Genomic DNA, 72,089 nt, shown 5'->3' with positions numbered 1-72,089 from the left:
ATATAATTATTTTAAAATATTAGCATATGTTAAATTAATGAAATAAGCACATAATCTTATTAAAAAATTTATATTTTATTACATTAAAAGCATAAATAGTTTTAACAACTTTTAAAAAGAATGTATAATATTTTTTATTCAAATTAGCTTTATATTATAAGCTTTCATGAACGAAATATCATCATCTTAAATTAAATCTTACATGTATTTTTTTTTCTCTTTATTAGTACACTAACTTTTAGTTTTAACTAGCATTTTAGTTTGTGCAATGCACAAGATATATATTTTTATATAATTACAATTATAATAAATAAATATTTTAAATATATAAATTATATATTTATATTTATGATAAATAATTTAAACTGTCATATAGGTTTTTGTTTAATTTAAAATGAAGAGGTGGCTAATAAAATTACAATATATGCATGCATGTGCGTGGACGTGCATGCATGTCTAAAGATAGATAGTTAGTACTTTGAGATGATTAGGAGCCTAATGGTAGAGGAGATGCAATTTCAAAGAAAAAGAGAGAAAGTGTTGAAAATATTTAATTGAGAGAGTGATTGTTTTTAATTTATAATATAAATAACAATTAAATCTTTTTATGTGATTGTTTTTTATTTTTTTGTAATTTCATTTTTTACTTTATAATTTCATCTTTTGAGAGTTAGATCTTTTTAACACAAATTTATGAATACAACTTAAGGACAGAGAAAAAATGCACCAAGAAAATGTATTTCATAATCACAAGATAATATAATTTTTTTAATCACATAACTATATATATTTTTATTTTTATTTTTTGTGCACCATCTAGTTTTGGACCCTAGGACGTTGCCCTTCTGGCCTAGGCACAAGACCAGCCCATGAAGGATGGGTTTGGGTTTTCGAGCATCGTTGAGGTCTTCCATGACCCACTTGTCTAAGGTGTGGCTTAATAATAACCATTTTACATGTCTCATTCCTGATTTCTTAAGTTGTACCACTATGTTTGATCTACAGCTTTAGAACAATTATTTAACCGAGGAGGTTCCACCTTCTTTGATGTCCTTGCCTAGCCTTAAGAATGTTTCTTTGGATTATAATAAGCTTGATGGTCTTGTTCCCTCCATTGGGAAGGGTGTGAAGGCCACTTTTGATTACAATAGCTTTTGTCAACCTTATGATTCTCGGGTCACCATTTTACTTGATATTGCCTCAGATTTTGGGTATCCCCTTAACTTGGTGTTTGACTGATAAGGGGATGATCCTTGTCAAGATCAAGGTCAATATTATCGGAGTTTCATTGTATGTTCAAAGAGGAAGGTTATTACAGTGAATTTGGCAAACCAAAATTTGACAAGAATCATATCACTTGCATTTGCTAATTTGAGGAACTTGTATCTTAATGATAATAATTTGGTGGGTCCAATACTAGGGAGCTCAAGCTTGACAAATTTGTCTCATCTTTGGGTTTTGGATGTGTCAAATAACAACATATCTAGTGATGTTCCCAAGTTCTCAAGCAAGGTGAAGTTCACTACTTCAAGTAATGTTTTGCTTGGATGTTCGTAGTGGTGGTGACAATTATGGAATTACTCCCTCAACAACAAGAAGTATTGTAATGACCCATTTTAGTTACATAACTAAAAAAAGCTAAGGTTTTGATTTTATTTTAATTTAGAAACTATTTCATTAATTTGTTTTTGAAAATAATGTGTAAACTTTTTGCGATTTCAAAACCAATACTTGAAAGTTGAACCATTTTGATATACAAATCATGCATTTATAAGACAAGAGTAAATGAAATATAATACATCAAAGTACTTGAACCTTTTCACAAGATGATAAAACTTTTGATAATGTACTATACAAACCTAAGTTGATTGACACAATACTCAAGAAAAAGGAAGAGAAAAACACAACTTCAAAGTCAATGTTGGTTTCATCTACCTCATCTCTAAGAGGAAGATCCAACCTAAAAGCCATCTGATCCCCATTAAGTCAAGTACACGATCATCACATATAATCGCACATGCAACATATAAGGGTAAGCTCACCAAAACAAAACATACATATACAAGTAAATTAAAACAAACTATGGAGAAAGAGATAATATTACTTTTATATCCTTTGAAAATGCTTTCAATAAAAAGGTCAAAATATTATAAGCTTCAACTTATATAAAAAGCTCTTTCCTTTTTAAACATCATGAAACGTAACACTCCAAACATCTTTTCTCAACCATCTCAATGATATATGCTTTGGAATTTCATGGTCAATATTTCAAAAATATTTCTATGAGACCTAAGGTCATATCTTCAACAATGCAGTTTAGGCATAGACCTTAGGCCCACTAGCAAAAAAAGTTACTAATTCCCTAGATATTCATTAAGTGACACATAATCACACGACAACTTGCGGCAATTAATTTTTCAATTTTTACATATTCAATCATACCTATACTAACATAGTTGAACTTTCAAAGTTACCCTTTTTTTCTAGCTGAATCTTCCAAAGTTACCCTTTTAATTGCCTAGACCAATTTTGGCGTTGCAATTATTTTAACGGTTAAATAATGAAATCAATTTGTAATTAATTATAAGATTTTAATTGAATGAAATTACCGTTTATTTCTTTTATGCTGAAATTACAATTAATCATTTTTAATACAAGAAAAATCAATTAACGGTCATTTTTTCCTCCATATATACATTATAAAAAAATCAATATTTTTACATTATTCTTTTCATTGTTTCTTTCTTAATTTTTTTCTACTATTCCTCATCTTCCATTCTTTTTATTACTTTTTGAAGACTTGAAGTTGAAGTGAAGGGTAATTGATATCAAATTGTTGTAATACAAAAATTTGTAATTCTATCCATTTACTGGTTATATTATTTCATATTTTCTCCCATTTACTTTATAACATATTTATTTATAACTTCTATTGTGTTTTTTATTTTATTTTTTTATTCTTATAATTTATTAGAATTGTGATAATATAAAATGTCAAATAAAAAATATGAATATGATTTTGAAAAACTAAAGAAAAAGAGAAAAGTTGATAAATTAATTCAATCTTAACATGGTGCTCTTGATAAATTTGTTACTATTCATAAAAAAGTTGTAGGAATAAGTTCAATTGATGAAAAAATTATAGAACAATTACTCATAGATGATGCTAAAAATACTCATAGTCTTAATTCCAATCAAGAACAAAAATAAGAAGATCTAAATGAGAATACTTTATTAGAAGTAAATATTGAAGATAGTAACACTCCAAGTGAAGTTGTTGAAAATATTTATGACCTAGAGGAATAGAAAACTATTGATGAAAAATTTAGAGATTTAATGATTGAATAGGGTCCAATAAGACATAGCGATTTACAATTTCCAAAAGATAAAAATAATAGACATTTTAATTCATCTTTTATCAAAGGATATTGCCAAATAGAGAAAAATATGATAGGAAATGGCTAATTTATTCTATAAAATTAAATAAAGTGTATTGTCTTTATTCTAAGTTATTTTGTTCAAGTGGTATTAGTCAATTAGCAAATGAAGAAATTAGAGATTGGAAAAATCTTAGTTCTTAACTCAAAACTCATGAGACAAGTCATGAACATACTAATAATGATTTTGCAGCTCAAAAACTAGAAGATTAATATAAAAATTAAAAATTAATATTTTTTAAGTTTTTTTTTAATAAATTTTGCCTTAAGCCTCAATTTCTCTAGGTGCAACCCGGAAGAGATCATGAGCAAAGATAACCCCATTTCATGAACAACGCATTACACATGAATCATACCTTTGTAGCATGCTTTCAAATGATGAGTTGTCTCTGATCACTAAGCGTCGAAAGTATGACTCCTCTACTCAGTCCACACACGCAACAATCGAAGCGGGGTCTCGGTGTTAGTCAACCCTAAACGCTTAGGGATTTGGTGTGACACACTTTTCTCTCTCATAGTGAATAATGAAATTCATTTATGTCAGTTCCATCTCTCTCTCACATATATATATAGGACAATAAATTTATCCAAATCTCAATTAAATCTTTTCTTTATCAAATCTTATTTGATTTAAATATATAGATAATTATCTTATAAGATATATATGGATAATTAATTAAATCATATCTAATTAATTATCTTATCAAATTTTGTCTTATTTAATTAAATATAATATTAATTAATTAAATCTTATTTTATTAATTAACTATGAGCTAAATTAAATCACGTTTAATTTATTCATATACTCAAATTGATTATTCTATATGTGTAACCTTATAGGCTCTCATTACATTGACAATAATATTATCTTATAATATTTTAGACAGTGATTAACATCTAGCAATGCATCGTTGCCACCCATCCCATGAGAAAAATTAGTGATTTGATTTCAATCTTACCGCAACCATTTCCACCGTGTATCCTTTGTCCCTTCGTTCAAATGTCTTGATCAAACACAAGGCATAAGATTGTCATCCTCGTTAAATCTAATAGTTGATTTCTCGATACCCGTCCAATATCTCATATTTGTCCATTTTTGCGGGGCCACGCATATAGCGCGTCTCACTCTATTGAGTGGTCCATAGAAATAACTCCTGCTATATGTAAGAGTGACACATCCTATCTACATCACTCACATCCCTCAACATGATTCTTTCTAGGCCCAAGTATTACCTTTATGATCACCATGTTACCAATGACATTTGATAGCATTAAATTCTACAACTACATGTAGAAATTGTAGTGGCTTCAAGTCGAAGGACTATTATCACCCAAGATTGGTCCTGATCATTGTCCTAAGGTGCAACGATATTGGGCCCATGACTAAAAGGAGCCCAATTTTTTTAAAATATAGTTTGTAATATTTTTTTATATATTAGTCTATATTATTTTTATAAATAAATTGAAGTTGTTATTTTATTTTATGTATCTTTTTTATTCAAATTAAAATATGACGTGATTAAAAAATATCATTCTTTTAGTTGCTTTTCCTAACATGTTAAGTCATAGAATCATATTGAATTAATTTTGAGCTTTACGATATATTAACATATTGAAGAAACACAAACAAAAATTAAAATTATAAAGGAAATAAAACTAAAATTAGTAAACTAATAAAGAACAAAATATAGTAAGCTTTAATTTAAAATGATATTTTGTCAATGATAGACGACAATGATAGAGCTAGAGAATTTTCTTTGAGGGATCAAATATGAAAAATAAATTAAAACAAAATATAATTAATATTTTAAAAAAATATATAAATAAATTGAATTTTTTTAAATGAGATGAGTTTCATGTGAATTTACCTAAACTTGATAGAATTCGATGAGAGTGTGAATGAGTTTCAAAAAAAAAAAACATCATCTCTTTTAAGCCAGATGTTTCCTATCTTTAGCGAGAACAAGGGTCGTGAGAGTCAAACCCACATCCCACCTTGTCCCTTTGTCCTCCCTACTTTATATATAGATATTTATATGTATGTATGTATTTTTTAGAGACATAAATTGAATAATAGACGATAACATAAGAGTAAATTAAATAAAAAAAATATTATATGTCCTTTTCAGATTTGTTAAAATCATGTTTGTTTAGTGAAATAAAATGTATATTTTATAAATTTATATGTCTATTTTTAAATGCTTAAATATAAGAGGGTCTTATTTAGTATTTCTCCATGGGCCCATAAAATCTCAGGACCAATCATGTTGTCACTTTATGGTTGCCATCATAAACGCTTATGACACTTACATAACTATTATGAAGTCTTCTCATAGTGGGTCTATTTAGTGTAAATATTACTCCTAATGTTTATACTTTACACACTTGATATCTCATATTCATGACGTGTGAGACGTGGTCATCAATCTACTCACACAATAGTTTCAATGTATTATTGTCTCCCTAGTCAACAATAATACTTGACTACGTATGGTTTTAGAATATCGTTTCATTGTTCAATCAATCTCAGAATCAAGTCCCACTTTATTTGCCATCGAATGAATCGTCTATTATAAGGATGTTATTATGCTATAAAACTAATAGCATCATAATTGACATGCCTCATTTATATATAAAATATACAAGCCAAAATCATGATACAAATATAGTTTGAAATGGATTGACCATTAGGGCTAACTCCAACATTTGCAACATAATCATAACTTAGATCCTTAAGTATCATCAACAATATATTTCATCACTACTTATCATCATGACCACATCTGACATCAATTGTCATAATTTTTCATTTTACACAATCATTACAACTTTCATATACCAACAACCAATTAGGCTACAACTAGCATTAGCAATCAACTTGGTCACAATTGACATACATAAACAACAAACTAGGCCACAACTGACATACATCAATAGCCGACTAAGCCTCCTAAACCTCAAACATCAACACTGACTCTACTCACAATATGAGAAATCTTTCATGAGGCCTATCCCCTGACATAATACTCATACATTGATCATTCAAAGAGTCTCTTGGGCTAACCCTACAAAGGAAGTGCAATTTCATCTAATATACAAAAGTGTTGGTAGTGGCTTACCCCTGGGTTTTGCAAAATCAAATGTTTTAAAGGATTTCGCCCACTCATCCATAATATAGGTTCATTCCTGTTAGCCACCACGACAACCTCCAACACTAGGTTAAGGGTCATCCTGATACCCTTAACTTATGTGCCAATTCATATGCCCTTGCACCAACTGTGCATACACCGTATACGAATGACAACAATACATTTCTATGCACTCATCATGTACTAGCAACAACGAAAATACATTTTTATGGACACACCGAGTGCCAACAACAACAACTACCCCTTCCCTGTACTCCAAAAGGATCAACTAAATCACTTGGGAAGTAGTTTCGTAACTTTGGCACACCATTCAAAGTCAAAATATAAGGGTGATACTTGGGAAGATACCCCACTAGGCGATTCCCTCGAGTCACTTTAGTGGGCGGAGTCCTAGCATGAAACTCACTCTCCCAAGTATATCGTTTTCAACAACTAAAAATATTCCCAAAGGCTATAGCTAACTCCTTTCAATACATAGGGTTGGTTCTCATATAAGATATGCATCATCATCAACATATCAACAAGATTTCAAAGCACCATACTCTTCTCAATAACAATTATACATCCTCTTGTACATATAAATACCTCTCAACATAATCATTTGTAATTAAAGAAACATCATTCATCCATCTCACAACATTATCAATTCTTAGAAAATAAGAGTTTCCAAACATAGTTCTAAAATCCAAATGTGGCATTTATCATAGTCCTCATACATTAGTCAAAAATCATTTAGAAACCATTTAATAAAGTGTTCAACATGAATTTTTTCTTAAGCTTAACCTAAAAGCACGAATTCCAAAGGTCATTGATATTTGTGCTTAAGCTTGGGTCAATGATAAATCAGATTTTGATCACCTTTTTATGTGTAGTTCTAGGCCTATTACATGCATTTATGATATAAATTGTTGGAAGAACTCGTGATTTGTGGTTAGTTTGGTTAAACAAGTGATCAAGGAGCGTTTGGAGAAAAAGGGATCAAAACATGCCAAAAACTTATGAAGATAGACTTTGACTATTCATCAAGGTCGTGATCAGTCAATAAGGCTTTGATCAACCATCATGGTCATGATCACTTGCATCGTCAAGGCTATGTTAATTTCACTAGGGCTTAGCGTAAAAAATTCATCAAGACCTTGATCATTTCATTAAGGTCGTGATCATTCATCAAGGCATTGATGTATTGATCACGACTCATTGTAGATTTGCATCCAAAAAACCATCACAAACCCTATCAATTCATCATGATCGTGATCAATTCACGATGGTTGTCACTTAAATCTTTTTATAAATAGTCTCTTTTAGACCCTAAGTTTGGAGTCTCTTATTCTTTTTGAGTTTCGAGAGTTTCAAAGAGCAAGAATGAGTCATTAGCCCCAACGAAGTGTGAAGATCACCATCGGGAAGGTTCCTAGCCTAGATTCCAACCCTCTTGCTATGTTTATGTTTCTTTATAGGATTTCTAGTTTATTCATGGCTATGAGTGACTAGTCTCCCTAGTTCGGAGATTATGATCTAACCTATCTTGAATCCTTTTTATGATTTTAATAAGATTCTCAATGCATTTTAGTTAATTGATTTTCTTCTTTACTTTCAATTTTTATTTGGAAACGACCATTCTAATACTTAATTCTATAGTAGTGATCATCTGCATGTGATTGATATATCTAGGAAGCTAGTGTTTTATACCAAATTGCATGTCCAAACTAGTTGGATGATCTCCGTTATGTTGATTAGGAAATTAATTAATCGCCCTTGTCATCAATCTTCATCCTTTGGTTTAAGTTGATATGTCAACTATCAATTGAGTATTGTTTAAGGCAAATAGCATTATTATACCATTGTCAATGGCTAATAATTGACTTTAGGAAACTGACAATTAACAATTGTAAGAATTTTGTTAGAATTAGGATTGGGGGGATCAATATGAATTAAATCATAATCTCTTAAAATTCACTTTATATTATCTTTACACTTATCTTGTTTGATTTCTTTCTTGCAATAGATAATTGACAATTCAATCACATCTTAATTTTAATTCTTTCCTCGATTACTTTGTTAGCAAAAATATTTATTTGGGAACACAACTGTTCTTGTGGGTTCAATATTTTGACTTTTTGTCTTCGATACTACTACGTAAGGTACACTTTCCTTTGTGCATCATTATTTTACGCACCAAGTTTCTAGTGCCGTTGTTGGGAACTAGTTGCAGGATTCCCAAGTAATTAGTTTTAATTTTGTTCATAGTTTTTTATATGTATTTTATTTTTCTTTAATTTTTATGTTTATATCTTTTTATTTTTAATAAAATAATATATATATATATATATATATATATATATATATATATATATATATATATATATATATCTGTGTGTGTGTGTGTGTGTGCACGCGCGCGTGTGCATATTGCCAATTGTGTTTGATCACTTTTTCTTATGTTTACAGTGTTGCTAAGAGAACAAGAGCAATGGCTAAACTTGTGGTAAAGAATCTCTTGAAGATATTGATGGATTATCTCACCCCCAAGGTGGGAGAAACCAACAACATTCAACTGCCAACACTTCCTCAAGGGGTTACTTTTGATTTCAAACCTGCATTCTTTCAAATGATTGAAAGTAACCTGTTTAGTGGAGCATCCCACAAAGACTCCATGATGCATTTAAGGTGGTTTTTGAGGTTGTGTGACACTATTAGGCAGTCCAGCGTTAGTAACGAATACATAAGATTGGTTGTATTTTCCTTCACTCTAACCAAGAAGCCTTGGGAGTGGCTAGGAGCACTTCAAGATAATAGAATCACCAATTGGGCTCAATGCTCCAACTCCTTCCTTCACAGGTACTTTTCTGTGATGAAGACTGACAAGCTTCAAAGGGACATTGATAACTTCACTTAGAACAAGCAGGAAAACTTGTTAGAAGCCTGTGAAAGATTTTAGGAAAACTCATTCTCCAACATTGCACGTGCACACCCCATCTAACACATATCCAGAATTGTCGCACTCCACCACTATCATCTTCCAGCACTAGTTTTGGTTTTGAGTATTTATGTTGTTGTTGTTGTTGTGGTTTTCGTGGTGTTGAGATTAAAGTAAGAGATGATGTAGACAATGCTATCATTCTCAACCAAACTACATTTTTGTTTAATAATAACGATAAAAAAATAATGACAATATGATTCCATTGCTTAATAATTCAACAGAGTCGCATTTCTATTGTTTACCAAATGGGTGAAAAAAATAAGTAACAGGGATATGATTTTGTTGCATAAAAGGAGGTGCAAAAAAATTACACAATGGATACACAATTTCATTGGTAAAATACATAGCAAAATCATGTTTCTGCCGTATAATTTTTTGCACCCCCCTTTTATGCAATCAAAACATAATTTTATTGTGTATTTTGCCAATGAATCATGTTTCCATCAAAAGGATATTTTTGAAAAAAAAATATTTAAAGCACACATGGATAGTGCCAATAGTTGCTACCAGGTGAGAAGGCTTAGAATTCTAAGTTGATTCATCTCCTATTCAATAGTTGAGGTGCTAAAATTATTTTTAGTTCACCTTTTTACCAGTTTGATCATTATGATATTCGAATTTGGAGTACTAAACTTAATGACTTTTATTATGCGAAAACAACATATAGGATTTGTATGGTAAAAGTGCTTGATGTGAGTCACTTGAAAGTAAAAGGGTTTTTGGATGCTGATTTGGATGTTGAATGTCCCTCCTCGAGTAAAAGTGTTCCTTTAGAGAGCTTGTTGTAACTATCCCCCAACAAGGATGATACTGAGATCAAGAGGAGTTGATTGCCCATAGTGTTGCCTTCAATGTGAGACTGTATTAAAGCAGAATTGGCATATCTTCCTCACTTGTGGATTGGTAGAACATTGTCTTAAGGAGATAGCTGTGTGGAATATTGTCTACCTAATGTTGGATCAAGTTGAAAGCTTCACCACAACTTGCTTCCAAATTCTTTTTCTATTATAGGAAGGTAGTGTTCCAGATTTAGCATGGCTCTCTTGAGTCCATGGTGAAACTACAATGATAAGTTATGGAATGGGAAGGCCATCGATGCGGCTGGGATGTTGCTGTGCAACGAGGCTTTGCTCTTGGGATGGCTTGCTGCTAAAGAGTTCAAACACAAAAGCTACCAACAGCAAATGAAGGCATCTCAAATTAAATGGACAAAACCTCACCAAGGATTCTTAAAGTGTAATGTGGATGCTAGCTTCGACAACTCAGGTAATTATACTAGTTACGGTCTAGGCATCCGGGATGACATAGGTGGGTTCATGATGGAAAAAACAGAGTTGAGTGTATCATGCATTCCAGTGTTAGAAGAAAAGGCTTTGGGTCTTCTGAAAGCTCTCAAGTGGGGGTGGAGTTGGATCTGATTCACGTAATTTTTGAGCTAGATTGTAAGGTTGTTGTTGACAAAATGAGTGGGAGCCTTGTTGATTTATCATAAGTAGATGTTATTATTGTTGACTGCAAACATATTTGGCTAAATGTCACTTTTGGTTCATTATGTTTTAGTACTTTTTCACTTTACTACATTCAATTTTAAAAGTTTCATTTTGGTCCTTTATGTTTTCAAAATTTTTATTTTGGTACATTAAGTTTTAAAAATTTCATTTTGGTCCTTTATGTTTTTGAAAATTGCATTTTGATCCTTTATGTTTTTGAAAATTGCATTTTGATCCTTTATGTTTTTTAAAGTTTCATTTTCGTGTTTTCTTCTAATTTCCGTTAGCAAATGTTAGTATTATGTTAATTTTTAAATAATTAATTTAAAATAATGCGGCAAAAAATCAAAGTAAGACCCAAAATCACCATTGTGACATCAAATCTGAAGTTTTTTATCACCGTCGGGACCGAACGTTTTTTTTTCTATGTCGATGTTGGATTGTGGTGAGGCTATGGGGTGGAGCGATGGTGTTGTTTTATGGATGAATATTGCGGATCTGATTTGTATGTTGATGATGGTTGTAGTGCTAAAGAGGTTATAGTTCTGAGTGAACGATAGTTGCATTGTTTATGTTGTGATGATTATAGAGTTTGTAGAAGAAGATGACAGGGGCTAAAGAAATAGGTGATTGAATACATTTTAAAAAGATAATGACAATTTTTAGCCATCACTATTTTCAATTAATTATTTCAAAATTTAAATTTAACGGCACACTAAAGTTTGCCAACAGAAACTAGAAGAAATGACTAAAAAGAAACTTTCAAAAATACCAAAGATCAAAATAAAACTTTCGAAAACATAAAGGTCCAAAATGGAACTTTTAAAACTTTATGTACCAAAATAAAACTTTTGAAAACATAAAGGATCAAAATGAAACTTTATAAAATGTAAAGGATCAACATGAAACTTTTAAAACTTAATATACCAAAATGAAACAACACTAAAACATAATGGAACAAAAGTGACATTTAGCTAACATATTTTAACTTCGCTGCAATGAGTTTTCTGGTTATAAATGTTTTCTGAGCAATTTTGAGTTTCAAGAAAGAGTGTCGGTTATTGAGCTTTCTTTAGTGCAATGAGTGTCTTTATAGAGTTGTTTTACAATAATTCACATACTCTGCTTAATCAATTGAATTAAACTTTTTTGGTATATTAACTTCCTTTCGTCATTCATGAGCTTTGTGTGCCTGTATATTAATTCTCTATAGTTAAAAATAAATCTTAATCAATTAGTCATCATAACTAATATAAAATATGTTTAATTATTTTGTGGGTCTTTGTACTTATATCAAATTTTCTATTAGGTTCCTGGATTTATATTTATTTTTTAATTGGGTACCTAATTTTTTTTTTCAATTGGATCATCCTCTCTAATGGACGTTGTGAAAAATTAACCACAAACACCTAATTGGAAGGGAAAATAGGGGACTAATGCTTATAGAGTGTGGTTTAGGCAAATCGAGTCAATTATGAGAGATTTCTATAGAGTTTCAACCTTTGTAATTAACTCAATTGTGCTTACAATACATTCTTGAAGCACCAATCCAGTGTTTGCACTTCTAATTAGGTGTTTGTGGTTAATTTTTCATAACAACAATTAGACAAAAATACCAAATTGAAAGGAAAAAAAAAGGTTTAGGAATCCAACTAAAAAAAATAAAAGTTCAAGGACCTAATTAAAAATTTGAAAAAAAAGTATGGGTTTCCACATACCAATTTAACTTATAAAATATAGTATGTAAATTTATTACATAAAACTTGAACACATACATATATAAATTTTATTATAAGCCATATCAAAGCAAAAATGAACTCAAAATTCACTACTAGATGTAAATGAAAAGGGGGCACACATCTTAAAGTTTGTTTGAATGCTTTTAAAATTATGTATTGATAATTTAAGAGTGAATTTCAATTTAGTTATCGTAATTTTGTATTTAATGATATTTTTTTATTAATTTATTGACTTTATATATAAATAAAGTATTCATATGGGATGAAAATTAAAGTTGTTATCCGTGTAAATATGAAAAAGGGTATTGATATTTTTTTAAAACATGTATATGAGAACCAATATTATAATATGTTGAACAAGTGGCCTCAGAAATTTTAAGAAAGGGGGGGTTGAATAAAGATTTCGTTAACTATTCCTAATTGAAAATTTCTCTTTCTTAGATATTCCCTAAATTTTATTATTTCTTTAATTATAAGTTACTCGATTAACAAATAAGGAGAAGTAACATTAAAGAAATATAAACACAACAAAAAGTAAAAGAGATTAAGGAAAAAGAGAATGCAAAACCGGATTTATACTGGTTCGGCCACAACCCATGCCTACATCCAGTCCTCAAGCAAATTTCACTTGAACGTTTGCACTAACCTTGTAAAATCCCTTTACAAGCAATGAACCACAAAGGACTTCCCTCCTTTGTGTTCAGTGTTTACACCAAGAAGCAAATTCCACTTCTTGCAATGAACCCCAAAGGACCTTCCTCCTTTGTGTTCAGTGATTACACCAAGAGGCAATTCCACCTCTTGCAATGAACCCCAAAGGACGTTACGCCTTTGTGTCCATTGATTACACCAAGAAGCAAATTCTACTTCTTGTAATGAACCCCAAAGGACGTTACTCCTTTGTGTCCAGTGATTCAACCAAATAGAAAGTCTCTTGAAAACTTTTACAACCAAGAGTCGATCTCTTGAAAAGCTTTTTGTAAGAATGGAGGAGAAGAAGAAAATAGAATAGCATAAGTTTTTGCCCAATGAACTTTTCTTGACAAAGCAAGTGTTGAACAAAAACTCTTAGAAAGATGTTCAAAATAAACATGTTGAAATTAGTGCCATGGTCACATATTTATAGCCATTTGATGGCTCTTGAAGAAACCATGTTAAAATTTGTGACTCTTGGCAATTTCTTCAAGACCAGTCACTGGTAATCGATTACCATAATGGTGTAATCGATTACACAGTTTATTTTATCAAAAGTTGTGACTCTTCATGTTGAGGTTTGAAATCCAACGTTAAAAATCACTGGTAATCGATTACAAATATTGTGTAATCGATTACACTATTTTGAAAATACTTTTGAACGTTACAAGACAATGGTAATCGATTACATGCCCATGGTAATAGATTACTACTTTGTAAATCAGTTATAAAATGTCTTGGGCTTCTGATAATCGATTACTACCTTATGGTAATCGATTACTAGAGAGTAAAAACTTTGGTAAAAGATATTTCTTGAAAAATTCTCTTGGACAATTTTGTGTTGTTCAATCTTTTTTTTGAAAAATTCTTTTTAACTTACCTTGATGTTTTTCTTGAGGCTCTTGCATATCTTGAGTCTTCTCTTGAATCTTTACTTGAATCTTCTTGATTCTTTAATCTTGTTTGAATGAATCTTTAATAATCTTTGGCATCATCAAAATAATCTTGAAAGTTTTGCTTCTACATAATATTTTAACTATATCCTACTCATTGTCATTCTTATGATTTTTCTTTTAAAAGTTTAATTACCCATTTGATCTTTATAATTGTATAATTTTATCTTTTAGTTCTTATAATTTAAAATCATTTGCTTGAGTCATTATAAGTATTCTTTTTAATTCCTTTTAATTCTTGTGTTTAGACAATAAGGACTATTTTTTTATTATGTTTAGAGATTAAAATGAATTAGAATGATACGTGTAGGAATTAAAATATTTTTTTAAAATATAAGAGTTAGAAAGTAAATTTTGTGTAACTAAGATTTAAAAAGTTAAGAATTTAATTAATGAATTTTGAAAAATAAAGATGCTATAGGAAAAAAGATTATAAATGAGAAAGGTAAAAGATTGTTAAATAACCGTTATTTGAAAAGTACAATAATTTTGGTTGGTATAATAAGGTTACATAAGGTCTCTAAACCCTAACAAAGAGAAAAAATTCACAGTAACGCTTACGCTAGCAAATTCCCTGCAAGACGTAAGCACATTCAATTTTATTTTTTTGGTTATAACAAATACTACTGTGTGCGGCCTCTTTTCCTGTTATCTTTATTTATAGATGTGCAAGGACATTGTGCACAGATAAATGGGGTCTACCAAAAAGGTTTAATTCTTCTAAAGTATTGAATCATAATCATAGTTCAAAATTCAAATACACGCATGATGCCTCTTAAGCAACTCTTATCTAATAAGAAAAAATATCTCATAAAAAATACGCATGAAAACAAAAATCGAGGACAGGTAGAGTAATCTTTTTAAATTTAAAGACAATAATAACTTTGAAGTACTATAAATTTATTAATTAAAATTTTTAAAAGTTAAAATCGTGATAATATGTGTAATTTAGTAAATTACGTTAAGATTTTATTTTCTATTTTATGATTTACAAAAAATTTTTATTTGGAAAAAAATGAATAATTTCCCTTGCATGCTTATAATTAAGATTAAGATAATTTCTATCCAATATTTGATCTAGCGTCGGATGTCTCTAAACTACATCAATATCAACATTGATTTTCATGTGTCTTTTTGTAGAATCAACGTGAAAATTTAGCAATACATGCATTATTGAAGCTAAACCAAACATACATTTAGTTATTTTTAGTGCATTTTAAAATGAAAATTTGATTAAAGGTAGATCACAAATATTAATCCATTACTTCATTTGTTATGTCAGTATTACATTAATAAAGTTAGTTACTTAAATTAAATAAGATATATTTTATATTTATAATAAAAAATATTAAAAAAATAAAAATTGAAATGCAACATATTATTGAGACAAAAAAATACATATTTTATCTTAAAAAGTTATAAGGGTAATTGTATTTCTTTTAGGTTGTTCAATAGGATGGGAGTTATATCCCATAAGGAAGCGGATTTAAATTTCGTGTCGATAAGAAAATCTTGTTAGTGTATTATCTATGGAAGTATTCTCTAAACATTTAAGTGTAACTGTAATTTGTAATTATTATCCTTGTAATTAGAAATTAGAGTAACTCGTTAAGGTGCATGAGCAAAGTTATCATGTGATGTGTGTCCCTTATCATTCGCGTGCCCTTTGGTTTCTTTCTCGCATGTTAAGCGCTGAAACTGACGTACCCTCTCTTTCTCTCTGTCATACTGTGGGGTCTCTCTCCATGTCTTGTCTTATCACGCTTTCCTCTCTCTCTCTCTCTGGTCCATTTTTACTTCACTTCTTTGTCTTTACTCCAACACTCTCTCTCCAACCTCGGTTTCCACTTTCTCTCTGTTTAAGAAGGAACCCACCACTTCTTCAACTTGGTGCCGTTTATTCATGGACCAGAAGAATACATCATAGCTTCTTTCTCATTTCACACACACAAGAACCTTGGTGAGCATTTCTTCTTCGTGTTATTTTGGTTGTTAACCATCTGGGGTGCCTCCATTTTTTACGTGACGTGTAGGAACCATTTGGGGTGCTATGCTATGCTACCTAGTAAGAAAAAGTTCTTTTTTTTTTAATGAAGTTTTTTTAGGTTGTGGCTAAGTGGATTCTGAAGTTTTTCGTTTTTAAAATCAAACGGGTTGTTTTGTAAATTTGTTGGTGATCTTTGTCGAGGTTTTGTTGTTTTGCTACGTTCTTTTGCATTTTGTGTGCAGGTTTGAGGATCTGGTTCGTGTGAATTTGTTACTAGGTAGAAAGTGCAGTGAAGCTCTTTACAGCTTTTGTCTCAGTGTCTTGGTGTGCTTTGATGTTATGTCAATGTCGTGCAACATGTTTTGGTTTATGTGCCCTTACTTTGGTTTTGCTTCTGATTGTTTCGTAGAGTTCTTGAATTTGTAGCTGCTCGTTGATTTTTATTTTTTTCTGTTGCTCTCTGTTTTAATTACCATCGAGTGTTTAAGGTTAGTCATTATGTCTTTGTGTCTGCTTGCAATTGATGCTCTGAACACTGTTTGAGTCGCCCTTTTGGTCTGTTCTTGAACTGATATGGGTGCATAACTTTGCTTGTGTGTGTGGACAATGGACAATAATCAAAAGTTGTGATTGAAGAATTAGGCATGATCTGTTTGTTGTATACGACCATTAAACCACTCTTTTAATTTTTTTTTTGGGGGTGGGGAATGACTTTATGGATTCACTGACTGAAATTCTGTAAGAATAGTATTGTTGCTTGTACTTAGGCTGAGAAAATTGTTGCTTTGAAGTTGAAGGTATTGATCCTTGAGCATTTCTGTTCTTATCACATGATCTCTTACAAAATATATGTTCCGTGAGCATTTCTTTTAGATGCTTCATTGCATATTAGTTTTCATTCCAGATTTCTGGCATGCATTTGGCATTGTCGCATGAACTCTATTTTTGAACATGCCTCTTACTGCAATATAATAACAAGGGAGAGAGATATTGATGCAGAATCTTTGTGTTTCTTTTGGTAGATTGTATTTTAAATTCAATCCAACATGTTGGTTTTTATCAATGGCTTAATCATTTTGATCTCTGTCTGATCCCAATTGAATATAAACTCAGTTCTTATTACAGATAGTTTGGTTACTTTTGTATAGTGTTTAACTATATATTCATGGAGGATGATCTTGTCTTTTCTTCATTTACCTGAGTTGTATGTCTATTTTGAATATTTTATGAAGGCATTGGTAATAAGAATTCAGGAATTGCCTGATCACTTTGCTCGTTTGTGCACATATGTTTGGAAATTGTTGAAAATCTAACACCCCCTCCCCATTCTACTTTGTTTCTTATTGGAACTCTGGTGAATTGATGCCACAAATTGTCACAAAATTTGTAGAGACATCATGAAGATTTCAAGTTCCAAGCAATTGGCTGTGGGATTTGCACTTGGAAATGAAGGATAGGCAACGTTGGAGAGCTGAAGAGGATGCTTTACTTCGTGCATATGTCAAACAGTATGGTCCTAGGGAATGGAATCTCGTGTCTCAGCGCATGAACACACCTCTTAACAGGGATGCCAAGTCATGCTTAGAAAGGTGGAAGAACTACCTCAAACCCGGCATTAAAAAAGGATCTCTTACTGAGGAAGAGCAGCGTCTAGTCATCAATCTTCAAGCAACGCACGGGAACAAGTGGAAGAAAATTGCAGCACAAGTCCCTGGTCGCACTGCGAAGAGGTTAGGGAAGTGGTGGGAAGTGTTCAAAGAGAAGCAGCAAAGGGAAACCAAGGGGAATAGCTGCACTATTGACCCAATTAGCGATAGCAAGTACGAGCATATCCTTGAGAGTTTTGCAGAGAAACTAGTGAAAGAAAGGCCTTCACCATCATTTGTTATGGCTACTTCTAACAGTTCTTTTCTGCACGCTGATGCACCGGCTCCTCCACCGGCCTTGCTTCCATCTTGGCTTTCCAATTCCAATGGCACTGCACCTGTGAGGCCACCTTCCCCTTCTGTGACTCTTAGTCTTTCTCCCTCGACGGTGGCAGCGCCTCCTCCATGGTTGCAGCCCCCTGTGAGAGGACCGGACAATGCTGCTCCTCTTGTTTTGGGGAATGTGGCGCCTCACGGGGCAGTTCTAGCATTTGGTGAGAACATGGTGATGTCTGAGTTGGTGGAGTGCTGCAAGGAGTTGGATGAAGTGCATCATGCTTTGGCCGGACATAAGAAGGAGGCGGCATGGCGGTTAAGTAGGGTGGAGCTGCAGTTGGAGTCCGAGAAGGCCGGCCGAAGGAGGGAGAAGATGGAGGAAATTGAAGCGAAGATCAAAGCTCTGAGAGAGGAGCAAACAGCTGCATTGGATAGAATTGAAGCAGAATATAGGGAGCAGTTGGCAGGGTTGAGAAGAGATGCAGAAAGCAAGGAGCAGAAGTTGGCTGAACAATGGGCTGCAAAACACTTGCGCCTTACTAAGTTTCTAGAACAGGTAGGGTGCAGATCAAGGCTCACTGAACCAAATGGAAGATAGAGTGACACCATTCACAATTGGGAAATCTAGTTTGCTTTTACTTATTATGTCTTGAATTTATATGATATGAACTTTATAGTCATAGTAGTTTTGTTCCTGTCATTATTCTGAAAAATGTTGTTACATATGGTTATTAATATCCCTATCTTTTCATACAACTTGAGGACTTGCATTAGTGGTTGGTGTATGTTTACATATAACGTCCTTTATGAATATGAACTTTTGTTATTATTCAAATTTTCCTCAATATATAGATACCTTTCACCTTGTTAGTTGTTACTTCCTAAAGGGGCATAGCTGAATAGAATTGAAATTGTCATACAAATGATTGTTGCCGAGAAACCATTTTTTAATCTCCTTAATGATATGCAAAGTTGTAAAGAAGGTAGAGAAAGAAAGTGTTGGAGAAAAACTAGGGGATAGTACGAAGCATGAGGAGTCTGTTGGCTACAATTTCGGGGATAATGACACAAAAAGGATGGGTTACGGAAAGGAAAAGTGGCACAAGAGAATTGTTAGGGTCTTTTACAAGAAAAAGTCTCCTGGGTTTTTGGGAAAGATTTTAATCTCAAATTTCAGCTGTTTTTATGGGCAAAGCTGGATGTTTGGGAAATCAACTGAAATTTGTAAAAGAAAACTTTTTTCTTCTTAAAAACAAGCTGTTTTTTTAATATGAAATTTGTTGCTTATGATTATTTTTCAAGTGCTTATTTTTATACCCTTTTACTATGTAAAAGTTGATTTTGTGTTGTATTCAAACGATATTAATTATTTTCAAACCATTTTTAGCAAACTTATCCAAACAAAAACAAATCCTAATTATAATTGATTGATATAATAATTGATCATTGAAATGATTTAATTTTTACAGCTATCTCAAACACACTTAGGATATATAGCTGGTTGTTGTCATTATTATTGAATAAAATACTTAGTAGAGCTAAGGCTTAATAGATACAAAGAGAAAGTGAAGCAAAGAAGTCAAGCTGAAGCCAATGGTTTCATTTTCTTTTTAAATCATTTTTTAAAAAAAAAATAGTTAATTGTTTTTTCTTTTATCACCAATAATGAGCCTATAATTGTCATTGTCCCCCTCTTAATTTCTACTTTTATTGGCATTAATAGGAAATTTGAATTTCAAATTTTGAATTTAAATGTCATAACTTGTCCATTTAATTAAATGTTTTTTTAATTCTTTTGAAATAATTATTAAAAATACAATAATCCCCCACATATTTCAAAAGAATAAACTACATTTAACAAATAAATAAAAAATCCTCTGGTCTACATGAGGTGTAATGCATTGAACCTGGTATAACAAGCTATATGAACCAGACCTAGATTGATAAGACTTAACACACAGTATATTGGTGTAGCAAACTATATGAACCAAAATCACTTGGCATGTGATAGTGGTCTACCAATCACAAGACACCCCACAGTCTTTGTTGTTATCATTGTGTTGCGCTACTAGGTCATGCACGTGTCTGGTATTCATGAGTGTTCTAGAGATCTCACCAAGATATCATGCAAGCGGCCCCACTTGACACTCATATAGGTGATTTCATTAAGTGTATGTTGCAAATCATACATCACCTATAAGGGAGATGAAAATCATTAAAAACTTTAAAAAATGTAAAGGTTTCTCAAACAACTTACTATAAACAACTTATTATAAAGTTTATCCTCTCATTAATGCAACTCTAACACTTTCTCACACCATAGGAAGAGACTAAAAGAAAATTGATAGAAATCAATTTGAGTGTTAGCTGACAAGTGACTTGTTTTTACCCATATGAACCTTCTTCATGGGATCTCCAATCACAAAGGTTGAGTTACCATCACTTGTTTGTTTTCAAGTGGCTTAAGTCTCATTCCCCTCGATGTTTCTAATATCATTTTCTTCCCTAAGGGTTTTGTCAAAGGATCTGCTAAGTTTTCTTCTAACTTCACATAATCTATGGAAATTGTTCCATCTTTTAGCAGCTGCTTAACCACATTATGTCGTAGTTGTATATGTCTATTTTTCCATTAAATGTTTGATTCTTAGCCACAACTATCACTGACTGGGAATCAAAATGCATAGATATTGATGGGGTCGGTTTCATTCCTAAAGGAATGTTAGCTTAGAAGTTTTTCAACCACTCAGCCTCACTACCAGTCATTTCTAGAGCAACAAACTCTGACTCCATTGTTGATCTAGCAATAATAGTTTGTCTGACTAATCTCCAAGCTACCACACCACCACCAAGAGTAAGCACATAACCACTAGTGGATTTTGTCTCATTTGAATCAGAGATCCAGTTAGCATCATTATACCCTTCAAGTATTGCGGGAAATCCACTATATTCAATACCATAATCCATGGTACCTCTCAGATATCTCATGAGTCTAACAAGTGCATCTCAATGGTCCTGATTAGGACTATGGGTATATCTACTCAATTTGCCTACTGCATATGCAATATCAGGTCTAGAAAAGTTCATCAAATGCAATAAGCTCCCAATGATTTAGGCATATTGAGTTTGAGCAATTGGTTCTCCTCTATTTTTCTTTAATTAAGAGTTAGTATCATAAGAGGTACTCACTGACTTAAAGTCATAATATTTATACTTCCTAAGAAGTTTCTCAACATAATGCTCTTGGGATAGTAATATACTATCTCCCTTCCTTATAATTTTAACTCCCAAAATAACACTTGTTTCACCCATGTCTCATATCACAAAAGATAGTTACTTTAAAGAGAAGAAAAAAATCACATTCTCAAATATTCCATGTAAATATTTTTCTTACAAGCAATCATTTTATTGTCAATGGAAAGTCAATCAAAAATCACCTATAACCCCCCACATTGATTAATCCTAGCTAATTAGAACACATCAAAGGTTCACTTGCCATCTCAAATTTTTTTTAGTAACTTCTCTAACAAATTTAAAAACCACAAAGATAAGTTATGAAAGTATAATGAATTTAATTCTTAATACTGCACCTAACACTACCACATTATACTTTTAAAACACTGACACTTGTACTTTCAGAAGATAGTATGCTTATAATTCTTAATCTCATCACTTGAAAGAAAAATCATTTTATAATAGTGTAACCAATCAACATTTATTCTACCAATTGAATTTGACAACCAATTAGGAAAATTCATGTGTAATCAACATCATTAGTACCAATCGATATAACAAATCACAATGTAACACAACTCAAATTACATTAACAATTGAAATTCAATCTAAAAAAATTGAAATTCGAACACATGATTTCATGTCACAAGTGAATATTAATATAAATAAATATATAACAATTAAAAGTAACAATTGAATGATAATTGTAAACAATTAAATAACAAAAATGTTCAAAATAAATGAGTTGATATAACAATCAATTTTAATTTTAATTAAATACACATTTAATTTTGAATTAATTGACATAGAACCAATCAATCAACAAGGCATCAAATCATATCACTCTATATATTCTCCATAATATTTTATACTTTAACAAGCAGCCTTTAACTCTACATGTTAAACCCAATAGATCAAGTAATCAGGTGAAAGAATAAAGCTAGTCATGCAAAAGAGTAATAATGGTGGGGCAAAACAAACAATACTGCAATAAGTTGCAACACAACACCAACTTTTCTCGTACACCAATTTTTTTTATGTCCAAACCCAAATCAGATTTACTATAACAAAATATATAATTGGGTGGGTAATCTTCAGCGGTGCCTGTCGCTACATTTATTTTACTTTTTGTATTTCGATACTTACGATGAACTATACAATGACAAATGATCACAAATTAGAGTACTTCATTTCAAGTGCTATGATGAAACATTATGAAATATCCAATTTTTTTCTTAGTAATAACACAATTGAAATATAAAATATTCAATGAAGTGCCTCTGTAGCAATTTAGTACCTCCTCCTGTCATAGTTTGTTTTAAATCAACAAGATCAGTTTCTCATTGTACAAAAAAACATGTTTTCTTAGTTAATTTTGATTCAATACATGTTTCACATTTCTTACTTTGTTTATCATGCATATTAATTAAATCTACTCATTGCAATTTCATAACATACATTGGATTCACATGTATTAATTTAGCATGCTGATGTATCATCATTTTCTCATATTTCTTAACCCTTTTTGTCACCATTTTAATTATTGATTAGCCTTAATTGTCAAATTAATTATGCAGTTTTATCATTTGGGCCTACTGGATTAATTTTGTGTTTTTAATTTAATTTCAGGAGAATTATGAGTAATTGGGCTTGAATCCGGAATAGGGCTTGGACTTGAAGAGAGCAGACAATTTTATTCTACCAAATCTTATCTTATCTAGATTTTATCTCATTTAGATATTATTTCATCTAGATTTTATCTTATCTTCTCTAGATTTTATCCCATCTAGATATTATCTCACCAGAAAAGATCATTTTCCCCTGCCTTTCATTGATCAAATGCTTGAGCGCTTGGCAGGTAAGTCTCATTACTGTTTTCTTGATGGTTTTTCTGGTTATTTACAAATTCATATTGCTCCTGAGGATTAAGAAAATACCACATTCACCTGTCCCTTTGGCACTTTTGCCTATAGGAGGATGCCCTTTGGCCTATGCAACGCCCCTGATACCTTCCAACGGTGTATGCTTAGCATTTTCAGTGATTTTTTAGAGAGTTACATAGAGGTATTTATGGATGATTTTACTGTTTATGGATCCTCTTTTGATACATGTTTGGATAGTCTGGATAGAGTTCTTAGTAGATGCATTGAAACTAACCTTGTGCTAAATTTTGAAAAATGTCACTTCATGGTAGAACAAGGTATAGTTTTAGGGCATATCGTTTCCAGTAGAGGCATAGAGGTAGACCCTGCAAAAATAGATGTTATTTCACAATTACCTTACCTCTCTTGCGTGTGAGAGTTCTTAGTAGATGCATTGAAACTAACCTTGTGCTGAATTTTGAAAAATGTCACTTCATGGTAGAACAAGGTATAGTTTTAGGGCATATCATTTCCAGTAGAGGCATAGAGGTAGACCCTGCAAAAATAGATGTTATTTCACAATTGCCTTACCCCTCTTGCGTGTGAGAGGTTCGTTCTTTTCTTGGTCATGCAGGGTTTTATAGGTGCTTTATCAAGGATTTTAGCAAAGTGGCCATTCCACTATCCAATCTGTTGCAAAAGGAGGTGGAGTTTGATTTTGATGACCAATGCAAAGAGGCTTTTGAAAAGCGTGCGGTGACTACCACCCTTATCATTCAGGCACCTAATTGGACAACCCCATTTGAGCTAATGTGCGATGCATCCAATTACGCATTAGGGGCTGTCCTTGCTCAAAAGATTGATAAGCTGCCTCGGGTGATCTACTACACTTCCAGAACTTTGGATGTTGCTCAAGCAAATTACACTACCATAGAGAAGGAGCTATTAGCGATAGTTTTTTATCTTGAAAAATTTCGTTCATATTTGCTTGGTACTCATGTTAATGTTTATACTGACCATGCAAATCTAAAGTACCTATTGAAGAAGGTTGAATCAAAGCCTAGATTGATCAGGTGGATGCTTTGGCTCCAAGAGTTTGATTTAGAAATCCATGATCGGAGTGGTGCGCAGAATCTCGTGGCTGACCATCTGAGTAAGATTGAGCGTGTGTCTGAGGACACACCCATTCGGGATGATTTTCTGGATGACCATTTGTACATTCTGTATAGTATTTCTGATTCCTTCCTCACTCCCTGGTTTGCTAATATTGTGAATTATTTGGTTGCTTCTGTTTTTCCTCCCTTAGCATCTAAAGCTCAAAATGATAAAATTAAGAGCGATGCTAAGCATTATATTTGGGATGACCCCTATTTGTGGAAGTTGTGCAATGACTAGGTTATTGGGAGATGCATTCTAGACCATGAGATTGACTCGGTCCTGCAATTCTGTCATTCTTCCACACCAGGTGGCCATCTTGGCATACAGAGGACAGCTCGCAAGGTGCTTGACTGTGGTTTCTATTGGCCCACCATCTTCAAGGATTCGTGGAGAATCTGTAGCACTTGTGAGCCTTGTCAGAGAGTAGGCAACTCACCTTCATGGAGACAACAAATGCCTCAACAACCCATGTTATTCTGTGAGGTGTTTGATGTCTGGGGTATTGATATTTGCCAAGGGATTCTTCATTCAATTTTGAGCATTTTGACATATTATGGACCTCAAACGGACATTCCTATCAAAAGTTATGCGCGTTTGAAGTTAAAATTTTTTTTTTCCGTAAAAAGCATTTCGTCAGTACGAGTGGCGGGACCAGCCACGTGGCCGCCACGTGGACAGCAACTCGCCAACTCCACTGGTGAGTCCACCAGACGCCGCCACGTGTCCAACTCGCCAACCCCACTGGCGAGTCCCCTTCAAAAATAGACCCCCCCTGGAAAAAGTTTCAAAACAGCCCCCTTTTGGGAATTAGTTTCTAAAAGTAACCTAGTTTGAGAAATTTGCCGTTTCAAAATGGGTGGAAGCCAAACCCACCAGAACTAACGATGCTAAAGTTGTTATAGATTTTGTTAGATCTAATCTGTTTTGCAGGTTTGGAGTCCCTAGAGCCATCGTTACTGATCGAGGCACCCATTTTTATAACAGATCCATGTATGCCTTGCTCAAAAAGTATGGGGTCGTGCACAAAATTTCCACACCATACCACCCCCAAACTAATGGGCAGGCTGAGGTTTCAAAAAGAGAGATAAAAAGGATCTTGGAGAAGATTGTGCAGCTGAACAGAAAGGATTGGAGCACCAGGTTAGATGATGCTCTTTGGGCACATAGGACTACCTACAAAGAAATCATAGGAGTGTCTCCTTATCGGGTTGTCTTTGGCAAGGCATGTCATCTTCCTGTTGAGATAGAGCACAAAGCCTACTGGGCTGTAAAGACCTACAACTTCTCTACGGATCAGGCTGGAGAGGAAAGGAAGTTGCAACTAAGTGAGCTAGATGAGATCTGTTTAGAAGCCTATGAGAATTCCAAATTCTACAAGGAGAAGACCAAGAAGTTCCATGATAGTTTGATAGCTAAGAAGGACTTCGTGGTTGGACAAAAAGTTTTATTGTATAACTCTAGGCTCGGACTCATGAGTGGTAAGTTGAGGTCAAAGTGGATTAGTCCTTTTGTGGTGACTAATGTTTTTTCTTATGGTACAGTTGAGAGCAAAAGTAAGTCCACAGATAAGAGCTTCAAGGTCAATGGACACCAGCTGAAACCATTCCTTACAAATCCCTCCTTAGTGGATGTAGTGGTGGAGGAGACCTCCTTACTTCACCCTACTTCTTCTCCGCCATGACTTAGGAAGTTTTCTTTTTCTGTCTCCTTCTTTACTTTTATTGCACTTGTCCAAATTTATTGATTGCTTTGATTGTTCTTGATCTTATGATTGTGCTACATTGAGGACAATGTGTTGTTTAAGTGTGAGGGGGGGGGGGAGAAGATTGTTCTTTAATTTTATTAGGTTTTCTAGGTTAATTTTTTTATTTTGGTTTTATATTTTGTGTACAACATTGCATGTTCTCTTTGAATTATAGGTTATATACAGGTAATGGGTAATTGTTTTTGAAATAGGAGTTTCTTGGCATTTTGTGAATTGAATCCTTGTTTTTCTCTACATGTCAAGTTAGTTTTGAAAGCTCGAATTGAAAGTGATAGATTTACCCTTGGTGAGAATTTGAGCCATCATCATCTATTTTTTTCGGTGTGTTTTGCCCCATTGATTGCTTGCACAATAGCCTTGGCTTTACTCTTGTTGATACTTCTTGCTTCGCATGCATGTTGGGAGATGATTTAGGCATTTTGTTCTTATAAGCCTCTAGCTAAATGAGCCTACCTTGAATTAATTCCTTTGATAGCCCCTTTGAGCCTATGTTCCCCTTTCTTTGTTTTGAAGCTCATTACAAGCCTTAAGTGAAAAACCATGATTTCACCCTACCCTTAAGAAATTTTGGAGCTTTGGAATTATTTTGGGAATAAGTGTGAAGGGGGGGGGGGGTATGTTTCATTGGATGATATGTTTTTGTTGGCCATGCTTGATGTATATACATATATTGCCTAATTGTTGCTTTATTTTTCAAATGCTTTCAATTTCTACTGTTCACGTTAAAAAAAAAAAAGACACACACACACACACACACACATATATATATATCTATATATATATATATATATATATATATATATATATATATATATATATATATATATAGAAAAAGAATGAGGTTGAATAAATGAGGTCTTGGTTTGAAGACTTGAATTGGTTTGAGGACTCGGTTGATTTTGTTTTAGGTTACTTTTTAGAGCTTAATTTGTAATTTTGGTTTTGGGGTTTATTACTTTTTGTTACTTCCCACTTATTCCCCATTGCTCATCTATTCCTTTGGGTTTTAGCTACCATCTCATACTTTCATCTACCTTGTCCTTGGCCTCATTACAACCTTAAAAGACATTTTGATCCTCATGTGCATGTGCTTGTGAGGTGGTTGTCAATTTTAGAGTCTTGCCAAGTCTATGTGGTGTTTGTTTTCATGGGTGCTCTGAGAGTAAAAAGTATCCTAGACACTTCAGAGATAGAGTGCATATATTGTAAGGCTTTATCACTTTTCATTCTTGAGCTGATTTACTATCTTGCCATGTTTGAGATGCTTGGATGATTTTCATGACGGTCTTGACTCTTTAACTCTTTACGTGTTGCATGTTACCCATTCTTTTCATTCCTTGAGATTCATTGAGAAATATGTAATTGTTGTTGTGCCTGTTTGTTTCTCTTTAATGTCTCTGGATTTGTCCCTTGCATTGTTTTTTGATTTTTCCCAGGAGTGCAAAAGGCTAAGTGTGAAGGGATTTGATGTGTCATCATTTTCTCATATTTCTTAACCCTTTTTGCCACCATTTTAATTATTGATTAGTCTTAATTGTCAAATTAATTATACAATTTTATCATTTTGTCTTATCTTATCTTATCTAGATTTTATTTTATTTATGGGCTTGGACTTAAAACAGATTTGTAAGCTTTGGGGTTGAGAACTGTATAACAGCACCAAGGTTCTAGTTTTAGGCTCTCTCTCTCGTTTTTAGTTTTTTTTTTGTTTTGGAGAATAATTCTAGTTTTCTTCGTTTTCTACTACAATTTCGTTTGCTATTGATTAATGGAAGACTAAGTCTCCAGCGTTGTTTTCTCTTGAGGATCAAGCACAACTCTCTTTGAGGTTTTATTATTACTATTGAATTCTGATCAGTTTTTCCTCTTCACCAATTACTCTATATTTGTTGCTATTAATCCATGCATGCTTAGTGCTTGATTAATTATCTCTGCGCTTAATTTACGTTCATGCTTAATGATCAATTTCGTTCATGATTAATTGGTGTATGTGTTTCTTAATCACATAATGAATGCCTTATGTTAAATTTCACTTAGTAATTTAATTTGGGGTTGGATTAAGTGGTTGAGCGGATAAAGGATAAATCCTCGTAACCTAGGATAAGAGACTTGCTTGTGAATCAAGGGGAAACAACGTGTTTTAATTCTGATATTTTCTAATTCAAATTTACTTGTTGTTTAATTTACAAAAACAAACACCCCCCCCCCAATTCGTTACTGTTTTACTACAATCTATTATGAACGTTTGATTGACCATTGCTCGTTATGAGACGACCTAGGATCACTTCCTAGATACTGCATTTTTAATGTTTATTTGATTCGGGTATGACCTCGATCGCATGCCATACATCATAAGAATCAATCAACTAAACAGAAGAAGATGCATTCTCGTTAATCACATTAGAAACATTGAGCACAAAGAAACCCTGATCACAATAATCCTTCCTCACAAATACATTATTCTTAGTCATAATTGTCTTATCAAACTCAAAGGATATCTTTACCCCAACTTTTCCCAACAATGCTACAGAAACAAGGTTAACTCTGATAGAGAGAACATGTAGCACATCATTCAAAGCTAGTGTTTTCCCATACGTGAGCTTGAGAAGAACTTTTCCCTTTCCTTGAACCAGAGTAGTTCTTGAATCACCTAGATAAACTTGTTCTTCTCCATCTTTCACAATAGTATAGGAGGTAAACATACTCTTATTAGCATAGATGTGTCTGGTAGCTCCAGAGTCTACCACCCATTTGTTCAAATTGGTGTCAACATTTACTTGAGGCTTAGGAGGATTGTCATTTCTCGCAACTTTGTACCTCTATTGAGGAGGAAAATGTCCTGGCTTCCCACAAACAAAACAGACTCCTTTTTTGTGGAAAAAAGGATTAGAAGTAGGAGCACGTAGGATGGGATTAAAAGGAGTAACATGTGGGTTATTATATTTTTACATATTCTTGTTATTGTGGTCAGTTTTGTTGGCATACCTCTTATGAAATGGTTTGTCTTGTATCGTGTTTGCCTTGACAGATATTGCTTTGGTTCTAGCTGCAACACTTTCCTTTCTATTTGTATCTTCAATGATAATGTGGGGTTGGAAGCGTCGACATTATTGACAAGCTTTGTTGCTTCAGCCATGATACAAACCTTTTAGACTGTTGTTGCTAAAGTCGAAAATCACAAACGCGGTTGAACTTCCTGAGGTGTAAGAGTCACTGACCTAAAAGGTTTATCTGCGGTATCCCACGCAAACCTCCCAAGATTCAACAGGAACGTCTTAGCAAAGCTAAGGTTATAGAACTAGCAAACGAAAAATAAAATTGACCCATGAATAAAATTAAAATTGTGGAAAAAGTCAATGTGACTAAATATGGCAGTCAAATTAAAATAAAGACTTCGTTTTAATCATAGAACAAGGAAATCTTGTGAATCACTTTTGAACATAGTTATAATTAAATTAAATTAATTATTAACTAAATTCTTAGGTCGCCACATTATCTTCTAGCTCTTTATATTTAGTATGTACCTTAGCACTGTTGGTTGCTACATATACTCAATTTCTATAGAATTTGTTTTAACAAAAGTTCAAACAGACTAGCAAACCCATATTTTAATTATTTATTTATACTAAAATTAAATTAAATATTCTCTTTTAAATTATTCAATTATTTATTCATAGATTAGTAAAAAAAATTGGTTTTACACCGGCAATGAGAGAAAAGGTTAAGAAAATTTTCTTAAAACACTCTCGTTGAAGAAAAAAGTTTTAAAGACGCTCTCAGTGAAGAATTGTCCTTAAAAACGCTCTCATTTAATATAGTTAGTTGTTCTGATTTTTATTAATAAAGGATTATTTGACTAAATTTCTCTTTTATATTTCTTTCATCTGTACAACTTGGTTTCCTTATTATTAAAACATTAGATGTGATTAATTGCCAAAATATATGCAATGTGATATATTCCATGTTTTTTCTTACTAACATGTTAGCCTAGTTCTATGTAACAGTGGCTAAAACTTCTTACACTCTTAGTAATATTTCTTAGCAATTTGCATTTTGGATTACACTTCCTCTAACGCACCTTAGACGTTGCCGTGTAACATATGGAACACACCTGAAAGTTTTAAAAAGTGAAAGCTACAGTAACCGTAAATGAGTGCCTCTGGCCTGTTATTTGGTTAGAGAGAAGAGAAAAGACAGGTACATGAAGAGGAATGTCCAAGTCTTATTTATAGACATGTTAGCTTTTAGCTTTAGAGCACGTGCATTTTAGATTTTTACTTACATAATGTTGATGTTTTGGGTGCTTGTAATGCAGGTCACTCCCAAGACATTAGCTGATGTGAAATGTGACACTTTGATTTCTTATAAAGGAAGCGTTTAGGCATGTAACAATTGCTGATTTCATTTCTTGTCAACCATAATTTATCTTAATAATTCATTACATTGACTCTATAGCAAATGTCTATTGTCCTAAAAGGAATAAAAATAAAAATGAATTGAGAGTTCAATAATTGTCCTGCTCTCCATCTCTTTGGTTTCTGAACCTTAAAAGAAAATACAAGTACGATCAATTAATATTTTAAGGAATTAGCACTAAACATTTAGCTTTGATTGTTTGATGCAGCTCTTGGAAATTGCCCAAGTCCCAGATGAACATGTAATCTTCTAGGTTTGTCTTGTATTCTTTTATCAATTTCATGGATCTCTTTCCTCTTTCCCAAGTGTAACCGATTGTAGGAAATTGTTTTAGTAGATTATGAAGTATCATGATTAATTATGTGATTGTGTATAATTGACAGAGAAGGCAATGACTTGCTAGAAATGAATATTTATATTTGTGTTGTGAACTGATTATCTTATATATTCAACATTGTGTTTGTTTTACAAATTACAAGAAGAAAATAAACAAAACATAGTGTGCACACATATATATATATTAAAAATAACTTTTTAGATTGAAGAAACATATCTAAAATGGTAACTTTTTAGAATGATCTCCAAAATAATCAATCTAAAAGTTGTTTTTTTTTTATATTAGTTGAAAATAAATCTAAAAGGTCATGTTTTTTTTATAATGTGAGTTTTTAGAACATTCATACAACCAATCTAAAAAGTTAATTTTTTAACCATTCTAAAAGACCTTTTTTTAGTAGTGTTTGCATACCCCTTCATCTTATTGTTTCCTCTATTATATTCACATTTTCTCTAACATAATCCCATTATCTCTTTATCTTCTCCTTTGCTGCCACAAGACTAGGAAGTTACAAGAAAATACCCAATGCATGTTCCTTTCTCATGTGTTTCTATTCATTTTCACTATTCAATAAATGGAAATGGGGTTTTTTGCAGGATAGTATGGGTTAATTGAAAACAATCCACATAGCCCTTTTTGCATCTCCATTGAACATTTCTAGAGTGGTGTTATGGAGTGGCCTTGGTTGTGGACCACTACAAGATTCCAAAAACATAGTGGTTTTTAAGCGGCACTATAGCAGCACAAATGTGACAGGTTTTAGAAACCTTGTTCAAAGTTTTATTTATGCAACATGCATTACTCTCTCACCTATCTTAACGTAGACCACCAACACTTAGCATAATTTATGTGATGCTTATGTTTCATTTTGTTTAATATTTTTGTGTGGATCTGCTTGTTTCTACCCTTACGACTAGTCTCGTGGCGACTTCTTTGGTTTGTGTTAGTTGTCTTGTCGTAATGTGTGGACACAATTACAAGGCTAACTTGATCTGCCTTCCTTTGTTTGACTTGAATGTGATCTTAGGAATGGATTGTTTGTCTTCTAATCGCATTCTCATAGTTTGTGCCAAGAAGACTCTAGTTTTTCCCGATCATGAAGATGTGGATTTCATCACTGCCAATTAGACTTAAGCTTCTTGAAGAAGGAGCACAAGGTTATATGATCCTTTCCTTTTTGGAAGTCAAGGGTGATCTTGACTTGAAGTGTGTGGATGTGGTCATGGAGTTTCTTGAAGTCTTTCCAGAAGATGTAACTAGTTTGTCTCTGTGACAAGAGGTTGAGTTTGAAATTGATCTAGTCCTAGGTGCAGGACCAGTGTCAATTACTCCTTATTGGATGGCACCAGTTGGGCTAGTTGAGTTGAAGAAGCAACTTGAGGTTGTGCTTAAGAAAGAGATGATCCAACCAAGTGTTTCCTTCTTGGGGAGCACCAATGTTGTTGGTCAAGAAGAAGGATGGTGGTACACGATTGTGTGTTGACTACTTTCAATTAAATATGCTCACTATCAAGAACAAATATCCTTTGCCAAGGATAGATGAATTGATGGATTAGTTGCGTGGAGCTACAATTTTCTCAAAGATAGATATGAAATCAGGATACATCAAATTAGAGTGAAGGATGAAGATATACCAAAGATGGCCTTTCGGACTCAGTATGGGCATTATGAGTATGTAGTTATGCCTTTTGGGATAACAAATGTTCCAGCCATATTCATGGATTACATGAATAGGATCGTTTATTCCTTCTTAGACAATTTTGTTGTTGTGTTTATCGACAACATTCTTATCTATTCTTGTTCTCATAAGGAACACAAAGAACATTTAAGGATTATGTTGGGGATCTTAAAGGAGAAACAGTTGTATGCTAAACTTATTAAGTGTGAGTTTTGGCTTGATGATATACAATTCTTGAGTCATGTGATCTTGGTTGGTGGGATTGTTGTGGATCTATCCAAAGTAGAAATAGTTTTGCAATGGGAGCTTCCTAAGACGACTACAGAGATTAGGATTTTTGTTGGGTTAGTTGGATACTATCAAAGGTTCATAAAGGAATTTTCAAAGATAGTAGCCCATTGACTCAGCTTACCCATAAGGACCAATCATTTTCTTGGACAGAAGATTGCTTGGAGAGTTTCCAAGAGTTGAAGCAAAGGTTGACCATTTCTCATGTTCTTGTTCTACTTGGTCTTAATGAACCCTTTGAAGTTTACTACAATGCATCTCATCAAGGATTAGGTTGTGTGTTGATGCAAAGTAAATAGGTTGTAGCTTATGCATCGCATCAGTTGAAGGTTCATGAGAAAAACTGCCCTACTCATGATTTGGAGTTAGCAACAATGGTGTTTGCTCTAAAGATATGGAGACACTATCTTTATGGAGCCAAGTTTGATGTGTTTAGTGATCACAAGAGTTTGAAGTACATGTTTGATCAGAAGGAGTTTTTGAAAGATTATGACTTTAAGTTGATGTACCATCTAGGTAAGGCAAATGTTGTAGCAGATGCCCTCAGTAAGAAGATGATGCAAATGTTGGCGTTGATGATAAATGAGTTAGAGTTGTTGGAGAAGTTCAACGATCTAAACTTATGTGTGGAGTTGGTCCATGATCACATTAGTTGTGGTATGATGACCATCACCGGTGGATTTTTGGAGATGGTTAAAGATAAGCAGTTGTTGGATCCTAGCTTATGCAAGACGATAGAGATGTTGGAAACAAATAAGGTTATGGACTTCAACATGGGTGATGATGGCATCTTGAAATTCAAGGGCAGAGTTTGTGTACCACAATATCCTAAGTTAAAAAGGCATGTCTTGACACATTCTTAGACTCTCCCTGAATCTAAACAAATATTGTTTAACACTAAACCACTCTTTGGTTTCACAAATAATAATTTGGATTAATACAAGTATTCAATAACACTCAATGAGTGGATAAATAATAAAGTTCAAATACAAGATAACTTTGCTTAGCAAAGGATAAACAATAAAAGCTTAAATGAGTCGTCCAGTGATTTATGCAAAGTTTTGCTTAAGAGTTATTCTCATTTTCTCGTAATAATTTTGTCTATTTTTTTTTGGGTAGAGTCTGCCTTTTATAGATTTCAGTGAAGGATCTGTTACGAAATTAGTGCAGAGCCCTTGAAATGACCATTTTCTCATAATTGGAGAAAAGACTACGTGGCATTCTTTGATTCACGAGGATATGCATAGAAGTACAAACAGTTGCATGTGCTTCTTGTACTCGACGAAAGCGACCCATGAGGAATATTCTGTGTATTCCTTCTATTCTCTTCTATTTTGTTCATTCCTTAAATTCAAATTTTAACAATTTAAATAAAGAAAGACAAACTGTTAGCTCTTTGACAAGTATACCAAATCGCTCATAGTAATAATTTCTCGGTAAGCCGAGTGTTGTACCACAAGGATTTTGTTGCACTTATGTGAAATACTTTTCTGTTTGCAAATTGTAAATTTAGGGTATAAAATTAAAGGCAATTTAAAACTACGTAGCAAGGGATAAGAAATTTAAAATACAAGATAAAGAAAGATAATAGATAAGATAAAAGATTTAAAGATAAAATTAAAGGATAAAGAAAAAGGTAATTTAAATCTAAGCAGCTACTTCTAAATTAAAGGAAACTAAAGCAATAAATAAAGAATAAAGTCTATAAAATATTACTAAATCTAATAAGCCTAAATACCTACTCCTAAATAGGGGATAACTACTCCTAATAAAACCCAACAGTAAAATAAGGAATAACTACTTCTAAGAAAAACCAACAATATAATAAGAAACTTCAAACAATAAACTAGGGAATAAAATCTATATAATAAAATTGCTAAAACCTAACAAGTCTAATCAGCCTAGATATATGAATTCAGGATTTGTCTGTTATCAATACCAGTGAACTGATTCTGCCCCACATCTATCCATCTACTTGCCCCTGATGCCTCATGATGACAAGCCTACCTTAATTACCTATCTTCCAAATGCCCTTTGCGAAGACTCAATAACTAAGATGCATTAAGATTAAATTCTAGATGTTTGCTAAAGCATGGGCATTGGGTCAATGCTAACCCTATGATTTCTTTCTTTTATTGTTCTATTAAGCGTTACCCTCTCCCGAGTGGACTAACCATTAAAACAGATTCACGCATTCATTCCTTACCCCTAATTAGGCTTTACCCTCTCCCGAGTGGACTAAAGACTAACAGAAAATAAAGACTGAGAAGCAGAATATATAAGAAAGAAAAGCAGATAAAAGAACCTGGAAGGAAAACCCTCTAATGATAACCCGATAATTTCTTCCTTTTATTGTTCTATTAAGCGTTACCCTCTCCCGAGTGGACTAACCCTTAAAACAGATTCAAGTATTCATTCCTTACCCCTAATTAGGCTTTACCCTCTCCCGAGTGGACTAAACCCTAACAGAAAATAAGGTCCGAAATACATGATAAATAAGAAAGAACGGTAAATAAAAGAACCTAGACAGAAATCCTCTTTTTATTGATAACTCTTGAAATGCTCCATACATCATTGGCTTTTTAGGCCTTCCAGGCCCTAGCTAGGGGTTTAGCCACTCATAGTCATGAGGGTTTGACAATGAGAAGGGGGGGGGGTGAAAGAAAGGTAATAAGAATATAAGAAAAGGGAAGGAAAAGGAGAGAACTGAGTGCCAGAAGTCTAAAAACTGAGCTTTGAGGAAGTGTGTTCATTTTCCTAGGCTGACCCTCTTATTTATAGGTGCAAAATTGGGCTTTAGGCCTTCGTAGTCTCACTGAGCGCGAAGCCTTGCGCTCAGCGCCACCGCGTGCTCAGCGTGTGTCGTGCACTTAGTGCCTTGCCTTCTTGCGACGCGCTTAGCGCCTTGCTGGACTTGAGCTTCTTCTGATTTTCTTCTTCTTTTTTTCTTTATTTCTGCTCCTTTTTGCTTGTTGTACCTCCCTTTTTCACATCTGCAATCAGAATTCGAAATTAATTAAATCTTTCTAAATTAAAGCATAAATAATTGCTAAATAATTAATTCTAAGTTAATTTCAGACCAATTTTCCACTATTAATTCACTATTATTTAGCAGTTATCACAAACTAAAAATTCAAAAGAGAGAATACGTGTACTTCCCTTTTTGGCTATCAAGGCCTTTTTCGAACTGTATTGATCATTTTGAATGTATGTATGAGTCGTACTTAATTAGACATGAATGATAGTGCTACACAATGTTTAACACTGGTTAATATTATGAATGGACACTCTTGGTTTTAGCGCATTGGATGCTAGTTAATAATTAACAGAGCATTTTCCTCTTTGAGTGTGGACGATATATATAGATAATAGTTTAGTCTGTTGATCCTATCCACTTGTCATAAACTCATTAACTTATCAATAATTTATAGTCATTGTAATCATCAAAATCTAAGGTAAGTATGAATGGTCTTCCAGATCTTAATAAAATTTGGTCATCCAGACCTAATATTATACAGATAAGCGATAGAGGCTGCTAGAGTTTGAAACGGGTGATCACGTGTTTTTAAAGGTTATACCCACAATAGGTGTAGCTAGGGTGATCAAGTCTACAAAGCTTACCCCTAGGTTCCTTGGACCTTATCAAATTCTCTAGCGTGTAGGCCTTGTAGCTTATGAGATGACTTTGCCATCTTTCTTGACCAACCTACACAATGTGTTTCATGTTTCACAGTTGAGGAAGTATATTTCGGATCCTACACATGTTCTAGAATTGGACACGGTGCAAGTGCATAAAGATTTGACCTATGAGACTCAACTCACGAGGATAAAGGATAAAAGGATCAAACAACTTAGAGGAAAAATCATCAATTTGCTCAAGGTATTGTGGAGTGACACTATAGGAGACCCAACGTGGGAACTTGAGGACAAGATGCGTGAACAATATTCAAATCTATTTCCTTGGTGAGCAATTTTCGAGGGCAAATTTGTTCTTGTTGGGAGTACTATAACTATGTTTTTTTATAATTGATTTACTAGTGATTTAATTGAAATGCAAGAGAAACATTATTTAATTCAAGTGCTTGAAATAAATTAACTAATATGTTTGATGATTTGAGTATGTGTTTTATGTGTATTAGTATGTTTGGGTCTAGAGGGATGTACTTTTGAATTATAAGAAAGTGTGGGTGTGTTAGTAGGAGGAAAGGTGTAAAAAGAGAGAATTTATAGTCATAAACCTTTAAAAACCCTCACATTTCAGAAACTTGTCTAAAAAACCTTTCATTTACACTCATTTCCTCTTCTCCAAGAAACCCAGCCCTTAAGAGTTGAGTTTTTGGTGCATTTGTTTAAAGGAGATTCTTCTTCCTTCTTGTTGGAACTCCATCGTTGTCCTTGGTGTGGTAAGCTTTTCCTCTTCTTCCCTTATTCTTCATTTTCATTTTTCTAAAGCACCTATCCAAGTTCATGGAAAAACTTGATTTTAAGGGGTTTTGATATTGTTTTTGGTTGGCTTTGGTGTTTGGTTGATGCTTATGTATTTGATTGTTGTGGAAGTGGAGGAAACTTCCTGTCTTGGATCCAAAGGTCACTCATTTTCGTTCCTTCTTCAAAGACTCATCATCTTGGGTTTGTGTAGGTAAAGGAAGCTTACCTTTTTTCTTGATTTTTGATAGGTTTAAGTTGTTTGGTTTAAATCTTAAGTTCTTTTTGTTGGGGTTTTGTGTTTAGAAACATAAATATTGATTATTGACGTGTTTACTATGAGCCTAGATAGCCATTAATGGCATCAAAAGCTTGAATTTTTGAAGAAATTTAAGTTGGAGACTGAAATTGGCTTAAGCCATGATTTTTTTAGCTTAAGAGAATTTTGGACAAAATGTGATCATGAGCTCTAGACAAAATTTGCTTAAGCTACAATTTTTTGGGCTTAAGCCTATTTTTTACCTTGATTGATTTCTTGGGTGTTTTCAAACCACATCAATATATATATATATATATATATATATATATATATATATATATATAACTTTTATGAGTTATAAAGAAGAAGTAAAATTGACTTTTATGACGAGATCATGAAATTCACATTTATGTAATATTTTGGTGTGGTGAAAGTAAGAATTCAAGGTATAGTAATATCTTACTATGCTATTTGAACTATAGGTGGGTTCATAAGTGTTATGAACATATGAGTGATGAATTTATGATTTGGTATCCTTTTTTTTTTGTGTTGAATGGGTGAATATGATTATGATGGCGTATTATGATGGTGTATGCTGATTGTTGAATGAATTAGCATATCTTGCACACTTGGATAAATGACATTGCATGTGAGTATGCACGTAAGTTTGGGGTGTTGTGAAGAGCCTCAACCTAGTGCTGGAGGTTGTGGTGGTGACTAACAGTGAAAAGGCCTATAGAATGGATGAGTGGACGAATCCCTACATAGGTTAAGGTCTTTGCAAGCCTTACTAAGGTAAGCCATTATTGATGCAATCCTACCCTCCAAGGGCATTGGATAGAAGATTCCAAGATGATTGGGCTAGAGATGTAGGAGAAGGCCCTAGAGTTCTCATGAGCCTTAGGGTAGATTTTAGGTCTATGAGCCCAATTATCTTTATACATATTAGATTAATGTTTCATTATTTTTGGGCCTTATATTTAGGACTCCATAGTGTAGAGAGGGTACCTTAGTAATGTAGGATTTTTCAGCCCTTGTATTTTAGGACACCGAGACTAGTTTTTGTATTAGGGGTAGTTTTATAATTTTATATGCATTAAATGCACTATTTGATGTGTGTGTTGGGAGATAAATTTAATTGAATTGGGAGAAGCACAATCCAATTAAATTTTGGACCATCTTAAGGGGGAGGTGAGCATTTGCTTGCTACACCCTATTGTCATATCATATAGTCACACTTTGTATATGTTCTTCATGCTTTACCTGTCTCATGACACCTAAACATACTTAGTGGATAATCTTGAACTTGATCTTGGATTAGTGGGCTAAACCATATAATCATAATTAGTGAAATTTTGGCTCCAAATTTGGCTACACCAGTTCAAATTCAAGTGAAATTTGAATAGAAATTCAAATTTCCCTCCAATTTTGTGTAACACTTAGGCTATAAATTTCCCTCCAATTTGAATAGAAATTCACTATTTGTGTGTGCATTTTTTCAACTTTGATTATTTGAAAATTACACTTCAAAGTTCAGACCTCATTTGAGGCATAAAATTTCGTGCTCCTTCTCCTATTCTCCCTCCACTTATCTTTTCTTCCTTTCAAGCTCTTATCCATGGCTTCCTATGATGGTGAACTTGTTCTTGACTCATCTTCTCCTTGAAGTGGTGTCTCTAATTATCTTTCTTCCTTCTCCATTTCGCTGTCATTGATCTTCAAGAAGCAAAAGACTCCATCGATGAAGAAGATCTAAGGCCTACAAAATCAACTACCCACATTCATTTATTTTTTATAAAAGCCACATTTTTTCTGTAAGGTTAATTACCATGGTTTTATTATTATTTTTTTGAATCTCCCGAAAAGGTCAACGTGATCAAGGTGTGACTATGTTAAGGGATGTGTTTAAGTTAATCGCTCAAAAAGGTGAAATCTCCTTAGAGTAAAGAGTCCGTATGATATAACATGATAAATAGACATTTTAATCCTTATTATAGTTTGAAAGTAATTTTTTTAGTCCTTGTCATTTACATTTTAATTCTCTTTTAGTTCTTATAGTTTGAAAGAAATCTTTTTAGTTCTTATACTTTATTTTAATTTCCTTTTAGTCTTTACCATCAAAATTGAGTAATATTATCAATTATAATTAATCATAAAAATATTATCAAGTAATTCGTAACTAATTTATCGCAATATAATTTATAATAAAAAATAATTGATAATTTATAACTAATTTGTAACTAATTATTTTTATATGTTTTTTTTAGTAAAGATTAAAAAATAATTAAAATACAAATTATATAACTAAAAATATTACTTTCAAACTATAAGGACTAAAAGAGAATTAAAATAAAAATTATAAAAAATAAAAAGATTATTTTTAAATTATAAGAACTAAAGAAAAATTAAAATATAAATAATAACAACTAAAAAATATATGAATAATAAAATTATATAAATCAAATCAGTAATTAAAATAAAAGAAAAAGAAATAAGGGAAATGAGTGACTGAACCGCTGTATGAAGAAGACAGGAGGCAAGAGAAAAGAGTGTGAGTGTAAGTAGCTTGCAAACAGCATCATCATCGTCATCCTCATCTCTCCATCGGTTCCCTATGGGATCGAATTTCGCAGCACAATTTGGGGCTTTCCGGAAATCCAATTAGGGATTTCAACGGTTCTTCTCTCCGTTCCGTTCTCGTTTCGTCGCGGAATCACAAAACTGAAAACAATCAAACCTGGGGAGTGAAGGTTCAGGCTTCGATCCTCGCTCCTTGTGCTGTTGCCTCCTTCGGTTCTGGCGCTCCGTCATGGCCGATAACATGGAAATCGATATTCCCTCCGATTCCCAGCCGCTCAAGCCTCGCGATCGAGTTGTTCGGGTAACAATCGCGTTTTTCCCTATTCACGTCGCTTTTAATCGAAATTCACACTCGTGGTGGCTTGATCACTGTTTGATTCGCTTTGCATTTGGTGAAGGATTTTTATGGATTGCTTTATTAGATGGTTTACCTGTTTTGAATTGTTTCTGTCGGTTTGGATCGAATGATTTATTTATTTTTTGTTCATGGATGCAGATTGTTGAATTTTGAAATTTAGGGTTTGAAGTTTATTTTTTTAATTGTGTGATTGATATGCTGTTTTGGCTCGGTTTGCAGAGGCTTGCCCAGTTTGGTGTTCCTGAGGAGCAGCTCGACCAACCTGGTTTGGTTGCTTTTGTTAAGGATAAGAGGGCGTTGATACCTGAGCTGGTGTCTGTGATATTGCCTACTGATGCGGAAGTGGCAGATGCATGGGAAGCTAAATTTTCTTCTAAGAAGACGGCGGTGGGTGTGATCATGAAGAAGAGGTTTAACGAGAGCATGGTGTGGTTGCAGTGGTTGATGTTTGAGGGTGACCCGGGTGGTGCACTGAGAAGGCTTTCCAAGATGTCTGTTGGGCAGAGGGGTGTCTGTGGGTCTGTTTGGGGCAACAGTGATATTGCTTACAGGTGTAGGACATGTGAGCATGACCCAACGTGCGCAATCTGTGTTCCTTGTTTCGAGAATGGGAATCACAAGGGCCATGATTACTTTGTTATATACACGGGCGGCGGTTGCTGTGATTGTGGGGATGTAACCGCATGGAAGCGTGAGGGATTCTGCTTGATGCATAAGGGTGCTGAGCAGATACAACCGCTTCCGGAAGAATTTGCAAACTCCGTTGATCCTGTGCTTGGTTCCCTTTTCAATTGTTGGAAAGTCAAGCTAACATTGGCGAGTGAGTCAGTTACTGAAAAAAAGCATGTAGCAAATGAGCTAACTTATGCCGTGGTTGATATGCTTCTAGAATTTTGCAAGCATAGTGAGAGTTTGCTCAGTTTTGTTGCTAGGTTGTTGTTTTCTTCTAATGGTTTAATTTACATGCTGGTGAGAGCTGAGAGGTTCTTAACTGAGGTTGTTGTAAATAAACTCCATGAGCTACTCCTGAAATTGTTAGGAGAACCAAAATTTAAGTATGATTTTGCTAAAGTTTTTATCACTTACTATCCAACTGTCATAAATGAGGCCACAAAAAAAAACAATGACTCTTGTCTAACGAAGTACCCGCTACTACCCACGTTCTCTGTGCAGATACTTACTGTGCCCACTCTTACCCCACGTCTTGTGAAGGAAATCAACCTACTTACCATGCTGTTGGGATGCTTTGAAAATATTTTCATTTCTTGTTCTGAAGATGGACGCTTACAGGTAATGAGTTGCTACATTTTAGGTGATGTGATGTCAGGATGTGCCAGAATAATGAGTTCATGTTTGGTTCTTATCCTTTTCAAGTTGTTCTAGTTGGGTAGTTAGTTAAGAATTTTATATTAGTGAAATGTAGCTACACTTCTCATTAATTTGTTTTTAATCATCTTTCATGATGTTTCATTAAAGTATATGGGACCTTTTTGTAGGTTTCCATGTGGGTAGGTTTATATGAGACAACAATACGTGTTATTGAAGATATTCGATTTGTTATGAGCCATGTGGTAGTGCCCAAATATGTAACTAATGACCAGCAAGATATCTCAAGAACATGGATGAGACTTCTTTCCTTTGTACAAGGGATGGGCCCTCAAAAGAGAGAAACAGGTCAACATATAGAAGATGAAAATGAGAATGTCCATTTGCCTTTTATTTTAGGGCATTCTATTGCCAATATTCACTCTCTATTGGTGGATGGGGCATTTTCTGATGCTAGCAAGGGAGAAATGGATGGAGAAATTGTTTGGAGCTCTAGTAAGAATGATTCAGATGATGGAGATAATCTAAGGCATGCAAAGGTAGGACGGAGATCTGAGGAAAGCTCTGCATGTAATGTGACCAGTAGGAATAGTGCCTTAGCTTCTAGAAAGCTTCATGAGATAAAAGCCGATGCCTCTTCTCAGCTGCCTCTTCCACTTTCTGTCTCTTGGTTGATATACGAGTGTTTAAGGGCTATTGAGAATTGGTTGAGAGTCGAGAATACCCCTGGTGCAATTCCTAATGCACCATCTCCGAACAGTGGTGCTGTCTGTGATGGCAATTTTTCAGCATTTAAGAGAACAATATCCAAGTTTGGAAGGGGTAGATATACATTTGGTAGGCTTGTAAGTTCTAGTGAAGATCATGGTAAGCAGTGTTCTGAAAATAATGAAATTGATTCAGAAAATACCTGTATGCGTCCCACGTTTGATGATAATGCCATGGAAGAAGATTTCCCCGTGGAATCAGATGGTCCGCGTTTTTTGTCATTGCCTGATTGGCCACAAATAGCCTATGATGTTAGTTCACAAGATATATCTGTACACATTCCATTACATAGATTGCTTTCCATGCTGTTACAGAAGGCAATGAAAAGATATTTTTGTGAATCTGAAGGGTCAGATGTGACTCATGTTTCTTCAGCTAATTCATTGCCGACTAGCTACAATGACTTCTTTGAACAAGCTTTACGAGGAAGTCATCCATATGGTTTCTCTGCCTATATAATGGAGCACCCATTGAGGATTAGGGTCTTTTGTGCCGAAGTCCATGCTGGAATGTGGCGTAAAAATGGAGATGCTGCTTTATTATCTTGTGAATTGTATAGATCAGTACGCTGGTAAGTCAATTTTGTGTTACTATATACTGTATCTGAGGACTGAAACTCATCCATGTTAGAGATATTTCTTTCTCTGCTCAAATCTCAATAATCCATTACATTATACTATATCAGTTTGTTTATTTTGACAGGTCTGAACAAGGTCTGGAGCTTGATCTATTTCTTCTTCAGTGTTGTGCTGCACTAGCTCCAGAGGATCTATTTGTCAGTAGAATTCTGGAGCGCTTCGGGCTGTCAAACTACTTATGTCTAAATGTTGAACGGTCTAGCGAGTATGTCCTCTCCTGCAACAAAGCAAACTTTTCATGCATATTTGTTACTTTGATGAAATGCTTAAATGTGCAGTATTATATGAAGTTAATGGCATGCAAGTTCTTGAAAAATATAACTGTTTTCTGGATTGACCATTTTTTGTTGTGGTCCTTCAGCAGCTTCTTTAGTCAGTCTTATGTTGTTTTGTAGTTCTTTTATTAATAACTCGGAATGTGCACATGTCTTAGAATGTGAGTTTGGGCCTTACTCAACCCTATAAAACTGGCTTGTAATGTGAGGGTTGCCCCCCACTTATATACTGTAGTTAGTCTTATCTTGTTACTTTTTTATGCTTTATGGGTGAGAGTGGGTGTTCAGCCTACATCCCAAATTGGGTCACTCTCCAGTCTCTCTCCCCCCAACCCCCAAAACAATTCTACAATTGGGTAGTGTTTTTTTTTTTTACATTTATAATTAATCATGAACAAATTACAGCAACACCCCCTGAGGTTTCATGTAATTACACAAGAATCCCTAGTTTTTTTAACCATTACTTTCACCTCCCTTGTAGGGGTGTTAGTGTAAGATTTAAGTGGATGTCAGTGTAATGTATTAAAGGGGTGTTGGTGTAGGAAAATAAAAAAAGGTGGGATTATGTGTAATTTGATGAAAGTTCAGGGGTGTTGTTGTAATTTGGTCATTAATCATATATTATACTATTATAAAACTATAAAGTATTTTATAATATCTAAGAATATTTTAAAATATAGAAAAAAATATAGATACGTAATTATATATTGTATAATATTATTTAATAAACTCAAATGTATAATCTATAACATAATATAATAATAATAATAATAATTTATAAGTGTATAAACAAAATATATAAATAAAATGTAATACTTAAATAAAATTACTATATATATATATATATATATTATGCTTTCTTATCTCTTATCTTGTTATGCTTTTTGGGTGAGAGTTGATGTCGGGTCTACATCCCAAATTGGGCCACTCTCCCGTCTCCACCCCCAAACGATTCTACAATTGGGGAGGTTTTTTTCTTTTCTTTCCATTTTATAATTATATATTATGCTATTATAGAAGTATAGAACTATAAAGTATTAAAATATTTAAGAATATTTAAAGATATAGAAAAAATATTAATACATAATTATATATTATATAATACTTCCCGGGTCCTTTATATAAGAAACAGATCACCAATTCATTAAGACCAATAAAAGTAGATAAGTTAGTTAATTTAATTAATAATATTATAAATTTAAATATTATTTCAAAAATACCCATAAAAAGTTGTGGTAACGTTTAATGACACTCCACATCGAAGGGATGCTGTTTTTTCAACCAATGAATGCATTTGTACAGGTCAATAAATGCATCCATTTGCATGGAGAATGAATGAGCATCTTTCACTATAAATTAAGGGTATAGTCTTGCTATGGTCTTGTACCTCTCTTCCCATGTTTTCTCATCAATATTTTGATCTTTTATACATAATGGTCCTTTGTACAAGAAACGAATAACTAATTCATTGAGACCAATAAAAATAGTTAAGTCAGTTAGTTTTAATTAATAATGTCATAAATTTTAATTTATTCCAAAAATACTCTTTAAACTAATTGGGTTAAGTAGTGGTTACTTTTAATGACCCTACAACTCCACCAATCAGTGTAACTTGTATTGTTAATAGACCAATTAATGCATTAGAAATGAGTAGATGCCTCATTAATGGATTTCACAAGATAAAGGGTAAAAAAGAAAACTAGCAATTAATACATCTAAGTTGGTGTATGTTTCTTATAATTAGGACCAAAATAGAATACTCTTTGTTTCTTATATAAAGTACCGGAGGGAGTATATTAAAACTGGCCAACAATTACTAGTGTCCATATCATCTTACTATGCTTCTCACCTGTTGGTGAATGTCAAATTTTACTTTCCTTATGGAAACAGGGACATTTGCTGATTTATGTTTCATTTTGTTGCAAGATTTTTCTTTTTGTCTTGTTCCCATGCTCTTGCATGATTTGCTTCTCTACCTTGTTTAAGAATGAATGCTTTATTATTTTCAGATATGAACCTGTTTTAGTCCAGGAAATGCTTACTCTTATTATTCAGATAGTAAAAGAACGACGCTTTAGTGGGCTAACTACTGCTGAATGTTTGAAAAGAGAACTAATTTATAAGTTATCCATTGGTGATGCCACTCATAGTCAATTGGTTAAGTCTCTTCCTCGTGATCTCTCCAAGTTTGAACAACTTCAAGACATCTTGAATACAGTTGCTGTTTATTCTAATCCATCTGGATTTAATCAGGTTTGTTCCACTCTTGGAAAAAATTATCACTTTCTTTTGTTAGCCTGTGTTTACCGAGATTTTATCTTTTATGTTAGGGTATGTATTCTCTGCGATGGCCATTTTGGAAAGAATTGGATTTGTATCATCCACGTTGGAATTCAAAGGATTTACAAGTTGCTGAAGAAAGATACATGCACTTCTGCAGTGTCTCTGCACTAACCACCCAATTGCCCCAGTGGACCAAAATTCATCCTCCTTTAAGGGGGATAGCCAGAGTAGCCACTTGCAAAGTTGTTCTACATATTATCCGTGCTGTGCTATTTTATGCTGCTTTCACTTTTAAATCATCTGAATCTTGTGCTCCTGATAGCGTTCTTCTACCTGCTCTACATTTACTGTCATTATCATTAGATATCTGTTTTCAGCAGAAAGAATCTAGTGAGAATACATGCCACGATGTGTCTCATCTTCCAATAATAGCCTTCTCTGGAGAAATAATTGAGAGTTCTTTCGGTGAACAAAGCTTGTTGTCACTTCTTGTTTTACTGATGGAAATGCACAGGAAGGAAAATGTCGACAACTTTGTGGAAGCAGGTGGTTGTAGTCTATATACTCTGATTGAAAGCTTACTGAAGAAATTTGCTGAGATTGACAACAGATGCATGACTATGTTGCAAAAACTTGCCCCTGAAGTGGTCAGTTATATTTCTGAATATGTTCCGACTAGAGACTCAAGTGTCTCATCGTCGGCTTCTGATAGTGAGAAACGCAAAGCAAAAGCTCGAGAGAGGCAGGCTGCAATAATGGTAGGCTATTGTGTTTTCATTCTGTTTTAGTCAATGATAATAAAGAAATGCTATATTTTGTTTGCAGTCCTTTGCATGATTTATTGCTATTCGGATGAAAGACAAATATGAGACATGATGTTAATTATCTGAATATTTAAATTCTAGAATACTGTGAAATACACTTGCTTTTCATATCTTCCAGGTGCGTCTGTTATATGCTAAGGAAGCCATATGGTTGCAAATATTCTCAATTGAGTTAATTAGCTAAACATGCTTTAATATGCTTTTTCATCTAGCCACCTTGATCTGTTCTGTTGCGCCAATTTATTTGTCTTCACCATTTGATCTTGTTTACTTTCCTTCTAATGTAGGAAAAAATGAGAACCCAGCAGTCTAAATTCTTGGCCAGCATTGATTCCACTGTTGATGATAGTTCACAACTTGGTCATGAAGGTGACTTAGACACTGAGCAAGATGCAGAAGAATTCGATTCTAAACAAGTTGTTTGCTCCCTTTGTCATGACCATAATTCAAAACATCCTATCTCTTTTTTGATTCTTCTTCAGGTATATGGCAGTAGCATACCAGCTGTAAGCTAGATCAAGCATAGCTTCTTGTTTGTTGGATTGCATTATTTTTTAATTTTATTTACTCTTAATTAATACATTTTTTTTGTGTGTATAAGAAATCTAGGCTTGTGAGTTCCGTTCACCGGGGTCCTCCATCGTGGGCCCAACTTTGTCGATCAGATAAAGATCACACACCTATCATTAACACCAAGGAGACGGATACATTGCCTATGAACTGTAATTCAGTTAGTTCAGGATCAACTTCATCTTCCCACTTAAGTCAATTTGTTCAGAATGCTGCGAAAGAATTAGCTTCTTGTGGGAAACCTGGGGAAGCTCTTACTTTTCTGCAATATGTCAAGAATAAGTTCCCAGCTTTGTCAAATTTTCAGCTCCCAGACACATATTATGATGAAAAAGAAAATACACCATATACTTTTGAGACTTTAGAACAGGGTATGTACTTCTCCATTTGTGCTGAAATGCATGATCTTCTGTTATCTTCGAATTTGATGAATGAGGATGAGAAAGTTTCAATTGCTGGAGGGAGTTCAAATCTTATAATAGACACTGGATCTGTATTGCTTGGGAAATATACCGCCGATCTTCTGCAAGAGATGTCAGAAATTTCTTCTGTGTCTGAAAGTGCTTCTAATGAGACTGCTTCTGTAGAATCAACATCACAGCATCCAGCATATGATGGATTTGGCCCTACAGATTGCGATGGAGTTCATCTTTCTTCCTGTGGGCATGCAGTACATCAAGCGTGTCTTGATAGATATTTATCTTCATTAAAGGAAAGGTATGCTTAAGATAGAGTTATCAGTGTAACTTATGTTGTGTTTATTATCTTTGAATGCCTTTCCTAGTTGCTATACCTGAATGTATAGCATTTGAAATTCCTTACCTGAATGTATAGCATTTGAAATTCCTTTTTCACTTTTCACTTTGCTGTTATGTACCAAATGTTCTTTCCAGATTGTTAGAAATATATTATAAAGCTACCCATGTGTCTCCCTAGTTCCATTTTTAATATTGTATCAAAGTCTACCTATATAGAATTTAGAGAAGGATTTGAGGCCAAAACTGTTATAATTCATTTAATAACAAGCATTTTTGGAGTGTTGTGTGTGATGCCCTTGGACCAGTTTTTGTTAACTGGTTTCACTGGTTTGGTAGAAGTTAAGAAGCCATGTTTATGTAGAAAGGTGCTTTCTGTGCTATACTTTGGTACATATGATACACAAATTTTTAGAATATTTTGGGAGAAATTGGTTGATAGCAGCTTCTTTGGGATATAATAATGCATTGGGACCCTTATCTACTTGATGTAGCAGAGCTCATATGTTTTTTACTTTTTAGAGTGGTTTCCCATACAGATATGTTAAGAGATTGGGACCACTAATTTTTGTTTTCTTTTACTTGTATTTTCATTTTTTAAGGAGGATCAATTATTGTCATCTCTTTTAACTCATCTTTTCTCTTGTCTTGGGATCCCTCATTGGTATGCTGTCAGTTAAGTCACTATAAGTTCTTACTGATATTTGCAGTTTGCCCTGGCCTTGGAATGGAGGGAGCCTCCCTCACCATAAACTTTCATGTACCAAACTACCAAAATTTTTTGGAGATATTAAGTTCAATCATTTGTTCATACAGATAATTTAGTTCTTCAATCAAATCAAGTCTGATTAACCTAAATGACACTCATATACACAATACAGAAATGGTTAATATGCAATGAGTAGATGGTCAAGTTTTTTTTTTGCTGTGGAGTAATTATTATTGTTATTGTAACTGGGCAGATCTGTCAGAAGAATTGTTTTTGAAGGAGGACATATTGTTGACCCAGATCAGGTTTAAGTCTTTTCTAATTTCTTTTTTTCATTTTGTTATGACACCTTTATAATCTTTTCACTCTCTTCCAAATGTTCACTCTTTTTTTCAAGGGAGAGTTTCTCTGCCCAGTGTGCCGCAGACTTGCAAATTGTGTCTTGCCAACTTTACCTGGAGAATTACAGAAGCCTTTTAAGCAGTCTACCATCTTGAGTACTGATTCAATAAATACTGCACCCCCCTTAGCTGAATTGAGTGAATTGACTTATTCACTTCGCCTCCACCTAGGCTTAAAGCTTCTGCAATCTGCTGCCAATGCAGTTGGGAAGGATAAATTTCTAAATGCTATTCCTTTGCATCACATTGATAGAACTAGAACAAATCTTGAAAACTTCATACGGTGGCTTTCTAAAATGTATTCCCCTTGCAAAGAAGAGAAGCTATCAAGATTTTCCAGACTAAACCACTCAATGCTAATGTGGGACACTCTCAAGTACTCTTTGACATCAATGGAGATTGCTGCCCGGTGTGGAAAGACTTCTTTAACTCCAAACTTTGCTCTTAGTGCATTGTATGAAGAACTCAAATCTTCAAGTGGCTTTATCTTATCCCTGATGCTGAAACTTGTTCAAAAGACACGAAGTAATAATTCTCTTCATGTGCTACAAAGATTTAGAGGTGTTCAACTCTTTGCAGAATCAATTTGTTCTGATGTTTCCCTGAATTACACAAATAATGAGTCTGGGACAGGTATGGTTCTTGTTCCTACTGAATGTGACCTAAGAGTTTTATATGTTATTGATTGTTCCATTTCATATCTGCTATGCATCCTCAGGTGATATGTTAAGTATCTTAAAGCATATTGATATGGACCTGTCAAACACCTACATTAGCTTTTGGAGTCAGGCTTCAGATCCTGTACTTTTCCATGACCCTTTCTCAACATTGATGTGGGTTCTCTTTTGTCTACCACACCCGTTTTTGTCATGTGAAGAATCCTTGTTATCCCTAGTGCATGTTTTCTATATAGTAGCTGTAACCCAGGTTGGTCCCCTTGCTTCTAACTTATTAAATGATATGTTCTCTTGTCTGGTATCTATTTCATAATCATTTTCCTTGGATACAGGCTATAATTTTGTATTATGAGAAATCTAAGGATAAACCATCAAGGGAATCAGCTCTTTCAGATTGTCTGATTACCGACATATATAACGTGATGGATGAGTCTGGATATACCCAGCAGTACTTTGTGTCAAATTATTTTGACCCTAATGGTGATATTAAAAATGCTATTCGGAGGTTTACTTTTCCTTATTTGAGAAGATGTGCATTGTTGTGGAAGATACTCTATTCTTCTATCCCTGCACCATTCTGTGATGAGGAAAATATATTGGATAGATCATGGATTGCCCCAAAGGACACAATGGACAGGGCCAATATTGAGATATTTGAGGTCACTAAAATTCAAGAGCTCGAGAAAATGTTTAAAATTCCCTCTCTTGATGTGGTTCTCAAGGATGAACTTTCAAGATCTACAGTCTCTATTTGGTGTCATCATTTTTGCAAGGAATTTGACTTGCGCAGAATTCAGCAAAATATGCATGTAACACCTGCTGTTCCATTTGAGTTAATGAGATTGCCCAATGTTTATCAGGATCTTTTGCAGAGGTACTTTTAATTATTATATGGTTATGCAAGGTACCATATTACTATTCTTTTTATTCTTACAACATCTACACAAGCAGATGTATCAAACAGCGCTGCCCTGATTGCAAATCAGTTCTTGATGAACCAGCTTTGTGCCTACTGTGTGGTAGATTGTGCTGTCCTATTTGGAAATCATGCTGCAGGTTCATTTCCTACCAATTTCATCATTGATTTTACAGTTTATGCTTGGAAATGCATTTTGACATTTAATGTTTTGTCTCTGGTTCTTAAGTTGTAATTCAATAATGACAAGCTATATTTTAATTTTTTACTTGGGTTCAGATCCAACTGAACTACTTTCTCAAGCTGATTGGTGGCTGCAATATCATTAACTTGAGCTACTAACATGAGTTTCTATGTATAAAAATGTATTTTCCAGTTTTTACAGATTTGTTCCCTTGACCATCTCTTATCTTAGAATTGAAGTTTTCTTTATTTTTTAATTATGTCTTTTAGTGTTCTAGGCTATTCTCTAAACTACATTAAACAAATGTGGTGAGTTAGTAGACCATGGTCTGCGGCATTAATTGATATTTCAAATTGATGACAGGCTACAAAAACTGACACATGATTGATATAGGTGTGAGTTCCATTTATCAGTGAAGGTTTTCTTTTTTTGGTTGGGAGTTGCAGAATAATTATGGAAGTAAAAATTAGGTGTTCATAATGCAACAGTGTTTAGAAGGTTACGAGTTTGATGGCATTCTAATTTGGTTTTTGTTGTCATTATTCTTTTTCTTGTGGACCCAATGAAGAGGACAAGATGATTAGATCTTTCTCCTTTAATATCTAATGACTGGTTTACATATATTGTAAAAATAATTTGTTCTAACGTAAATGGATTTTTTGAGAACTCAGTCATTGTGCAGCTTGATGTAACTTCCATTACATTATGTAGTCTTGTGATTTATGCATATGTTGCATAACAATATAACAGTCAAATCAGTAGAGTTAGCTGGTGCAGAGCATCAGTACCTCCGTTCAAATTTTTCTCAGTTTTGGGTCTTATTTTGGAGCAGAAATTTTCATTTGACCTTGGTTCTTTTATATTTCTAATGCTTTTGTTTATTTATGTGAATTTGAAAGGATTCTTTTTTTTTTAAACATCTTAAGGGAAAATGGATGCCAAACTCATGCCGTAGGCTGTGGAGCTGGTACTGGAGTGTTTCTGTTGATTAGGGTATCATGTTCTTTCTCAAACTTGATTGAGTTTTGAATCACTTGTCTGCTTAGGATGTATTGTTCTTTTTTAGTTTCCTTTATCTTGTTTTTGAGCTATCTTGATCAGCCTCCTCTTGTTTTTTATTGACTAATTAGTTCTTTGCTTCGATACTAAAGTAATAATGAGTCGTGCTTGTGCTGACAGAGAACAACAATCCTACTACTGAGATCTGCACGTCAGGCCCCCTGGCCCTCTCCTTACTTAGATGATTTTGGCGAGGAGGTAAGAGTCCCTTCGGCAGCTTTAATAACATACATAACATTATTCATGTTTTTTTTCTTTCACCTAGAAGCTGATAGAACCCAGGAAGTTATATAATATAATTATTTAGAGAACAGTTATAGTATTAGTTAGGTGGTTATTGTACTAAGGTTAGGCTCTTAGCTCAAATAGTAAGAAGGTGATAGAAGCCAAGGGAGGTTCGTTCTAATTGTTTGCTCTAGGGAATTGAGCAGTAGTTCAGTTGGAGAAAAGGGAAGCCCGAAGGGGAAACCATTGGAAGGAGAATTGTCTCCTTTTTTTCTGTTCAGATTTTCTCCACGAATGATGCATTCATTAGAGTTCGAAACATTAGAATATTATGATTCTTAATTGTTTGTGCTTATACTAGCTATATTTTATGCTAGTACTTTCATTATAAATATTATCAATTATTCAGATTCCATAGCATTCATGATTGCTTGTTTTGGAATTCTATTTAAGCTATCAGGATTTAGGCACTTGACATGTAGTTAGAAGTTCAAATTTATTGTATTTCCTGTTCTTTAAATTTCTCTTATTTGTAATGTTCTTTACTTCAGGATTTTGAAATGAATCGAGGCAAGCCACTTTACCTGAATGAGGAACGCTATGCTGCTTTGACTTATATGGTAAGGAAATATTCTGTCTTTACCTGTTATCTTTCAATTTTCTTATATCAATAAACATTTTAAACAATGTTTTTTTTATCTGCTTAGGTCGCTTCTCATGGTCTGGACCGTAGTTCCAGGGTTCTTGGTCGGACCACTATTGGTTCCTTCTTCCTGGTTTAGTTCAAATTCTACATGTTTACTTAGTGTGAAGGTCTGGCATTTGAATTAGCATAGCTTCTATCTTTGCTTTCTTTTCCTCCTATGTTGTTTGCTGATCACTGTGTTGATGACTTTGTGCATGCAGAATTTTTTACTGGACAGATCTCTGGAGGATGGAAATCAGTTCTAGATATGCCAATTATCATGTCATACACTCCTCTGACTAAACAGAAGATCACTAGTCCATACTGTGTCTTATGCTAAAAATGGACGTCTCATTAAGGTGTGCATGCTATGATTGAATTTTATTTGTATCAATTTCAATGTCATTTTTACCATTGGAAGGATGTTCTTGGATAGTAATGATTAGGAAAATAGTGAGCTTTTCATATATTGGCAAGGGCTAATAGTTGGGGGACTTTCCCGTACAGACTACTTGTTTATGACACCAATTAATTCGAAATCAGTATGATTTAGATCAGGAAAGATGGACTGCAAACCCAATGATCCATATGTTCCTAGAAATTCATTGATAGATACTATTGTAGTTAATTAGAAGTCTGTTAGTGAAGGAGTTAGGTTAGTTGGGTGGGCTGAGATAGTAGAAGGCATATTGCCTATAAATAAGTAGGAGGTTGAGAGAGATCTTTCTTGTCATTTAGGAAAGGATTAGACTCCTAAAGTGAGGAGAGGGGAGAGTCCTGGTCTCTCAAATATCCAGGGAAATCATTCATTTTGTAATTTATTCAATTCCGTGATGCGTTTAGTTAGGGTGTAACACATACATTTCAAACTTGTTCTTTAGAATTTAGATCTTCCCACAAATATTAGCTCTGATTCTGACAGTAATGCTGTGTTTGGTTTAGAGAATGGAAATATAGAAAAGAAAAATATTTGAATTAAAGTAGAGTGTAAAAGGTGCGGACCCACATAAAACCCACATTATTTCTCTCCCCCTCCCCTCAAACAAACACAGCATAAGTGTATTAAACTCCAGCCAGTTTTGTTTTCCACACTTTAGAATCATTTTGAGCTGTAAATAAATTTTCCTCTACTGTATTTGAACAAAACATGAATCTTTTCTTATATTTAGTCCTATCTTATTGATTTGGTATTCTAAAGCTCTGCATGCAATTCTCTGAACAATCACCTGTAGAATACGTATGTCCTTGTTGACTGTTGAGACTTCTTCAGTTGTATTTTTTATTGCCCCTTTATCATTTTGTAAATTTTTTAAAATTTACTTTTTACTTGGCACTGAAGTAAAGTAGTATACGAATTTTATGAATTTATACTTACAAGGTTATCTCTTTTCACACGTCAGTAGATTGATACAGTAAAGATTTTAAACTTGGCACCTGTCAGAGAATCTACCTGCTGGTCAGGGCTGTACAGATTCTGCCAATGCTGACATAGCTGCTAGCTTTCTTCTGCTCCTTGCCTTACCATAAAGTACGTTTCCAATGAAGTAGGTGCACATGTGTACATATATCATATCATACTACTGAGAGGAGCAATTGCTTCAAGGCATAGTTTGTGGAATTATGGGCTTATCAGTGGTTTAGGATGTCTGAAGACACTCATGTTGCAGTTCTGTATCCCTTCCTCTCCTTTTCCTTTTAGTTGGGTGTTTAGCTGGGCCATCTCCTCTACCCAGGTTGAGGAAGCAGGACGATTCCCTATTTATGGGCATATTGTATACAAGGTATATATATTACTGATTTCTACTGTCAATATGTTTTCTTTTTAGTATATTTGAGGAACAATGCTAATAGACTAATAGTAAAATTTGTGCTGCTCATTTTCAAGTGTCTCGTGATAATATTATCGTATTTTGGTAAATTAGGTAATTGATTGAATTGGAATGTTAGACTAGTTGATAAGTATATTATCTAGCCATTGTTGGACTGCCGTTTGAATTATACTAGTGGTGGGTGGGTGGATGTTGTGAAGGAAAGGGATTTTCTGTTTGAGCTTTCTCATAAGTTTGTGGAGTTGCTCATTTGAATCAGGAAAGAACCGCACTGTAAATAAAGTGATAATATGAAATTTTATTAGTGAAACTCAAATAGATTCATTCGTTCAAGAAAAAAAATAAACCCGGACAGAGTAGAATTTAAAAGTTCCTTTCTCTTACATCACGGGTTAGTTAGAGTAAAAAACGGGAAGTTTAAAAATGAGTACTGATAATTATGGCTGTGCTGTGTTCAAATGCTTTGTCAAATTTAATTTCTGTAGTCTGTTTGAGTTTCACTTCTACTGTGAACGGGAATGTTTGCTGAACGTAAAATTAAAGGATAGAGTTCAAAATGGGTTGAAGTGACAGTTGGTGAGAGTGTAGCATTAGATTTCTCTTTGCACGTTCATTCTTCGATTTATTTACTTTTGCATTTTTTTGAAGATTGCGTTTTCATTTTTTACAAGGTCTATCACCCAATGCTTTAAAAATTGGCTCGGACAGTCGAACCGACTGATTGGACTAAGAATTGGGGACAGAGCTTCGGTTTGAATCGGCCAGTTTTGCGGTCGAATTGGTAAGCCGGTCCGGTTGAACAATTGAACTAATATTTATTTTTTTGTTTAAATGCAAACTTACCCAGGAATTGAAAGACCTAAAAATTATTCAAAAGTCTTACTACTAAATCACTACAATTAATTAGTCAACTTATGACGGTGATTAAAAAAAGTAATGAATCAAATTACATTAGTATAATTTTGATAATTATTATATTATTTTATAATTTTTAATTGAATAATTTTTCTTGAAAATTACTATTGAATTGAAAGTTCATTTCACATATATGTAAAATTTTATATTAATTCAAAATTATTTGATGTCTCGTTTATATAAATTAAAATCGATATAATATAAATATTTTAAAATATATTAAAATATAAATCATTCGATTATTTATTTGTAATTAAATTTTAACAAAATTTAATACGAACAATCTTGATAATATGTAGATATAATTTAACAGTTGAATTGATAAAAATCACATTTTATATTAAGTTATAAAAATAATATAATAGTTATAAAAAAAATTAAAATTAATATATATATATATATATATATTCATATATTCATGCAATTCAAGTACTTACCCACAAACTTTTCCTTGTTAACCTGACTCAGCCTAGGTTGATTTGGACAGGTGTGATTTTTGAAAATAGGCCTATTGTATTTGGTAAAACATTTGGTAGTTTTTAATTTTTTTTATAAGCTAAAAAGCATATATAACTGTTTGACAAATGAGTTTTTTAACTATTTCCTAACATCTTTTTAGAAGTTACTTGAAGTATTATTTTAAAATATTAGTTTTTGGGATTTTATATTGGAAAGTGCTTTATAGTATGAAGAATAATTAGTACAAAATGCACGAATTGACGTGGCTTATCTAATGTCCAGTGATTTCGGCTTTCTTCACGGGCTCCCTTCTCACCGTTTTATTTTACTGAGTTGTTGATCGCTTGACTTTTCTTATTCTTTTACAATCTTAATCACAAATTGAAAATCCAAATTCACAATGAGATATTGCTCTCATTCTCCCTATACCATTTTATGTCAGTTTTTTTTTTGTTCTTCAACCCAGTTAAACCCGATTTCAATCAATGAGAAATTGAAAACCTGATTCTACAGTGGTCTCTTTTTCTTCAACCCTCAACCCTGTTAAACACATTTACTAGATGACTCCTTTGAAACTTGTGTGGTACGAGCCCTACAGAATGAGTTTCAAGTCGTGGCTTCCCCTAATTGGATGGCATTCAATGAAAATCTAAGAGACTACGTACAAGTTGTCGCATGTTCTGGCTTATGTCTCCAATTCTTTTTATGCTTTGAAATTGATAATTTTAGGTGTTGGTGCGAGAACTTTGCATGATATGCGGGAGACAGTTCTGTTATTTTATTTTTTCTTTCAAATTAAAATTTGATTTATTATTTAAAATAACAACGCGTCAGCTCTTTGTGCATTTGGTACGGTTACTCTTCGTATAGCATTGGTCTTTTATATTTATTTCCTTTCGTCTTTAAATGTTTATTATATTTCTTTTTTAATCTTTTTTTTTATTTTAAGATAAAGATTTTATTTTTTTATGTTTTATGTAATTTATCTTCTAGCTACTTTAATACATAATCTTACCAAATACTTATGATTTTAAAAAAAAATGTTTTAACTTTCAACTATCGCCTAACTTTTCATTTATTTTTATCAAACATAACCGTAGCATTTAATATTTGAATATATGTTTTTTATCTCTTTAAAATACAGTTCAATTTTAGTTATTTCAAAACTTTGTTCATTTTACGTCCCTTTAGTTTTGAGATGTCTATTTTGGCCTCAAGGGTTATTTAGAGCACTTTTCATCCCTTTATAAAGTATTATTTGAAGCACTTTGATATATCAAGGTGGATTTCATATTTGGAGGGAAAAAAAAGATTTCAAAATTAGAAGGATGAAAAATAAACAAATTTTAAGAGCAAAAATATATTTTATCCTTAATATTTTTTTTAGGTTTAGTGTCACTTTTGATTTATTAAGTTTTACTTTATTTGTTTTGATACATTAATTTTTAAAAGTTTCATTTTAATTTTTAATGCTTTCAAAAAATATCGTTATGGTCTTTTTTTTAATTTACCATTTAAAATGTTGAGTTTTGTTAGCATTTAAGTTTTGACATAATTATTTTAACATTGCGGCGCCTAAAACATCAGCAGAACATTAATGTTTTGAATGAAAAATTAAATAAAAGATCAAAATGAAATTTGTAAAACTTAATGTATTAAAATGAAATAAAAGTAAAATTTAATGGACCAAAAGTGATATTAAACTTTTTTTTTAAAAAGTATATTTTTTTTAACAATTGTGTATTAGTGATAATTTTTTATTTAATAGACAATTTTGCATATAATGTGATATTATATTTCTAGTAAAATTATTTAATTAAAAATATATATTGTAAAGTATATCTTAATTTAATTTTTATATTTTTATTCTATGATTTAATTATAGGTTATGTTAAAATTGATATATAGCATTAAAAAGTTGGATTAATTGGATTTTATCGCATGTTTTGGGTCTTGATCGATACATGTTTGACATTAAATTTTTGGGTTCGGTAGGCATGAAGAGAAACCCGTTTGAACCTCTCCATTGTTTGCTACAAAAATAATTATGTGGCTACTGGTTTTTCACTTACCTATGTCATATATAGGTCAGGGTTATGGTGTAAATATTATCTCGTCATTGTCACATTATTTATCATATTATTATTTTTGTAATTATTTTAAATATTAATATGCAATAAAATATTGTTAAAAATAAAAAGTAATAATTTATAGGTGTAAAAACAAAAATAAAAGTGATATTTGCAAGAAAAATTATCTAATTTTTAAATCAAACACTAAAATACTCTTTCTTCGTATCTCCTCTATTCCTCCCCTCTCTCCCTCCCTCCCTCTCTCTCTCTCTCTCTCTCTCTCTCTCTCTCTCTCTCTCTCTATATATATATATATATATATATATATATATATGTATTTGTATATACACTTACTTGATAACGGTTATACATTTTTTTCATGTAATTCTCTATATGGGGTGCTCACTCGTTGTGGATATATCTCTTATTAATGTTGATCATCAAGAGTTGACACTATTAATGGTTATTTCAGTGTTGGTCTCGAGGTTAATAATAACATAGTTGGCTCTAATGTGTCTACATCGGTTAAAAGAGACCAACACTTAACCCGTTTCCATGAAAGATTGACCTTAGTTTTATTTTTTTCATGGAAATTTTTTTCCCAATTATCTTCAACTTGATTGAGGCTAAATTTGTTGGTTTTTTTTTCCCCATCTTTTTCTCCGTAAACCCACCTCTTCCTCTTCCTACATGTAACCATCTATCGCCCAGGCAAACCTTTGAAGGGTAGGCAGTTGATATCTTTTTGTTGTACATATTTGATTGGCAGCTAGCTTTTGTTGGATGACTTTATTTATGACTTGATTACAATATACTTATATAATGTAGTTAAACTTTATGATGTACTTCACATGATGATATATGTTATGTTTAACAATGCTTAGCTATGGTCAATTATGTTATGATGCAATATTTTATTTAAAGATCATTTATCGTAAAAATAATTTAATTAACAAGATTTATTTATTGTTATTTATTCAACGGAAAAGGGAGAAATATTTGTAATTTCAGTTAGTGATGAAAAAAAAATTAAAAACAAGTCCAAATAAATTTATTTCAAATTTGATTTTTATAGGAAAAAAAAATCAACGTGATTAGGTATCACAATCGGATTCAAATAAAGACTTCATTTTAATCACAAAATAAGAAAAAACTTACAAACCACTTTTGAACATATTACAACTAAATTAAATTAATTAGGTCACCACACTGTCTTCCAGCTCCGTACAATTAATGTATCTTAACGCTGCTGGTTACTAAATAGACATAATTTACTAAAGAAGATATTCAAGCAAACAAACAAACCCATATTTAAATTATTTATTAATACTAAAATTAAATTAAATTAAATTTTCTCTTTTATATTATTCAATCACTTATTTATAAATTAGTAAATAAAATTGTCTTACAAATTAAATGAGATAAGAAGTTAAGGAAAAAAAAATCCTTAAAACACTCGTTGCAAGAAGAACTTCTAAAAATGCTTTTGTCGAAGAATAGCCTTCAAAAACGCTCTCGTTCACTATTGTTATTCTAATTTTTATATATAGAGGATTATTTGCCTAAATTTTTTTTTTATCATTCTATTTTTTTTTTTAATTTTTTCAACTTGTTGGTCACTTTACTATTAAAACATTCAATGTGGTTGATTGCAATGTGATCTTTCCATCTATTTTCTTACCAATAATGATGTTAGTCTAGTTCTATGTGACAATGATGTGATATGACTATTTTTCAATGGACTAGGTTAACGTCGGTCGCTAGTGAAAAGTTTGACAAAAATAATCATATTGCATATATTTTGATAATTAAAGGATCATAGTGGTCAAATTGAAAAAATTAGAGAAAAACATAGAAAGATCAAGAATTATGTTGCCTGATCATTTTTATTTTTATTATATATATATTCTGAAATTTTTAAAATATTTTTTATTATCTCATTAATATTTACAAAACATTTTCATTATAATCCTAACGCTTCATTTATTATTAATGTGTAATTTCCCTTTTTCGTGAGAATTTGTTTTAATTGTAAATAACTCAATCGTGTGGAATTGATAACATATTGTTTTTAACTACAAATAACCTAATGTAATAAACACAATTGAGTGAAATTGATAAAACACAATCATGTGGATATTTGAAGTATAAAAATTTCAAGGAATACAAAAGAGAACATAAAAAACACACCATATTAATAACCATCCAATTATAAAGCTATTGAAACAAGATGACATCAGAAGCTTTGCTAATCCAGTCAAATTATTTGCAGACAAAAGGAAAATACAAGGAATAAGGTTTAAACATATGGTCACAAGTTGCATGGTGTTAGCAACCAGGTTACTCGACCATAGAATAATCTACCTCATCACGTTGATACTAAAGACACCTATCTACACTGAAGGGGGAGCTAGAAGTCCATCAGGTAAAATACATTTGAGCAATTTTCTATCCTCGAAGTACACTTTCATCCATCATTTGAACCAGTAACATAGTACACAGTTGTTGGCATATCCCCACTTGCTTGGGTTGCTCTCAATACATAACACCTTGTCCAACCATAAAACAATGCAAGTTTTCCCAGTGTTTCCAACTTCACAAAAACCATGCTTGCAAAATCTATCTTGTAAACATTCAATCTTTTTTGGGGTTCAAAATCAACCACTAAAAGTTGGTCATCATAATTAACCAACTTAAGAAGGTGGCTATTTATCATAGGAGTATTCCTCAAATTTAAAATTTTCAAACTTGAACTCAAGGTCAATACCCCTATCTTGGCCTTGCTAGTTATAACATATATACTGTTATGAAAACCAAACAACTAACAACCATCCATGGATTTTCTTGTTGCGAACAAGTAACCCCACAAGAACTTCGAGAATGATATATATGAAAACTCTCACAATAATTACCCAATCCCACTATGATAAATTCCTCTAAACCTTTGACAAAAGCAAAAAAAACCTATAATTGGAATATTACCTTAGTGTTGATATATTGATTGCTTTCATCCTTTTTGTAAAAGGATATAATAGCCGAAGTTTATCATCTGCAACATCTATCATAATCATATATCCACTATAATACCCTCAATAGCAAAATCTTTTGACATTGATAATCTAGCACAACTTTTGATGAGGACACCAAAGACAAAACTCTCGCCCAGAAGGAAGCTCAAGACCCAATACAAGACATAGGAGGACCCATGACAAGAGCAAAACCTAAAAAGACTCACGAAGCATTGCAACATATAGTGGCTAATATGAAGGTAATCCAATTGTATGAGGGGACCCAACATCTAGAGGCTTGCATGTCTGGGTTGCTAGTCACATGTATTGCTTGCTTGGAGTGAGAACAGAAAAGTTCTTGTAGCTAGTTTTGAGACTTGGGCCTCAAGCTTAATTATGCCTCACTTAACCACTAAGGCATTTTAGTTATGTTTACAATGTTGAGATTTTATGTTCTTTTATTTTCTACCAAGTGCATGAGAACTGATTTGTATAAATCAATTGTGAAGTGAATGGATAGGGGCTTCTTGTTGGTTTTATCATTGAAGCGTGAGAATTTCCTCTGCTAGGGTTCTTCCTTGAACCATTTGATCTTATCAAGAATTGCTCAAATCTTGTGGCGATCCTCAAGGCTTATCATACATCATTGTTTGTGTGCCTATCTTGTTCTTCTTTTCTCATGCTATGTCCTTGTTAATTTCCGCAATGCTAATTTTTGAAAATAAGGTTGAGTTCATCCATCATGTTCTGCATTTTTGGGTAACCCTAAACACCTAAATTTTGTTTGTGCAATTTGAATTGTGCAATTTTGTTACAACCTTTTGTTTGGTCATAATTTACTCTTTCAATTTCCTAGTGTCTTTTTCTTCAGTTCTTGTTCAGTCAATACAGTTCTGCATTTGTGTTCTTGGAGTTCATTCCATGTTCATCATTGTTCATAAAGTTTAATCCTTTCAATCCATGTGATTTGGGCTAAGATGTTGTTGAGTGTTAAATATGTGTTTGTTTTGCTGGGAATTTTAATTCAATTTCATTCTCAGTTGCTACAACTTCAAAGTTTCATTCCAAAATTATATACTTCATTATTAAAAGCATTTTAAAAAAAATTTGCAGCAAAAGAAGTTTTTTATTTTAAAAAAAAAGTACATCTGCTTTGTTCATTAAATTCATTGTACCCCACTTGTTTGATTAAATCCCTAAGTGTCAAGTGTCTTCTCTAATAATTGTTTTTCCATAAAATTAATGTTTGTTTTGCTTGTTTGTTAGTAGTGAAATTGTTCTTTACTACTTCTTTGCATTTGGTGGTGCTAGATTTTTGTTTAAGCTCTATGATTGCTACCTTTAAAGGTGCTTTTTGGTTATAGATTGTTGGTTCAAGTAAGAACTTTAAGTGAGGGAAAGAGTGGTAAAAGGCCAAGAGTGAAACATTAGAGAAAAAACCATAAAAGAGAGCACTATACACAAGTGATACATCTTTGAGTATAAACACGTGAGAAGAGTGGTAAGGTCCTATTACTTCATTTTTTCTCTGGTCCTTTACTTGAAATATGGCATGTACAAGTGGTGATGGTACCCCTCATCTAGGGGGGAGACAATAGATTGTTGATTGAGGCCATTACAACCCAAATGCAAAGAATGTTGACAGAACATACTGAGGAGTTCTATGGGAGAATTGAACAACTAGAAAATCAAGAAAATGGTGATGATAGTGGAGGTAGAAGGAGGAGATGGAGAAATTATGAGGGTGATGCTAGAGAGGACAAAATTGAAGGAGTAAAATTGAACATACCCCTTTTTCAAGGAAAGAGTGATCCAGAAGCATATTTGGAGTGGGAAATGAAAATTGAGCAACTATTTGCATGCCACAATTACATCGAGGATAAAAAATGAAGGTGACAACCATGGAATTCACTAACTATGCTCTCATCTGGTGGAACCAATTACAAAGGGAGAGGGTAAGATATGAAGAAGCCTTGGTGGATTGTTGGAAAGAAATGAAGAGGTTGACGAGAATAAGATTTGTTCCTTCTCATTATCAAAGAGACATTCATAACAAGCTACAAAGACTCACACAAGGTAGTAGAAGTGTTGATTAGTATTACAAGGAGATAGAGGTTTCCATGATTAGAGCTAATGTTATGGAGGATCAAGAGGCTATTATGGTTCGTTTCCTAGATGGGCTACATAGTGATATAAGGGATGTTGTGGAGTTGCAAAATTAAGAGGAATTGGAAGACTTAGTACATCAAGCTTCTAAGGTGGAACAACAATTGAAGAGAAAGAGTGCCATGGGGAAGAGTTCTTCTAATTTTCACTCTCCTGGTTAGAAGTACAAAAATAAGAAGGAGGGAAGGTCATCAACAAGCAATCCCAATGTTACAGCACAAAGAAATCATAATAAGTCCAATGAGGCACTTAAGAAAGCAAATGATAGTGAGATTAAGTGCTTCAAGTGTTTGGGAAGAGGTCACATAGCTTCTCAATGTCCAACTAAGAAGACTATGTTACTTAAGGAGGATGGAGAAATAATTAGTGGATCTTCTTTAGAATCTGCCCCATCTAGCGGTGAAGAGGAAAGGGAGTCAGAAGGAGACTTGTTCATGATTAGAAGGATGTTGGGTAGTCAAGCAGTTGAATTGGATGACTGTCAAAGAGAAAATATTTTTCATGTGAGGTGCCTCATCCAAGGGAAGTTATGCTCTTTGATCATTGATAGTGGGAGTTGCACTAATGTGGCTAGTGCAAGGTTGGTTTCAAAAATGAATTTGGAGACTAAGCCACACCCACGACTGTACAAACTTCAATCAATGGCTTAATGAAGATGATGAGATGACTATGAATAGGCAAGTTGAAGTGGGCTTCTCCATAGGGAAATATGAAGATTCTATTTTGTGTGATGTGGTGCCTATGGAGGCTTGTCATTTGCTTCTTGGGAGGCCTTGGCAATCTGATAGGAGATTCATGCATGATGGTTTCACCAATAAGTTCACTTTTGTGCATAAAGATCGCAAAACTACTCTTGCACCATTGGCTTCAAGAGAAGTTAGTGAGAATCAATTAAAAATGTGAAAGAAAAGAAAAGCAGAGAGAAAAGAAAAACAAAGTGAAAAGAGGGTGGAAAAGAGAAAGAGAGAAAAGAATCAAATTTGTTTATAAAAGAAAAAGAAGTGAAAAGGGCTATGCAACTGAGAAAGCCAATACTCTTACTTTTGAGTAAATAGTGTAATTCAAAGGGCGCATGTCCTACTAACTCTCTTCCAAAAGAGGTTTCTTCTTTGTTGCAGGATTTTGAGGATGTCTTTCCTAAAGAAATGCCTCAAGACCTACCCCCTCTTAGGGGTATTGAGCATCAAATTGATCTCATTCCAGGAGTTTTATTGCCTAATAGGACAGCCTATCGGAGAAATCCCCAAGAAACCAAGGAGGTTCAAAAGCAAGTTGAAGACTTGATGCAAAAGGGGTGGGTTAAAGAAAGCTTGAGCCCATGTGCAGTTCCAGTCATTCTAGTCCCTAAGAAAGATGGAACTTGAAGGATGTGCATAGATTGTAGAGCCATCAATAACATCACGGTAAAGTATAGACATCCCATTTCTAGGTTAGATGACTTGTTGGATGAATTGTCTGGTGCTTGTGTCTTCTTTAAAAATGACTTGAAAAGTGGATATCATCAAATTAGAATTAGAGAAGGAGATGAGTGGAAAACAGCCTTTAAAACTAAATATGGGTTGTATGAATGGTTGGTTATGCCCTTCGAGTTAACCAATGCTCCTAGTACCTTCATGAGATTAATGAATCATGTGTTGAGGAAATTTATAGGAAAGTTTGTTGTGGTCTATTTTGATGATATTCTTATTTATAGCAAATCTTATGATGACCATGTTGTGAATTTGAGGTGTGTTTTGGAAGCACTTAGGAGTGAGAAATTATAGGCTAACATGGAAAAATGTGTGTTCTATATGGACTATGTCGTTTTTCTTAGATTTATTGTTAGCTCACAAGGAGTCCAGGTTGATCCAAAGAAGGTGAAAGCCATTCAAGATTGGCCAACCCCCTAAAATATAAAAGAGGTAAGGAGCTTTCATGGCCTAGCAGGTTTCTATAGGAGGTTTGTTAGAGATTTTAGCACTTTGGATGCACCTCTAAATGAAATTGTTAAGAAAAATGTTTTTGAATGAGGGGATCAACAAGATGAGGCTTTTATTGCTTTGAAAGAAAAGTTAACTAATGTTATTGTTCTTGCTTTGCCTAATTTTGCTAAATCATTTGAGCTTGAATGTGATGCATCTGGGGTAGGCATAAGGGCTGTGTTGATGCAAGATGGGCATCCCATTGCATATTTTAGTGAGAAACTAAATGGGGCTGCTCTTTGCTATTCTACATATGATAAGGAATTGTATGCCTTAATTAGAGCTTTGCAAACTTGGCAGCATTATCTCTTTCCCAAGGAATTTGTTATTCACAATGATTATGAGTCTTTGAGATACTTGAAAAGACAAGGAAGTTGAATAAGAGGCATGCCAAGTGGGTGGAATTTCTTGAACAATTCCCCTATGTGATCAGGCACAAGAAAGGTAAGAATAATGTGGTCGCTGATGCATTGTCCCGCATGTATGCATTATTGTCTACCCTTGAAAATAAGTTCCTTGGTTTTGAGTACATTAAGGAATTGTATGACCATGATGCTGACTTTTCTGATATATATCAAACATGTTCTCATACTGCATATGATGGCTATTTTAGGCATAATGGGTATTTGTTAAAGGACAAGAGACTTCGTGTGCCTAATGGTTTAGCTAGAGACTTGCTTATTAGAAAGGCACATGAAAGGGGCTTAATGGGGGCACTTTGGGGTAAAAAAGACATATGACACCTTGAATGGGCATTTCTATTGGCCTCACATGAAGCATGATGTGCATAAGTTTTGTGATAAATGTCTTGTTTGCAAGAAACCTAAATCCAAGGTCATGCCACATGGTTTGTATACTCCATTGTCAATTCCTGAACATCCTTGGATTGACATTTCAATGGATTTTGTTCTAGGTTTGCCTCGGTCCAAGGGAGGAAAGGACTCAATTTTTGTGGTGGTTGACAGGTTTTCTAAGATGGCTCACTTCATAGCATGCAGGAAGGTAGATGACGCTTGTCATGTTGCTGATTTGTTCTTCAAAGAGGTGGTAAGATTGCATGGTTTACCTAGGAGTATTGTAAGTGATCGAGATTCCAAAGTTTTTAGTCATTTTTGGCAGACTTTGTGGGGTAAGATTGGAACTAAATTGTTGTTTTCAACTACATGTCATCCCCAAATCGATGGGCAAACTGAGGTGGTTAATAGAACTCTTTCTACTCTTCTTAGAGTTGTCATTAAGAAAAATCTTAGGACTTGGAAAGAGTGTTTACCACATGTTGAATTTGCTTACTACTCAGATGTCACCCTGCATGTCTAGGCTGCTAGTCACATGTATTGCTTGCCTAGAGTGAGAACAGATGACAATTATTGACTAAGGCATTTAATAAAATAATAATAATAATAATAATAATAATAATAATAATAATAATAATAAAGTGCTTGTAGCTAGTTTTGAGACTTGGACCTCAAGCTTAATTATGCTTCACTTAACCACTAAGGCATTTTTAATTATGCTTACGATGTTGAGATTTTATGTTTCTTTTATTTTCTACCAAGTACATGAGAACTGATTTGTATAAATCAATTGTGAAGTGAATGGATAGGGACTTTTTGCTGGTTTTATCATTGAAGGGTGAGAATTGTCTTTGCTAGGGTTCTTCCTTGAACCATTTGATCTAATCAAGAATTGCTTAATTCTTGTGGCGATCCTCAAGGCCTATCAGACATCATTGTTTGTGGCACCTATCTTGTTCTTCCTTTTGCATTTTTTGTGTCCTTGTCAATTTTCGCAATGCTAATTTTGTAATTTTGTCCAAATTTCTTATTTGCATATCTCTTGTTTTACTTAACCTTTTTTGGTGTTTTTTGTGCCTAAATTGTGTTTTAGAATGTCCTTTTTCACCTCAATTTGGAATGGTCCCAATCCAAGTTTTGTAGGTTGAGAAAAGAATAAAAGTTAAAATACATTTCTGGTTGAATTAGTGTACGAATTCCATCCTAGAATTGATCCGAATTGAAGCAAGGCAAGGGGGATTCACATAAACTTTTTGTTTAGATCTGCTGAAAAGAGAATAAGCATTCATAGTAAATAAAGTTCGAATAAGTAATGGTGCCTTAGACCTCATGAAATTCCTTCAATAACTTCTATGAAATATCCTCCCACTCTTGCACACTGCAGCAAATTTAAGCAGGTCATCAAAATCTAGTTTCTTGGCTATGATATCCAACATATCACAAGGAAGTTCATTGTTCTCTACCATCTTTCTCTTTAGTTTTCTTGCATATCACAAAAAGTTTGTGCAAATTAATTTTTGATAAACCTAGATAGAAAGTTTAAAATCGTTACAATCCCATGTGTGTAATGGTATGGTCAAGCACCAAACTCCTAAACAATGCAAATATAATTTTTTTCAAATATTCAAATATATACACATATTTGAAAGGCATGTAAAAAAACACTTGCACAAAAAATATTTTCAAGTTGTCATCACCTAAATCTACAAAATATATTATACATCTATTCCAAAATAATAATAAAATGAGTCACTTTAGTTCCTTAACAAGCATAACTCTATCGCTTTAGTCCTTAAATTATGACTCTGTTACACTATTTTTCTTAATTTGATAGGGAATGACCAATTTAATGATAGTTTGTATAATTGAGGTACTAAGTTGATAACATTTCTAAGACAAAAATAATGATGCTTGAATTTTTTTGACAATGAAAATAGGTATTTATTCAAATTCTTGATAACCATTGAATTAATTCATGAATTTTAATGCACGCCTAATTTCATAATCATTAACTTCTCTATTTGAAAATAAACTCACTTGAGGTATAACATGAACCATGAAAACTTAATATTTCAAATTAACAAACAAATTCTAACATAGAAAACAACTAAATGCTTGAAACTTCAAAAAATTAATTGAGTAGCCTATAAAGGGGAAACGAAGGGCCAAGTGTTGGCATCAAGCTAAAGTAATTATTTGGCAACCTATCAATCAGTGTTCTACCTAATGGCTTACCAGTCATGCTTCTAATTGTTAAAATTAACTTTAGATCCCAGTGGAAGTTGTATAAATCAAGTCGCAACATTTTTTTATCAAATAAAAAAAGCTCATGAAATTCATATAAGATATATAATGAACAAGAACTTTAGAGTTTACATGCTTCATCAATACCATATATATGAGCAACAACAAGAACATGAAACTTAAATAATCAAAATTAGCTAAATTAAAAGATGAGAAGATAGGCATATAAAACAATACTTGATGGCAAAAATTGACCTACACCCTAGACTTAATTGATTTGATTGTATTGTCTTCATTGTTCTCTTTCTCCATTCCCTATGTTCTTTTCACTCGCCTCTTTTTCTCTCTCTGTGTGTCTTTGTGATTGATCTTAAAACCCTATCAAAGAGGATATATTTTTCAATTCTCAAAATATAAGAACATGTTAATGCTCCTTCATTATTGGTCACTTAATGTCACAATATTAGAAAAGTAAAGGTAAATAATCATTTTTGTCCTTGAATATGTAGAATACTAACAAATTCGTCCCCGAAAGATGAAAATTCAAATTTTAGTCCCCGAAAGTGAAAAAAAGTGAGACAAATCTATCAATCCTTTAACTTTTATCCATTATCGTTAATGAAAGAGCCTACATGACACATTCAGGGACGAATATGTTAGTGCTCTACAAATTCAGGGACGCCTTTACGGTATTGGAGATCTTTCTCATAGTTATAAATGTGGAGATAACAACTTCATGCAACATATGCAAGGATCTTCCAATGGCGCTCAAGATTCAACGAAGATTAATCGACTAAGGGAGGAGCTTCGTCAATCAAAGGATGAGCTTCGTCAATCGAAGGAGGAGATGCATATATTTCAGTCAGTTATACTTCAGTTCTTAGCACCTGAAGCGTAGAACATTATTTATCAACATCGACAACCTGACCAGGAGCAGCAGGACCAACAACAATAAGACAATGACCAACCAAATGACCAACAGAGACATTCTACCATCGGATATTTTGATTACTAACTCAGCAACACTTGTTACTATTGACATATTAAACATCATAATTTCATTTTGGATTTATATTGAATTTAAGTGAATTTGTTTTGGATTTATGAATTTGAATATTTTACTAATTACATAATATTGAGATTTGTTTAAAAGTTGACTAGTTTTACATGTATGTGTTAATTTAAATATTGATCAATTGACGTAAAATAATAAAAATGAAAAAAAAATATTCCTAAATTACTTATGTTAAATAATAAAAAAGAAAAAATAAATTCCCAAAAAAAAGATAAAAAAATATGTCGGTAATTGCCATGGATGTGGCCATAGGAAATTATTGACGGATATATCAATCAGAAAATATTTGTTGGAAATATGGTCGTGGTAATACCCACGAATATATTTGTTGGAAATTTCCCATGGATAAGGTTGTTGGTAATTACCAAAAAATATATTTGTCGGAAATTTTCCACGGATATGTCCATCAGTAATTTTTGACGGATCTATGCCTTGAAACATGACCGTTGTTAATTTCTGATGGATATATTCGTCGAAAATAGTCTGCCGCTGTTTACCCACAAATATATCTGTTGTGAAAAATTACTAACGGGCTATTTCCAATGGATATATCCTTGGAAATTACTGACGGACATAAAATTTCCATCAGTGGATATTTCCTAAGAGCATTTTACCAACATATTTTTGTCCATTAGAAATCATAAATTAGTGACGAATTTTTAGCATTACCAACAAATTTGTGCTCTTGGAAGTACCTTTTTTTGTAGTATATATTTCAGTGTAATTGCTTGATAAATCTATATTTGTTGTAGATTTAGTGAGCCAAATAAAGAAATAAAATCAATAAATAGAACAAAATCACATACAAAATATAAACTAAATAATATTTTTTAAAATTGTGCAAATTTTACATATATAATATTGAAAAAAAAACAATCTTAATCACTAATGCTTCGAGTGGCTTTTCTTTTCAAGAAATCATGTTATTATTTGGATAAAATGAAAAACATGTTTACAAACCAACCTTATTATTATTTCACCCATTGTTTGCATTGAGGTTAAGTAGAATAAAAATTTCACTATTTACATGCCAAAGTTATTTCTTTTGAATTTTGATAAGTTATTTAACATCAACGTGGAAATGAAACATTTTTCACATTTAGATTAAGTTCCAAACTATTTTCAGGTACTAAGAAGAGGGAGTTAGTTATTTGCTATTCCATCCGTTGCTACTTGGTTTTTCGTTTAGAAAGCCTCAAACCAATTATAACTCCCTTTACTACTTATACATCATTCATAAATCATTGGCAACAGCTTTCTGCTGCAACAATTCTTTTGACACTTTTTTTATCAATTACATTTAAATGAATAATATGTAAATATTATATAGTAAGGGCATGTTTAGACTTTAGAATGATCAGATATTTCTAGGAATATGCATCATGAATCAAACAAACTACGTTATTCTCTGGAATTCTAAAACAGACTCCCGATAATTTCAAATATTAACAAAAAAAAATTTCTTTTTCTTTTTCAAAAATACTCTAATAGCATTCTTGCCGTAGTAATTCTAGGAATGTAATTAGAAACCTTTAAACAAACGCTCCCTCTCGAAAATATAAGTTGTTCATAGCTCTCAAGAAACAAATCAAACAGTAGATGATACCTTCTACCACCACTTGTATGCATTAATTTATCTTTGATTTTGATGATAATTTCATGACGAGCATGTTCTATTTCCAATCTGAAGTCGCCGCACCTTTGTGTCATTGTCAAACAGTAATTTCAATGTAAAGTGTACATCAAACTAGCAGGTGCAACAATGTAAGGGTTACACACTTATTCAGTAGGTGTTATTAAAATAATTTATGGCAAATCGAAAAAATTATTGGTTGAGTCACGGACAATGTCGTTTTCTTTAAGACATTTCATGACACTGCCAAAAATTGTGCAAGCAGACTATCAACCACGACGTCCCCAGGATAAAATAGTCTAGATCACTATATAAGATCCCCACTGTATTGAGGGAACCTTTCTAGAATTACACCATCTTGTATGACTTGAAAAGTCACTCTAATAGCCAACCGAAAATTTAGTGCGATAGAAAGAAAGAGGGAGAAGTTTGGCAAAAATGCATCGGCTGAGATTTGGGAGGGAGAAAGATAAGTTAAGGAAATGTTTCTCAATGGGGACAAGAAAAAAAATGAAGAAAGGGGTTATCTATATATAGGGAGTGAAATACTATTCAAGTGTTTACCCTGAGCGATGTGAGACTTAAAGCTTTTTTTTCTTTTTCTTTTTCTTTTTTTTTTCCAAACTTTCACCCATTGTCTCCTTTGTTCTAACAATCTCCCACTTGAAATTTGAAAAAAAAAATTCGAGGATTTCATAAAATTGTGCATAAACAAAGGTGTCATACAACTTGAACCTTTGCATAGTGAGTAAGATTCAGATTTTACTAGAGTGACTCGAAGTCTTGAACTCTATCTCCGACATCAAACCGCACACAACCTTTTCATAGGTGTATTCTATAAAGCCCATGTGTTAAAGGTCATGCACGTCTATCCCGATATAGTGAACGCTCTAGAATTTTTTGCCCAAAATTTCAGATGAAGCGGCCCCCA

At 33.2% G+C, this 72,089-nt stretch overlaps 2 protein-coding genes across 6 annotated transcripts; both read left to right on the top strand.

Moving 5' to 3' along the window:
• Positions 1 to 16,254: 16,254 nt before the first annotated feature.
• On the top strand, positions 16,255 to 19,185 carry LOC114396820 (transcription factor AS1-like). 2 transcript variants are annotated; one of them, XM_028358997.1, is made up of 2 exons: positions 16,255 to 16,506; positions 17,819 to 19,185. In XM_028358997.1, the coding sequence occupies exon 2, from the start codon at positions 17,875 to 17,877 to the stop codon at positions 18,946 to 18,948; it is 1,074 nt and encodes a 357-aa protein (XP_028214798.1). In that variant the 5' UTR covers positions 16,255 to 16,506; positions 17,819 to 17,874; the 3' UTR covers positions 18,949 to 19,185. The 2 variants fall into 2 exon arrangements, with proteins under 2 accessions (XP_028214798.1, XP_028214797.1); XM_028358996.1 differs by having other exon boundaries at positions 16,256 to 16,401.
• A 21,088-nt stretch (positions 19,186 to 40,273) lies between these two features.
• LOC114395798 (E3 ubiquitin-protein ligase PRT6-like) lies at positions 40,274 to 55,777 on the top strand. 4 transcript variants are annotated; one of them, XM_028357645.1, is made up of 20 exons: positions 40,274 to 40,650; positions 40,927 to 41,997; positions 42,204 to 43,372; positions 43,504 to 43,644; positions 45,724 to 45,967; positions 46,045 to 46,755; positions 47,109 to 47,303; positions 47,423 to 48,108; positions 49,109 to 49,160; positions 49,253 to 49,889; positions 49,975 to 50,183; positions 50,266 to 50,807; positions 50,885 to 50,989; positions 51,960 to 52,026; positions 52,213 to 52,290; positions 52,869 to 52,937; positions 53,025 to 53,130; positions 53,224 to 53,361; positions 54,551 to 54,783; positions 55,503 to 55,777. In XM_028357645.1, exons 1-17 carry the CDS (start codon positions 40,579 to 40,581, stop codon positions 53,097 to 53,099), a joined length of 6,123 nt encoding a protein of 2,040 aa, XP_028213446.1. In that variant the 5' UTR covers positions 40,274 to 40,578; the 3' UTR covers positions 53,100 to 53,130; positions 53,224 to 53,361; positions 54,551 to 54,783; positions 55,503 to 55,777. The 4 variants fall into 4 exon arrangements, with proteins under 4 accessions (XP_028213446.1, XP_028213445.1, XP_028213444.1 ...); XM_028357644.1 differs by having other exon boundaries at positions 54,406 to 54,783; XM_028357643.1 differs by having other exon boundaries at positions 54,403 to 54,783.
• The last annotated feature ends 16,312 nt before the right edge of the window (positions 55,778 to 72,089 follow it).

This window comes from Glycine soja, chromosome 18 (assembly GCF_004193775.1).
Source record: "Glycine soja cultivar W05 chromosome 18, ASM419377v2, whole genome shotgun sequence".
Taxonomy (NCBI): Eukaryota; Viridiplantae; Streptophyta; class Magnoliopsida; order Fabales; family Fabaceae; genus Glycine; species Glycine soja.
Note: the sequence above shows the minus strand (reverse complement) of the source record. Positions and strands in the feature narration are given on the sequence as shown.

Bases quoted from the DNA above. Each gene is read 5' to 3' on its own strand.
- LOC114396820 (XM_028358997.1), top strand. From the start codon at position 17,875: ATGAAGGATAGGCAACGTTGGAGAGCTGAAGAGGATGCTTTACTTCGT.
- LOC114395798 (XM_028357645.1), top strand. From the start codon at position 40,579: ATGGCCGATAACATGGAAATCGATATTCCCTCCGATTCCCAGCCGCTC. The intron at 46,756-47,108 runs GTAGGCTATTGT...CTTCTAATGTAG, and splicing joins AGAGGCAGGCTGCAATAATG to GAAAAAATGAGAACCCAGCA. The intron at 52,938-53,024 runs GTAAGGAAATAT...TTATCTGCTTAG, and splicing joins ATGCTGCTTTGACTTATATG to GTCGCTTCTCATGGTCTGGA.